Raw genomic sequence first — 72089 nt, forward strand, 5'->3', positions numbered from 1 at the left:
GGAGCACCCAGAGGAAACCCACACGACCACAGGGAGGACATGTAGACTCTGCACAGAAGGCCCCCCAGCCGAGGACTGAACCACAGAACCTCTTGCTGTGAGGCTGCAATGCTAACCGCTGCACCACCATGGCCCCCCATTGACAGTAATCTATACAAGTTAGAAATGCAGAGTTAGTACTATGGGAAGGATGGAAGCCATGTTGTATGGGAGATAGGAGTTCCTTCTACAGGAGATCGTCTAGAAATTTTTTCTGAATACATTTTTTCAAGTATTTTGTAGAGGGGATAAGATTGCTATAGGTTCAAAGTTACTAATGTCTGTTGAATTTATTCATTTGTACAGAGGAATAATGTGAGACTTTTCCATAGGCAGGGAACATGGGATTTCTAGATTGGTCTATTTATAGGGATTGAGACAGGGTAGGCAATAGTAATGGCTGGTATTTTAAGGTTATCGATTGGGAGAACATTAGCTGAATTAGAGCACGGTTTGAGTTTAAGAGTCGTTTTATATAGAATGTGGGCACAGGTTTGAAAGAAAAGTGGATGTGCTGATACATGGCTGCTGGTCAGGATTAGAATTAGATGTTGGGGAATCCTTGGTTAAATACGCTATACTATCTATGAAATAAGAGTTGAACCGAATCATTGTTTCAAGTGATGAGTTATTGGGAGAGGGGTTAGAGTTGAATTTATGTCTGGGATGTAAGATTCCTTTAATGGCTGTCCAGAAATCTTTAGAGTTGGATTTACTATCATTCTGAAAGTTATTATAGCATAACATTTTTGTCTTAATTGATTTGCTTTTTAGTATAATCGCAAAGCATTCTGAAGTTTTCAAGATATTGTGTTTTGTGTTTTTGTCATTTTTCCATGCTTTTTCTCAATCATGTATTACTCTACAAACATGCTGTTTAGTGAATGTGTGAGATGATCACTGACAGTCAGGCACTGTACCTGAGATAGTGGATTTCCTAAGGTCTGATACTAAGATCCAGTCTAATACAGAATTAGATGCCTTGTTATAAGGTGTGGGGCTATTAATTAGTTGTGTGAAACAAAGCTCATGTAAGATGAGGAAGAGTTAGAGTTTATGTCCAAGCAACTGACATTCACAACATCTAATATTTTTTTATTGTGAAACTGTTATGGATATCCAGTGTAAGATATCATCCAGTATAGCTGTATTGTCACCAGGTGGGATGCAAAGAACAACAATGCATATTTTTTTATAATTGTTTAATTTCAAGAAAGTAATATGAAGCTCTGCTGAACTGAATTTTGGTATCAGTTTGTTGTAAGAAAAATGTGGTAGCTGTTATAAAATGTTAAGCAATATCTCCACCTTTGTCCTTTATATGGTCATTACCAATAATATTAGAGATGGAAGGTGTAATTTTGGAGTTATTTATGCTGGGCTGAAGCCAAGTTTAAGTTGCAGTGAGTATATCAAGCTTATACTGGGTAATCTAGGCATGTAGTTCAGCAATTTTATTTAAATTAATTTTATTTTATTTTTATTAATGATCTTAATTTTATTAATACATTTTATTGATTTTTTATTTTTTTATTAATAAAATTTTATTTTAAATAATTAAGAATAAGCAGAACATGTAAAAACTTTACTAGGGAAGCATTTAGGCTCAAGGTACTGCAGAAAGTATAAAATAATAGGGGTCTATATCAGATGATCGAAGTCTTACTCCTTCGAATCAGTAAACATCGATCACTACTGATTGTAGTAGTAAAACATCGAATCATCCTTAGCTTTTTTTTTAAATGCAAAAAATAAAACTAAAGGGTGTAGGCAGGGGGGCAAGCCCCCCTGCACCCCCACATGGTGGATTACGCCCCAAACACCCCCGCTACTTAAATATACCAACTCCGAGACTGCACTACATTGAAGTAAATGGAAATTTTTGCTTACACGTTCGATATTCTAAGCGTTCGCTATTGTCGTGTCGACAATATCAGATTCCATATTGTTGGCTTTCGACAATGCAACATAGACCCAAACAACAGTAATGACTTCCATTAGAATACAAAGTCAGACAATTATAGCTGAGTCGATACTAATTTTCCAAGTACCATTAATTATTTCCAGACAAAATTTCTTCAGTGGCAGAAACAAAAATGAGGAAAATGATAAAGCTATTATGAAAGATATGCTTGTGCTCCAACATTTAGGTGGCATAGACAAAGATTCTTTGCTACATGTTGTGGAATGTGGTGAAAGACTATTCTTCCTTGTGTAGCTAAAAAATGGAGGGCTATTTAATATTTTTAACAACATATTTAGTACAGTTATTACCAAAGCATATTTACAATTGGATGACCACCAAACATATAATTTCACATGCTTTACAGATTTCTATAGCCCTGGTCATAAAAGCATTTTGGTTTACTATGACTTACACGAATGGCAGTAAGTCGAACAGCCCATATCTGAAATCACAGTTTCCAAGGGATAGGAAACTGAACCAAAAGTGGTCAATCACGGTTACTCAAGTTGCATAATGCACTTGACCTTTCGGCAAGTGACGTGCCGAAACTGTGGAGGGAGGTGGTGCTTCAGTGAGGAACAGGGAAGTAGCCTATTTTCTCATTGTAGTATGATCTCAGAGTTGGTATATTTAATGTGCAGGGGTGTCTGGTGTAACCCCCACTGATAAAGAGTAGAGGTAACCTGAATAAGTCAGGTGGAAGACGGGACTCTCGAAAATGTCGAATACACATTTTTGTGTTTCCTATTTTCGACATTCCGGTCTTCCCCTGTTTTCAAATTTAGCTTTATATTCTGTTGTAACTGTTCGACCTGACCCCTTTTGAACATACCATAGTATACCAGCATTCTTTTTCTTCCTGCATCATAATATGTCTTACGGTAATATCAAATTGCTGTGTTTCAGGGCATGTTTCTCAGTCATCTCTAGAATGTTTTCATGCCAAGAAATGAATTAATTGTACTTACTTTTGTACTTTTCATTACAGTTCTTGCATATTTTTTGAGATGAAATTTGTAAGTACTCTTTGGATTCAATAACTCTTTTCAGTTAACCATTCATATTATTATTAGACCTTCCATATAAGCTATACCCTTCCAATTTGTATCTCTTTTTATTCTACATTGTTTCCAACATTTCACTCCCAGAACTCCCTGCAAGCTTTTAGGTACCCACGGCCACTACATTGCCCATAACAACATTATACAGAAACTCACCCTTTAGCTCCCCCAGCAACTTTAACCCTTTAAATCTAATCTTGACACATTTATTCATCTTTTGTCATTGCAATCTCAAAGGATCTGTCATCCGGTTATTTATTTCCATTCAGTCTAATCAGTTGTAATATTTCTCTAATGCAGCTACTCCTTTAACAAATAAATTCTTCACACACACCTTATTTCCATACATATTCTAACTACATTCAGTTTACATGCTCTTCAGTCATTAACATCGCCATACTTTGACTGAAATATTATTCAACTTTCCTATCAAAAAGCACTCGGCTGAAACAACTGGCAAATTTAATGTATATTATATTTTATTCAGCTCAGTATAACATCCACCTGTCCTTCTCATCTTAATAATTGTTGGCAACATCTGTTCACAGTAATTATTAATCTGTTTCATTCTGAGGTTCAAATTCAAGTCACTAAGCTACCCATCAGAAATCCCAGCAAGATGTGCAGAAATCCTGTCTTCTATGTTCATTCTCCAATTTTTAACATGCCTAACATTTCTTCATTGATTAGTAAAAGCAGAACAAGCAATATATTTATTTCAGTATTCATATCAGCTCTTCTGTTATTCTTCAGTTCTGTAAGAACATATGATATACCTACCAAGTTAGCTCACCTGCACCTCTTTATTAACTAATTAACACCTATGTGATGTAGAATGTCATGCCTCTAGAAACCTACGTATATTGTTACATTCCAAAAGGTTTTCTGAGAAATCAACTTAAAAACATAACACAAAAAAATGCAAATATTTTGTGAACAATAAAAGTTGTTAAAATGGTTCAAATAGCAATGTTAGTTACAGTCTTAAATCAATGCTATAATATATTATTATGAATACAAACCCGGATAAGATGGGGTGTGTGCCATTTTGTCTTCATCCAGTGCTTTGGAGACCTTTTAAAAAACAATCCATCAGGCTGAGTATGCATGACTTGCCCTTGAATCCATGTGGCAGATATTCTTCCAGTATGGGTGAAATGTATATTGTCACTCTGCTGGAGAATAAACATTCTCCAACATGGTGTCAATGTATAGATTGTACCTGCCTACCTCTTCAGACCAGCATACTTAGCTACTGTGAAACTTGGACTGGAAAGTCCTGAGAATGGCCCAGAATGATACCACAGTATAAGGACAAAATGATTGACTTCAACAATTGGCTAAGCTTCTGGTGCCATTCAAAGGGGATCCAGTATCTGTCTTCCAGGGACAACATGATCAACAAACCATGATGCATTGCCAGAGATGGTCTGCACCTGTCACCCCTGGGATTCAGGTTACTGGCTAAAGCTCTTGTCTTCATTAGGCAAGGTTCAAATGACAAAACCACCACTGTAACAGATACAAGCATGCAAAATCTGAAGGTAATGCTACTCAATGCTAGAAGTCTAAACTTCAAAATGCACTCTCTTGAGACACTCCTAAAAATGGAGAACATCGATATCTGTGCAGTAACTGAGACCTGGTTTAAGACGCCAGAGAGCACCCCTGCAATACCAGGCTACAACTCTTACCACACTTTTTGGCCACCAAACCAAGACCGAAACACTAAAGGTAGAGGAGTGTCCATATTCACCAAGGATATTCATACCTCCAGGCTAGTTGCCCAACACAATGCATCTGAAATTCTCCAGGTGCAACTAACACTAGGTAAGCCTGCAATCCAAATTGTAGCTTGCTACAGATCCCCACCATGCCCCAAGATTCTCATTACACCTTTCTAAACATACTGGAAAATATTAAGATACAACCAAACACCCTAATACTGGATGATTTAAACTACCCTGCCATTAACTGGGAAAACTACTTTGCTACCAACACTTTTTCCCAATGGTTTTTGGAATTTATACATTCCAATGCCATGGATCAACTAATCCACTGTCCCACCAGGGGCTCCAGTATCCTAGACCTGGTCATTACCAACATGGGAGATAGATGCTCCAAAGCAGTGGTCACCCACTCATTGGTCAGTTCTGACCATAAGCAAATCACCCTTGACATCCACATCACAAAACATCTGCAACAGCTGGAAAGGCCACAGAAATACCTCACTAAAAGAATCACAGGCCTACAGCAGATGCCCTATGCTGACCATCTAAAAAAACTCCAGCTATACTCTGTGGCATATCGTCTACTCAGAGGCGATCTCTGCTTAACATACAAGGCCATGTCAAACCCTGAGCTGTTGGACATGCTCTACTTAAAGAAATTCCAATCCCTCAGAGCCACATGCTCCAGGGATCTAAACCTTGTCATCACAATGAACAAAACATGCTGGAGGGATAGGTTCCTGACCCAGAGAATCACCATAACCTGGAATGGACTGCCCATACATGTCAAGCAGAGTACCTCCTTGGCCCTCTTCAAAAGGAACCTTGACGATTGGACGGGAGATAGGAAATTCACCTCAGGGATCACGTCAGTCTCCCTGCTAGACAGGGGTCCAGGGAAGTAAATATTGTGGGAAGAATTATCCGGGGAATTGTTTGGCTAGGCTTGTATAGGCCCTAGGGCCGATAGCCTAGTCCAACCTATGAACCTGTGAACCTATGAAAAGCAAATGGCTGTCATTTTTATTATACTTGCTAAATACCACTTTGCTTTTTATTGATTATAAAAATTTTAAATGGTAAATAAATGTATTTCCAAAAACATAACTTGGTAAAGTGACTGCAAGATCAGTTATGAGGCTGTGCTGTTTCATTATTTCCTCACTGTACTTTGTGAGATATAAAAATAAAGAAAAAATAATGTAACAGAGTGGCTAAATTCATAAAGGTTACAATTTTGGGTTCCTATTAGAAGAGCGAATGCTTAAAATAGTGAATGCTCTTCTATAGAACTTGAAAACGCGAAACCGCAAAATGTTGAAGGGAAAAACATGCTGGGCCATTCTTGGGACTTTGCTGTTTAGTCCACTGTGGTGCAATCTCAGAGTTGGTATATTTAAGCTGGGGGGCTGGGGTAGGGAGGAAAGCTACCCCCACTTTATTTTGTTTATACGTTCTTTTTTTTTTTTTTTTTTGGCTCAGTAATTTTTTTCCCTAGGAAAAAAAAAATCGCTGATCAAAGCCTTCAACATTTTTAAGTTTCAGGTCTTTCAGTTTGAAAGAAGAGCGTTCACTATTTTAAGCATTTGCTCTTTTAATATAGACCCACTATTTCCAGTTCAGACACAGCCCTACCAAAGTGCTGCAACATGATGAGGTGCAGCACCACAGTGGGCTGTCTCCACTCCATAAAACAAATGCTAATGAGGCATTCGGGGGAGTGGCCTATGCTAATTAGACATATACTCTTCCCTGGAAATACCTGAGGTAAGATATTTACTGAGCTGAGCAATTACACATTAATGAAAATGGCCAAGAGTGCATGCTCATCTGTTATGATAGAGGTAAGTACCAGGGAGTATGGCAAACAGGAACTATTGTGGATGTTTGTGCATATATGTATGTATGGGGCTGCATGTGAGAGTATATCTAACTAGGAAGTCACAGTGGTGAGGGGGTTGTTAGGTAATGGAGTAAGTTACGTTTATGTGTGAGTTTTGTGTGTGTGTGTGTGTGTGTGTGTGTGTGTGTGTGTGTGTGTGTGTGTGTGTGTGTGTGTGTGTGTCTTTCTGTATGCATGATTGTGTGAATGTGCGTCGGGGGGGTGGTTATTGCACCTTCACACTCCCCTAGACTAGTAAACAAATCCTGCCACATTGGCTAGGGGATACTAGACTCCAGGGATAGCTCTTTATAGCATGCCTTAAAGGTCTATAATCAATAAAAGGGTAGTTTTGTAGCATGACCAACTTGGGTCAGTGGATACACTAAAAGTTTTGCAGCACAAAAGACATTCTCCAGAGGGAGCACTATACATCATGAATACATTTTTACAGCACGCCTTAAAGGAACTTAAAAAAGTGTTTTGCAATACAAAATACATGGGGTAGGAAGAACACTAGACACAAGGAATTATCTTTATAGTATGTCTTAAAGGCATTAAAAAAGATTCAAACTCCATACGCTTCCATCTTACATGGATGATATTAGTCTTGTGCACCACAACTATTTACCAAGGATACGCGGTGGTGGTGCAGCGGTAGTGTTGTCGCCTCACAGTAAGACGCTGTCCGGTTCGATTCTCAGCTAGAGCGTCTTCTGCATGGAGACATGCATGAATGGACGTACCTTCGTTGAAGGTTGTGTGTCAGGCCTGGCAAGCCGGTACGTAAAAATCAACTGCCAATCATTAGCGGACCGGAGTTCCGCTGTAGCGACCCCTAACCGGGAAAAGCCGAAAGACACAAACAAACTATAAGATATATTCCCTAAGTATTTTATAAAAAGAATGCAAAAGGGAAAATGGCTTAAACTAGTTTTTTATAAGCATTACATATGAACACACATATGATATAAAAAGAAATAAAAACACCAATGCACTAGTGAACCATATTGTTACTTGTCATAGGCATGAATTTAAATTTATTACTGCAGATTCTACCAGGTAGTAGAGTGGGAGCATGGACTTTGTTACTTGAGGCAAAATAACTATATTGGCAATTATAAGTGAATGTTTATAAAAAACCTAGTTTAAATTAAAGGTGGTCTATTACATGTCTACTAAGGTTGAAAGCAATTGAAAGATATAAACATTTAGACACTATAAATTATTAGTTGTATAATATTAGCTGAATTAAATAATTTGTATACTATTTATTTATTATCACCTTTAATTTTAATTCTTCATTGTTTTATAGATGCAAGTATACATTTTATAGAATAAATTTTAATTTATATGATGGTAAGTAATATCATTTTAAGCAGTGAAACAACTGGGAGGCTTAGATTCGGTCTTTATTAAAACACTTGTCACTTTAAATCTGATAATACATTAAGGCTTTGAAATAGTCAAGTGACTTGATTTTGGTGGTCTATAAACTGTTTTGCTGTAGGCAAAGTTTATTCTGATGAGGTTCTGTAGGCATATGTGATGAAAGCCATTGTTTTCATTGGAATTTACGACAAATAAAGAAAAGATCTTTTTTAAATGATTTCTTCATTAACTTATGGCATTGTAAGACAAAAAGTGGTGTTTTTGCTGGCTTGTTCTGCTATTTTTATTTTATTTTATTTTATTTTATTTTTATTTTACATTTGTTGACCAGGCTAGTCTAACTGGATATATGTCCATTTTCAGTAGAGACCCGGGGAGATAAGCTCCAAGACATGGTCCAATACAATAATACAAGTATAAATAATAAAAAAAATAAATAAATAAAATCAAATATTCTAATAAAACAGCAATTATCCTAGTAAAAAAAAAATCATCAACAATGGTATCAATTAGCATGATCACTTAACATTCAACATCATAAAAAATACATATATGTATTTTTATGATAATTTTTATATGTATTTTATTTTTGTATATAAATACTATGTTAAGGAAGTTTTTGAATGTTAAGTGATTATGCTAATTGATTGTGATTTATGATTGGCTGTGATTTATTTGAATTTCTTAAATATGGTGTAGTAGGATATGATGTCAACACTGATGAAGGGTTTGTGACCTAAAAGCTTTGTTTGTTTTATTAAACTTTTACGCGACCCAGTTTGCTTCTTCTTTGTTAATAGTACGTCTTAAACCCATTCCCCTGGCGTATTTACTCTGTTTTTTTTTTTAATATAAGCCCCAAAATAACCTTTGACCCACTCCTTCAAGTCAGCAAAATCTACTTCCCCCATATCGCCTAATGTCATCAATCTCTTTGCATACCTACCTCCAGTCTGAATCTGACAATGATACTATCACCTTTCCGTTATAGAGTAGTAGTTTTTCTTTAACAGATCCGCAATAAAAGTGAAAAGATACACGTCACCTGGCCCCTCAGTTTTTTATGTGGTCATTCACAGGACATCATAGAGTCTGGAAGCACATCCATACTATTATTTATTTATTTATTAATTACATTTGTTAACCAGGTAGTGTCCAACTGGGCAAGTAGCCCGTTTTCAGCGGAAACCTGGGGAGAAAAGCTCAAGTAAGAATGCATAGAAGTAAAACTGCAATATTAATACAAACTAAAAAAGAAACAGAAGTAAGAATATAACATACAATAAAATGAAATAAACATGGTACAATTATTTTAAGGCACATTGATACAGAGGAAATAAATTAAGAAAATGTAGAACATTTGACCATAGATTTTTGAATCAAGAATTGTTGAGCAGTAGATCATCGTTTCTTGGTTGGATGAGTATAAAAATTGAAACTGACTTGTAGCATTGTACAATTATACATGCTATACAATAAAAATGTGTCACTGAGTAACAAAAATCTTTGTAGAAGTGACATAGAAAATAAGTTGAGTAGTAAAAACATCCTGAGCTGAGTTTATCCTGGTGAACAGCATGTGCAGAGCCAGTTATATTTAAGGTATTCCTTTAGCTTTATTTTGAAGGAAGAACAGCAGTGCTTGGTTTGTATGCTTAGAGGGACAGCATTTTATTAGAGTAGAGGGAGTCACCATGCCAGTTGTGAGATTGAGTTATTTTGAGCAGTGGCTTATCAGAAGACCTAAGGGACCAGGTGTTTACATGTAGTTGGACTAGGGTGGAAATTGCTGGGCAGTTATTTGGGTTATGAATGATTTTGTGGGTGAAAGAAAGTTGTTTGAGTGTTAGCAGGTTGGGGAGTTCTAGCCATCTGAGTTGTTGAAGAGTGGTAGAATGATGGGTTTTGTGGGGGTGATTCATGGCAAACTTTGTTATTTTCTTATAGCAGGACTCAAGATTATGAAGGTTGGTTTTGCGTAACTTTGTGAATGTGTGTGAGCAGTTGAGAAGGGTAGACAGCAGTTCTGATCTAGCAGTGGCTAATTTGGCTTGGGGTGTTATGAAGGGTTTGGCTGTATAAAGAGCACCCATTTTAGCAAGGACTTTGATGGTTTGGGAGATGTGAACATCAAATTTTAGCCTACTGTCTATTGTCATACCTAGGAGCGTGGCTTGATTTGTAGGCTCAATTATGGTACCATTGACAGATTGTATGCTCAGGGGAGGGCAGTTGTGTTTGTTAGGTTTGTTGGAGAAAATTAACAACTTAGTCTTATTTGGGTTTAGTAAGAGCTGGTGTCGGTGGTGGTGCTGTGGTAGAGTTGTCGCCTCACAGTAAGACGCTGTCGGGTTCGATTCTTAGCTAGAGTGTCTTCTGCATGGAGACATGCGTGAATGGGCGTACCTTCATTGAAGGTTGTGCATCAGGGCTGGTAACTCGGCACGTAAAAATCAACTACCAATCATTAGTAGAATGGAGTTCCGCTGTGGCGACCCCTAACCAGGAAAAAGCCTAAAGACACAATGAGCTGGTGTTTTGATAGATATGTTTAAATTTCCTGGAATGCTTTTTATAACTTATTCTGTAGCTCTAATGGGAAATAGGCAAATCAGATAATGGATGTGTCATCTGCGTACTGTATGATTGAGGCATGCATGGTTGCTGAAATTAGATTATTAGTAAATATGATGAAGAGCAGAGGGCCAAATATGGATCCTTGGGGTACACCTGTGGATACTGGCAGTAGTGGGGAGAGAGTGTTTTCCCATTTAGTAGCCTGTTGATGGTTAAATAGCTGAGAAACCATGTTAGGAATGCTGAACTAAGGTTGTATGAACCCAGTTTATTAAGCAATAGTTCATGGGAAATGGTGTCAAAAGCTTTGACATGTCCAAGAAAATGGCTGATACTAGTAGTCCTGTGTTCATAGGGTGATGGATAGTGTTGGTGAGGGATATCAAGGCTGTGCTTGGGTCTAAAGCCATGCTGGGTTTCGGATAGAAGGTTATTAGTGGTAAGGTGGTTCAGTAGTTGGTGATGAATGCATTTCTCTAAGGTTTTGGAGGATAGCAATGGGGCAGTAGTTAGAGATATCTCTAGAAGGGCCACCTTTGTGAAGGGGGATGATGTGTCAGATTTTCCAGAGCTGAGGGATGTATTATTAAGAGACTGAGCAACTGATTAGTATGGACACAGGGTAGGCAATGGATGGAGCTGCAATTTTTAGGAACTCATTTGGTAGTTGGTCAGTTGGACGGCTACGAGGCACCATGGTTTTAGTTTGCCTAGGAGCTTTTTGATGTAGGAAGTTTGAATAGGTTTAAATGAGAAGAGTTAAGTAGGGCTGGAGTCTGTGGGGGGTGGGGGTGGTTGTGAGTGATAGATTTTGGTGGCTATCTAAGAGGCTTCTGATTGAGTTAATGAAGTTTGTATTAAGTTTGAAAGCATAAGGATTCAATGGTATTACTGGCATTTGCAACTGCCCTAAGGAATACTTAACTGATGACTGAAGTAAACAAAGGTATTCAGTTTTGGGAGAAGTCAAATGATTTGAAGTAAGAAATATAGTTCATATTTTATAATTCACTTGCTTTATTAGAGTTGCTACTTTGCTTCTCACATGTAAAACCTGAAGTAAACCATTAAGTGTTGCTTTTATATGGAAAGATGGTTTGGCTGCAGCCTCTTCAAATCAATCACTGCAAGGCAATTTAGCAGAAAGTTACAATAAGTGGACCAATAAATTTGATTTATTCCATAACATGAAAGCACATTGTGTCATATTTCTTCATGTTGCTTTGAAAGAAATCTTGAAAATGTTTAACACTTTCACATTTCAAGAAGAGTGTAATTATAAAATAACAGCAGGAGTTACTCTTAGCCGAGGATAAGCTTAACATTCAGTCGTGTTGTTTCTCTTTCTTTTTTGACTGTATTTTTTACATTGAACCAAGGCTGAATGGAGTTGATACCGGCTCATCTTGCTGATCTAACTCAAGTCCAAGACGATAAATCTGATGAGATGCATGACTGATTAACAGGCAGAATAGTTTATGGTACACTTAATGATCAAAGAATGGACAGGAGTATAATAGAAGCATACCTGGTCTCATCTAAAGCTATGACAGCTATAGAATAAATAAAATTACAGGTATACAGTACAAGAAGTTGATTGAGAAAAGTAGAACTGTGTACGATTTCATGTGGGCCATAAAGTGGCAATGCATTCTAACTGTCATGAGAATGAGAGCAGATTCACGGGGTGAACAGGAAGTATGGCACAAATTCAACCTGCCTGTATTAGGAGTGCTTATAGATAACAAAAAACTGTGCAATAGCTAATAAGTTATATAGAAGTTGTGGTAGAATGAACCATTTTCAAAGATATGAAAAAAGTGTTCAAAAGAAATGGCATGCTATAGACTGAAAACTAGAAAAGAAGTTGTTTCCAGTCACTGTGAGAAGAACTATAATAATTTTTCCAAATTATATACTCCTTTCAAAGTACGAACATAAGTGGTACTCATGCTTTATTAAATGAAGGTCATATTTAAAAAAATGCACTGAACATACCTTTTTAGCAAAAGTGCAATGTAAAAGAAATTCTAAAATGGCATACGACACCTTGGAGATGGAACTTAACTTTGCTTCTTGATTCTTTGCACTATTGCAGAATCCACTGCTTGAATAGTCTGTCCAAGTCACATGATGATGCCTTATTTGGAGACCAGATTGTTGAAGTGTCACCCCCCCCCCCGAAAAAAAATATATATATATATATATATATATATATATATATATATATATATATTTCACTGTGGAAGCAGGATGGGGATCTTCTAAAATTCAAACCAAATTCCCAAAAATTCTGGGGACATGTACATGGAATGACTGCATGTTAACTTAGTAAGTAGCAGAAGTAAGAGTTATTGCTTGTTGGGGGATCCCTTGGAGATAGAGCTCAAGCTATATTGTTGACTGGTGGCCTCCTTTGTCACCTCTTGGTGGAGAAATCTTCATGTAAGTGTGGTACAGAATGGCCTTTCTTGGTCAACTGGTGGGAATTCTGGTGGCAGGTGAGAACATTGGTGGATTCCCTCATGAGCACATTTTAGCATCTCCTCCTGTAACTTATACAGTCTGGCATCCCTCTGGGCTGATTTGATAGGGCTTCCATCTGCCTCCCTATCTCCTACCATTGTTTTCTCCCCATCCTACTATGTCACTCCCTATCCTATGTTTGTAGTTCAGTCCTCCTCATCACCAGTTGTCCCCCCACTGCATCTCCCTAGTGGTGCCCATTATTAGCTACTACTTCCATTTCAGGCTTTGCCTTCTATGTTTTTGGCCCCTTCTTCCATCCCTGTACCACCTTTGTTAACCACATTTTCTCTTTGATACCTCCCCGCTCAACCCTTCTTGTTAAAAATGGGCACCTGTACCCATAAAACATTATATCCCTTCCCTCATGCCACCTCTCATTTCCCATTGGCCTTCTGAATATTCCTTTGCTTGCTATTTTGCTTTTACTCATTTCTGACTGCTACATCTCGCCTTTCTCTCCATTGGTATGATAAAATAAGTTTGCACTTTGCTGAGGTTCTCTTGTAAGGGCTGCTGGTTGTACCCATGGAACAGCAATGACACACACTGATGCATATATGAATGTGTATGGCATTGGCCATGTTATCTTCATGTCGCCTTCCCCTGAGTCATTTGACCTCAGTGGGGTTGCTCCAGTTATGCTACTACTATCTTTATTGTGCTAGAAAGACCATGTTATGCCAGTACTTCACAGGTGCATGCCTAATACCCATTGGTTACATCTGGCTAACTTCATTCCATACCATTTAACATTGTACCATTACATTATGCTTTGTTTTTCTGAATACCCTCAGTCTCACATCCTTTGCAATTTCTGCACTATATTCCAATGTATAATTATGTTCATCCATATTTCTAAGTGCAGGCTATCTGATTCTTCTAGTGTTATCACTGCAAATCTTTGCTTGCATAACTGGTTACAAGCTCTTAAGCTATATATGTCTCATCAGCAATGGTGCACCTGCTTAAGATTACTTCTTGGTAGAGATTTCTGTATTTTCCTTACTGGTGTTTAGACATCTATGTTAAATGGTACATTCCTGCCTGCTTCAGAAAGTGTGGTGATCCTTTCTCCTGATAGGGTTGGCTAGGCATCGTCCGTGAGTCAACAAATAGATTGCAACGTCTCATTGCGTTCTTTTTCTCTGATTATTTAAGTATATTGACTGAAACAGAAAATGGTACAAGTAATATTTAGCAAATTTCTTGCCTAAACTATTTATGAGATATGTTACCTTTTAGCGGTGTTCCTAGAAAAAAACAAAGGAAAGAAAAAAAGTGAGAAAAAGAGCTACAGAAAGTCAAGTGCACACGTGCTGTGTGATTCTTCTGTTTGTCAAAAGGCTAAAGGTCTTGATTCAGGACATGTATACAATCGATTTTATATTTCTGCTTAACTTAAACCTCTCACTATGCAATGCATTTTAATGTTGGTTGTAGAATGCAGAAAAAATAAAAATTCAATAGTGCCCATTTATATTTCAGAAATCCCCTATGTAGTTAAAGCAAAAGCCCTCAGCATTAATGCAGGTCTATTTTAGTATGTATTCTTCATCCCTTCAGGGTGTAGTAATATATTTATTTTAAGCCAAGTGTTCAATATCCTAAGGGCATGATTAATACCAGTAATATTCAAGTTATGTCTAAATGTTAATACTGAAATGGGTTACTCTGGGAAACTGTAATATGTTTATAATCCGTTCTTAGAATTCCCTGGCTGTTAATGCAGTCTTAAAAATATTGTAATAATTTTCCCGATTGGTCTCTTCACTCAGCTCTTTAGATACAGTTCCCTTTCAGTAGTCACATGCATGCAAGCATTAATGTTATTATAATAACAGTAACTGCCTTTCTCTGAATAAACGTTAGTATTCTCTCAGTATGCAGGAAGCCATACAACAGTACATCGATATTCTCAGTGTAATAATTCAGAGCACTAATTAGATTTTAAGAATGATCCCAGCACATGCAGTACTTAATTTTACATTTGGTTGTCAGCCTGCCATTCTTTCTCAAAATATAATATCTTGTGCTGCTTGTTAATATACATTTCTTTTGTAAAATGGCAGTGCAGAAATATAATTCTACAAAGATACAAAGGCAGAGTAAAACTGCAAACAGGCTAAGTTACTACAATGCTACGGTTCAACTGTCAATAGATCTTAAGCGCTGGTGAACTGCTTTGATTTTATGTAGCAATGACACAGAGTAATAAACTCTAGTAACCAGACTGCTAAACAAAACAGTTGTATGACTAAGGTGCAGTTTTAATTCATGCAAACAGATATGTTAAATTAACAAAATAAAATAGTTAGAAGCAGCAGCCCTCTCATATGGTCAAGTAGCTTAGGTTGCATATTAGGCTGCATATCAGCTCAATAGATAAAATCATGGTCTCTTTTTACAGGATATGGGTTTCAAGCTTGGCCTCTAGTTTTTGTCAAATCTGTATGTATTCCCTTTGTCTGCTTGGATTTTTACTAGGCACTCTCATGTCTTCTTAATGCCCTATTTTCTGAGTATCTTTCCTAACTTTCCATATAGCTCTCCATAGATGTTGCCACCCAGGTCTTCAATAAAAAAATAAGACATTAACCAGTTCACTTACCACGTAATAGATAATTCAATAGATAAGGAGAAAATATTTTAGAATAAGAAACTTAATTAGTACTGTTATCTAAACTATTTGACCTCTTGAATGCTAATTGGCTTTCTAAAATGTTTGTTTTTACTATACACTAGGAACAGAAAATATCAAAGCAAATATGAATTGAATTTTATTGTGTGTCCGGGATACGCTAAGTTATTCAATATGATATACCACTCTAAAAAAATCACCTTCAAATAGGCCATTTGGCAACTAACTGGAATCCTTTTAATGGGTGCTAAACTATAGTTACCACTGCAAAAAGATATATTTAGCAGAGTAGCAAAATAGCTGACCTTGCCACAATAATGACTTAGGAGGCAAGATATTGTACTTCCAGTGCTGCAATCTTGCACTTTATGTTGATATGTATTTTAATTTTTTTTTCAGGAAACATTTTATTTATTTTATTATTTATTTGTAGTTTGTTTGCCAGGATAGTCCAATGGGCTACACACAGCCCGTTTTCAATGGAGTCCTGGGGAGAAAAGCTCCAGAAAAATACATATATACATACAAAGTACACATTTTACATACACATTACAAAAGGATTTACATGAATACAGAGTAAATATGGAACTTAAGAATATATCAAATAAATTTCAATTGAGAGCAAATAAAAATACAAAAATAAAACTTTTTTTTAAACATGGGAAATATATAAGTGAAGAAAGAAAATTGATCTTAAACAAATACTGCTCAGTCATATAGTTCCACAATATCTGTGCTAGAAAATGTACACATTGCTGCTGTAGGGTACCAGCAATGTCTATGGCTGTGTGGGGGCCCCGATCACCCTCGATTGTGTAAGGACCCCACTAAATCTGAAAAGGGGGGGTACAAACTTATTTACCCTCTAATTACAGATTTATTATAAACAGGATTGCTTGATGATCCTGGTTATGATAAAAACCAGTAATCTGTGAATGAATGTGCAGTAAGCATTAGTGATTGGCTGCCCAGAGCCACTGATTTTGGTACTTACCCAGAGGAGATGCTCCCGAATTTAAATAAGTTTTTTTTCTTCTTTAGGTGTGTTTTAAATACTGGCAAAACACCAGATACCAACACTGTTGATGTGCATTATGTTTTATAAATTCTAACAGTACATCAGATAACATAATTCTACTAGATGTGGTCACTAAGCATAACAGTCAGTAAAGTTAGATATTACAGTTTAATACTTTTTATGGTTTTGAAAATGGATGTAAAATATATTTTTCTTTAACTTTTTAAGTCAATTAGAGTTATAATTAAAATTGTCTTTGATTTGTGGACTTTCTACTCCATTATTTTTGTCTTTGGCTAGAAATTTTCAGCAAAGTTGTTGACATATAAGAAGGAATATTCCTTCTTATGAGTTTTAAAAAGTCCATGTTCCAGTCTGTTCCTCATTGAAAGGGTCTGTTCCACAGTGATTGACAAGATTTTTTATATTAATATCCTTTATAAATAATTCTGAATCATATCAATTCATCAAAATATTTTTTTTGCTTGCAGGAAAGAACAGTTATTAACCATGCTTTAAATGTCCAAGATGCAGCTATATTTTGCCCACATGTTCTACATTGTAAGTAGCAGTGCTCCACATTTTGGAGACAGACAGTTGACTTAACAGTTATTTTAATTCATCCCTTTGTGCCCCTTATTTTATCTAGTTATTTTTATAGGAGCTTGCCATTTGAGATTTTTGGTGGCTGTTTGTGGAGGAAAATGACAAACTTCTGCTGTTTAATCAATATTCTAACTTTGCAGGACTAATGCGATTTGCACAAAGCAACTTGAAATACTTCAATATGTGGTTATTGTTTATGCGGAATCGAGCTGAAATGCATTATACGGCCATTGTTTTCTTTATCACAATTTGACTCAAACATTAACAGAAGTGGCTATAACAACTAGGTTGCAGTAGAAGCTGTCTATGGATAAAAATTACTGATTCTTTTGTTTGGTTCCTTAATTTATACAGTCAATAATCTATCTTTGCATTGCAAATGTACGTTTTTGTGAAGTAACAGGGAAAATGTTATTGTGATTATTAGGTGTATGTGAGAAACAAATGAATTACTGTGATTATTATTTTTTTAAAACAATCAGACATCTGAGGTGTAAAGTCAGGAAAGTTTATGTAATTGATGGACAGAGAGGTCACTGTCAATAAATTAGTATAACAGCAAAACACAGCACTGCAGGAGCCAAAGACCCTTCTGTAGAAAATATAAAACATATCCAAAAAAACAGCATCAGGGTCACCACAACAAAAAACATAAAACATAAAATAATTTATTAGTACTAATTATTTTATGTTTTTTGTCATGATGACCTTGCTGCTGTTTGTTTGAATACTGTGAATAAATTGGCATACCCCTCTGCTGTTTGAGCATTATTAAACAAGAGTCCCATGTGCCAGTAGCAGTGTCACACAATGTATTTTGTTTGCTGAAAGCAGTGGAAAACTAGTAATGCTATGTCTTATGTTTATGTGTCTGTTGGGGGAAGGATTCTGTGTATTTAAGAGTAACATGCTTGGCATAATATCTTTCACTTACTGTTGCAAACATCAGTCTTGCCTAAAATGGATGTCTATCTTTTTTTTTTTTTGGAAGAAGCAGGCATAGTGCTGAGTGAGTACTGTTGCCATGTCACAGGGCTTCAGTCTGTTTGGCTTTAGATTTCACTTTGTGAAGTCTACATGCCATCCCTGTGTTGGTATAGGTTTACAAATGTGTTCTGGTTTTCTACAGTGCCTGAATGGCATGCTACAGGTACATTTACATCTTATGTGTATCTTGTAGTAGACCTGGCTTCTGTGTGTGTGTGTGTGTGTGTGTGTGTGTGTGTGTGTGTGTGTGTGTGTGTGTGTGTGTGTGTGTGTGTGTGTGTGGTGTCAAGCACATATATAACTCTTTTAAGCTGTAGTAAATATGCAATTATGTTATCTTTCAAATGCAAGACATAAAATGCATCTTAGAATATCTAGACCTTTATGGCTTCTAGGGCTTGTTGTGGTCAAGCACCTCCAATTGTATAAATGGATTCTGACATGGACTTAGTAATGGCATCTGACTTTAACCACACCTACTCTAGAAATGCCATGTCTCAGAGGTGAGTACAGAAGGTCACTGTAGCTTGTGTCAGAGTGTGGCTGGGCAGTGTAGTCCTTATTTCTTTAACTTTCCTCATAAACCACAGAGTTATGCATAAAGTATCACTATAGCAAGCATTAGGCCTGAAACCAATGTAATTATCATTGCTTTTACTTTTTCACAGGCCACACAGGTGTGCAAAGGAAGTATCTATAGCTTGCGTATGGGCAATGTACTGTCTGGGAGCAGCAAGATGGAATATATTACTGTGATCATTATCCTTCTTACATTCAGCACAATTACACATTAGCCACATATACAGGCGACTGGCTTTTTTTGGAGATGGGATTAGGAGGCATGCAGCTTATATCATTCTGGCAACACGATTTTCAAGATTCTGAAATATATTACCTCATTCTATTTATTTTTTCAGTTTTGTCCCAGCCTAATATCAGAAGGGTACATAGAAGGCAGATTCCTCTTGGGGTTATGAGCAAGGAAACATGCTGTGTATGTATGAAAGCAGACATTTGAATAAATATGACTGCGGCAATTTGTGACTCTGCTCTCATACCAATCTAACACCTGAGGGTTGCACAGAAGGTCATTTTTTTTTTTGTTTGGGGGGAGGCAGGCAGTATTCCCAGAAATGATTCATGTATCCTTGCAAGAATTTGTCTTTGTGTTTACTGTGAACTACTTTTATGTCAGCTTTGAACATTAAGCCTTGGATGCAATTTACTTATCACCAGAAAAAAATAAAATTGTATTTCTTTCCTTGCTCATGCTTTTTATTCAGAATGTCCTTCTATGGTACACAGGCATGTTATAATATAAGAACATTGCAACTACAGTTCAGTCTGTGCGTTCTACTAAGAAAGGTTTCTAGCATGAGCTAAAGGGCTGCTTAGGAGTGGTGGCATTGGTGAACTGAAGTCCAGGAGCCCACATTCACTTGTTTGGGGCTTATAAAAGGCTTATAAAATGGTAACACCAGCAAACACCAGCACTAAATACACACTAATGATTCACTACTCAAATGCAGATGGTCAGACTTTCCCAGTAAACAAATGTAAATAAATAAATAAATAAAATACCTGTACACATATGCTATAATTCAGTGATCATTCAACTTTGCCTTGCATGATGAAGTGCTGTTATACAACAGAATCATTTTAAAAAGGCAAGGGATGCTATTTTTGATCATGTACGTATATAATGCCAATAATTACTACATGATCTTTCAGTCACGTCAGCTTTGAGTCTCACTCTTGTCAGCAATATGCCCCACTTGTTGGTAAAATGACATAACAAATGGACTCACCTTTGATTATTGTTATGCAATTTATAACATATTAAAAAAAAAAAAAAAGAGAAAAAAAAAAAAAAGAAAAAAAAAAAAAAAAAAACAAAAAAAAAAAAAATAAAAAAAAAAAAAAAAAAAAAAAAAAAAAAAAACAAAAAAAAAAAAAACAAAAAAAAAAAAAAAAAAAAAAAAAAAAAAAAAAAAAAAAAAAAAAAAAAAAATTTTTTTTTTTTTTTTTTTTTTTGTTTTTTTTTTTTTTTTTTTTTTTTTTTTTTTTTTTTTTTTTTTTTTTTTTTTTTTTTTTTTTTTTTTTTTTTTTTTTTTTTTTTTTTTTTTTTTTTTTTTTTTTTTTTATCAAATAAATGGTAAAATGGACCAATAATAAAAGAGGCAACAAGGACCAATAATATGGGCAATTGTAAGATATTACCCAATGGCAAGAAAGTCAACTGAAAAAGTCAAATGATGTAAAAGTTTCCTGGTCGTAACTTTAACTCACTAAAAATTGAAATGTTCTCATTCAAACCAGGGGGGTTACTGACATCCACCTTTAGCTGCCAAAATAAATCATGATTCATTAGTCCGGTCCGCCAATCACCCACAAAGGCTCCCTTATTGATCTGTTCAATCACGGGAAAACAAAGAACTGAAAATCAACACACAACATGGAATGTTTAGCTCAAGCACTTTTACTGTCATTCTGTTGGACACTATAGTTGTGTTGGTATATTCTACTATTCAAGGCTTTATCAGTTTTCTCCACATAATACATTGAACAGGTGGCACATCGAGCCAAGTAAACCACTCTCTTGGATAGGCAATTAATCCTTCCGCCTCTGGAGCTTTTATCAATTATTTTATAAATCTGCCCAATGTATTCAGTTTCAGTAAACCTACACTGTTTGCACCTTCCACACTTCCTTGTTATCACAACACCATTTGTCTCTTGATGCATTTTATGTAAATCATTACACTGGCAGCATTATTATTTTAATAACTTTGTAGAGCTAAAAAGAAATGTGTCCAAACTGCACTTTGGCCAAACTTTACTTCCTATCTGACAATGCAGTCTAATGGCGTGTGTGTGTGTGTGTGTGTGTGTATGCGTACATATATATATATATATATATACATATATATATAGACACACACATATATATAAAATGTATATAAATACACACACACATTTATGTATATATCTATATCCATGTCTATATGTATATATATATATATATATATATATATATATATATATATATATAATTCATACACACACATTTTTAATTTTAAACCTCCAGTGTTTTATATGCAGCATGCTTAATTTATTTGCTGATTGATACTATGTTGCCTTTATTCTACTCCCTGTACATGTTCTTCTTCTGAGCTGAACCTGAAACATAGATTACTGTTCTACACCAAGTCAATAAATTTAATTAAATGTGTGTCTGTGTTTTATATATATATATATATATATATATATATATATATATATGTATATATACACACACACACACACAATGTTCCTGCTCTATAACTTAACCTCTTCCTTCTCCTTATATAACTAAACTCATACGCTTTTTGTTACTACTGACGGATATTTTCTCCATATTTACTATTTCTTTAGCACTTGTTGATATCGATAGTATAATGCTGATTATATAATGACCTCTCATTGATATTCCAAAACATGCACGCTGATTGGCTCATTGTAAATACCAATGGAAAAAGGTCCAGTCGCCCAAACTTTTTTCTGTTGGTATAAGGTGTCCAAAATGTTTTTTTTTTTTTTTTTAATTAAAAAAAAAAAAAAACGGAGCAATGGAGACTTTCTTTTTTCTGTTTCTTCCATTTCAAAGCACTGATGTACTGGATATGCTTGGATACGCAAGTCCCATATGCATGTGTTTCATCATGGTGTTGAAAAATAAACCATTTCTTACTTATAACTTGCTCAATGTCCTTAGCATCCGTGGTGTAAAATAGCACCATGTTGGCACTGGTGTTAACTTCATTCCAACTAGTAATGTAACAACAGAGGAGACTCTTATTGATTTAAAGTTGTTTTCTAGGAAACTGTGTATGCACTCCTTATCTGAATATTAGTTCTGATTAGTTATTTTGGAGAGGTGTGTGTTTCTGAAAGCCTATTTTAAGCTTAATGTTTTAGTAGCTAGCCATTCTGAAAATGTTGAATTAACAGAAGAAAACACTCAACCATTTAGCTATTATTTGTTGGTATTTTATTAAAGTGTTTTACCAAGTTTTTCAATGAAATGAAACTGCCTTGTGTGCATGGAAGCCATCTTACCGTGTACTGATTTTATTTGTCATTGTGGATTTGTATTCGGTATCTGGGTTTGTTTTTTCTCAGAGCAGTACTTCATAGTTCATGGCACTTATTAGATAGATTTAGAGAGCTAAATACTGTTTTTATTTCTGCTATTGCATGACTAGCCTAAGTCTGTGATTTGTTACCACGTATTTTCTGCTCTGCTTAATATTGCCCACTCCCCATCTGCAGAGGTTCTACTCACCTCGCCCTAATGCATATATCTCTGATCTCTTTTACAGTGTTTAAATATACCTGATGTATTTTTTTACTGAAAATGTAACTCTGCTGCTTTGTTTCTCCCTCTCGACTGTACTCTGCGATCTGTAGCTGCAGTAGTTTACTACCTGCCTCAACATCTTCCACTACAGAGCTGCTCTAGTTATTAAAACCTGTAGGTGTCTTTTTCATTGAAGTATCTTACTTGTTGTTCTGAGTGAGTAGTGGTCACAGACACTAAGGCCTGCCATAGACCCCCCCTTTTTCTTTGCAACTGACTTAAAATTAACAGCATCCATTAATTAAGTCAACCCTGACTTTCCACCTGATTTAATGTTAGCTACTGCCCTTAAAAGTTGCAGTGGTGTTGCCAGTCACAGTTGAATATAATCATACCTTACGTAATCTAGCTGACTGTTTAAGTTCTTTGCTGAGTTCCTTACCTTGTGGAGTTGATTCAGCCCACTCTGGCTGACTTTCCTCCCCACTCTGCCTCCTTATCCCACCCACCCTGTTTATACCCAGATTTATTCATAGCCACACTCACCTGACTTCCCTAACACCTCTCACCAACCTATCACATCATCCTCCAACCACTCTCCCGTCTTTCCTTTCCCCACCTGTTCATTAATTTGTTCTTTGGTGCTCTGCCACATCTCACTATCCTTTCTTCCTCTAATAATTCCCAAACCAGATAACTTAACTCCATATATACTACCAAAACCTCCTTAAACTCTCACCATGCTTGCACCTTCTATTTTCTTAGCAGTTCTCCTCTCCCTAGGCTGACATCTAACTTCCTACCACTCCACTATCACTAACCACAATCACCTAAATTCCCCCACGCTAACCTTGTGATCGCATATACATTTAACCTACCATCTTCAACCACCCCCCCTAGGAGTTCACCAAGCTCACCTGCAAAGAAACTAATTATAAAAAACTACCCCGTTTAGCTACACACACTGACCACTGCTACTAACCAACTTGCACTCAGTGGTGATATCCACCCTAACTCATACCCCTCCACTACTACATCCACCACTACAAACCTACATGGACCTAATATCCCCTGCAAGCAAAAACCCTCTGACCTCTTAATACTCAGTATAAACATCTGCAGCATCATGAATAAAACTGAAGAGCTACATGCCTCTCTATCCTTCTATAACTCTGACGTTGTACTCCTAACCAAGACCTGGCTCAAGCCCCAGATCAAAGATTCCACCATAGCACCCCCTGGCTACAACATCCTTAGATGTGATCAATTAGCTAAAGAAGGTGGGGACATTGCCCTACTTTACAGGCAAAACCTTAAATGTCTAACAAGTATGTAAAGATATCTCCACTTTCTGCTATGTAGAAACCCTGTTTGCAAATATAAAATTAAACCAGCAGAAACACTCAGCATTATAGGTGTCTACATACCACTAGGCAACAATATTGCCACCATAGAGTCCATTTTACATTGCACTTCCACAATCCTCCCTCAGGAGACACTTATCCTTGTGGACTTCAACACTGATTGGGCCTCTATCATGACATCCCCCCTAAAGTACCACTTTAAACCTATTTAACTTCACACAAATCCACCAAAAAGGAATCTATACTAGACTGGATCCTAACCAACAAGCCTTCATCTGCCAACATATCTGGTAAGTTACCCGACTCCCTCAGGGATCACCTACCCACATTCATACTAAGACAGCACACACAACCCATAAAACCCCCCATCCTACATTCTTTCTGTAGTTCCAAAAATTTCCTACCAGACCAATTTATCAACACCTTAAAAAATAAATTGGTCACCTCTTAAAACTCTACCATTAGATGAAGCTGTGGAGTACTTTAATACTACCTTCTTAGGTACCCTTAATCTTATGGCACACAACATATAATTTGAACTAAAACCAACCCAGCCCCCCAGATCTCAAAGGGCACAAGATCCCTACTCAAATGAGACATAAATTGTACAACCTGACACACCAACAAAACAAGAACAAATCAACAATACTTCACAGATCTCAGAAACAAAGAAAAAAATACATAATGACAAAAAAGTTATTATATCTAGCTTCAAAAAACTCACTACAACAATCCACAAAAATTCTGGTCCGCAATTGACCACATTCTCGACCAGGCAAAATCACTTACCCAAACCCTAACATTAAAGGTGATAACAATGACATTGCCACCCAGTTTAATGACTACTTCGCCTTCTCCATTCAAAAGTTATTCAACAATTTCCCCACTACTACTACAAATGCCCCCAAAATACAAAATTGTCAGCATAAGACCAACTCCCAATTCTCTCTTAAACCAGTTCCAACTGACCTAATTTATAAACACCTTGCCAAATTGAAATCCACCACTCTTGCTGCTGATAAACCCTCCACTGATTACCTCAGGACTGCCACCTCTGCCATTGCCTACCCTATTTCCATACTCATCAACAGATCCATAGCTGAACACACTGTCCCCTCTGTCTGAAAATTTTCTTACGTCGTCCCCCTACACAAAGGTAGTTCCTTGACAGAACTTAGTAATTATCGCCCCATAGCTATACTATCTCACCTATCAAAAATCCTAGAAAAATGTGTACACACCCAACTACTGAATCATCTTCTTCAATATAACCTGCTAGCAAATTGCCACCATGGATTTTGGCCAAACCATAGTACCCCCTCTGCCCTTATATCCTTTATTGACCACGTCAGCCAACAAAGAAATCTCGGTAACTTAGTATGTGTTGTCTTCCTACACCTGTCAAAGACATTTGGCACAGCATCCCACTGCAATTTACTATTGACTCTCTCTGAGTTCAATCTGGATAACTCCTGTCTACTGTGGTTTAAAACATATCTGCCCTCCATCAACAAGCTGTTAGATCGCATAACTCTCGTCCCAGTGGGACAAGTTGCTCTGCAGGGATCCATTTATGGTCCCTTACTATTTTCCATCTTTACCAATAACCTCCCCTCAGCTACCCAACAAACTAATATAGTACAGTATGCTGATGACACCACCCTTATTTGCTCAGCCCACTCTCTACGATTACTCCAAGACAGAATCCATGAAGCCTTCACTACTATAGAAAAATGGCTAAATTCCTCCCAGCTCATACTAAACCCATCTAAGACCCAACTCATGATCTTCCACCCATCCAAAACTTTCACCCCTACCTCGCCATTCTCAATAACACCCTCCAACAATACCCTTATCACACCAGTAACTCAAGCCAAGCTACTAGGTGTAACTATTGACCAAAACCTAAACTTTGACAAATATATGGCACTAACAATTGCCAAAAGTCATAAAATACCAGGTTCACTCTACTGCTGCAAGAAATTCCTCACACAGGAATCCCAAATCACTATCTCTTGTACCCATCTACTCTCCACCTTACTATATGCTTCCCCAGTTCTAACTAACCTAAACAAATTGGACCTTCTGAAACTATCTACCTACTACAATAAAATCTCAAAATTTGCAACCAGTGCTAAGTTTTGTACTCACCATTTTCTCTCCCTAAGACAACTAGGATGGTTAGAACTCCCTAAACTATTAAAATACAATCAGCTTCTCCTGACCCATCAACTGCTATACCAGCCAAATAAAATACCTGCCCTCTCTGGTCTGCTCAACTTCCATAATACTGTGAGCCAACTAAGCTCTTCCAATACCACCCCTACTGACTGTTCCGAACTGCTTACATAGCTCAGGCCAGTCTCTCTATTTCTATGCAGTTGCTAAGACCTGAAACTCTCTACCCCCTGACATTAGATGTCTAAATAGTATCATTACTAAAATATCTCCTGTTCAAAACTTGGATATGTTCCTGTACAGAACCAGACTAATTTTACCTGTTCCTGACTTTCAACATCCCTAGATCACAGGTCTACTGTGTAGTTTCACTTAGTGCATAGTACTGTGAACCATGTGTTTAGGCCACCTTTATAGTTATGATTTCTAGTTTATGACCCAGTTTATCTGTGGAAACTTCTTTTTGAATTTATGTTCAAGCAATTGTATATTTGTTTTATAATATCTTATTTAATTTGTTTCTCAGTACTCTAACCACTGTATGCTGCATCATTTGTAAAACTCTGATTTTACTCTTTTTATATGTTATATGCTAGAGCTTTTGTCCCCGGGCCTCTGCTGAAAATGGTCACATTGTGTCCTGTCAGACTAACCCAGTAAACAAATGGAAAATAAAATAAAATACATTTAATTCAGTAGTCCTTAAAGACCTAACAGTGCTATTATGAATTTAAATGTTAAGATTCATATTTATATCAGCTGGAGTTTCTCCATATGAAGTTGTCACATTACTATATGGCTCAGTATAGAAATGTAATATTAATCCTTCCAATGTTTAAAACAATGTAGTGAGTTTATTTAATTGCATTAAGGGAAAATTGAAATCAAGAAAACAGAAGAGACAAAGTTAAGTAATCATTGACAGTATTCATGACAAAAATATTGATTATATTATGGGAAGGTACCCAAGGAAGCAGACCACAAAAGATAAATATTGTAAATAGTAAAAGTATAATGTTAACTTGCAAAAAAAAAAAAAACAAAAAAAAAACCAGAAAAGGCTATCAAATTCAAAGTCAGTTACATAAGTTGTGATACTCATAACAAAATATTTCTCCCTGAAAAAGATAAGATCCAAGATTTAATACTTATGGTATAGGAAACTTCAAACTTAAAGCTCTACTTTTGCATGGCTCACTATCTGAAATGTAAGATCTGGTACTAAGCTTCTTGACATTTCAAAAAATGAAACTGTAATGTTGCTAACAAGCAAAAAGTTCTTAAATTTGCTGTTACACCTTTAGAAAGCATTTGCATATGGGGAAGGCTTGTCTTTTGTACCATCTGAATTAAAAGGTGCAGGTCCCAAAACCTTGCTACTTACATATTGTAAGTCTGGCATTACTGTACCTTGGAGTACAGAGAACACTGTGAATGCATTACTGGATGCTACCTCTTACCTTAATACAGACTCATTAGGTTATCGGTAAAAGATCATTCACCAAACGTAACAAATATCAAGTAGTACACTTGTGTGGAGTCATTTATTTTTTGCAAAACACTTCTGAATTCATACATTTCAAACTCATTATTATATTTAGGATAAAATGTTTATTCAGTATCTGTATTACATTAAGAACCCAGTCTTCTGGACTTCCACTGTCTTCATAAAAAGCATAGGCCCGTTCTCCTGCCATATGTAGATGTGACGCCAAATGAAGTTTTGAGGTCTGTAACTCCACTTTTAACTCATAAAAGCAAAAATGCAGATAATGCAGCCCTGAACACCAGGAAGCCTTCAAAGATGTTATATAAATTAAAGTCTGCATAGTTCTTCAATTAAAAAAAAAAAAACACATACAACACACAGGCATATATATATATATATATATATATATATATATATATATATATATATATATATGTGTGTGTGTGTGTGTGTGTGTGTGTATATATGTGTATGTGTGTGTGTGTGTGTGTGTGTGTGTGTGTGTATATATATATATATATATATATATATATATATATATATATATATATATACATATATATATATATATATATATATATATATATATATATATATATATATATATATATATACATATATATCATATGTATATATAATATGTATCTAATTCACATGACTGAAAACCCAAAATACTGAATTTCATTTGACTGAGACCAGAATATCTAATTTTCAAAATACTGGAAACGCATTTGACAGAGTCTTACTTTACTGAAAGCTAAAAATGCTGAATTTCAAAATACTGACTTTTAAGCCATAGATGTGATGTGTGTCCCTTCACCTGTGATTTGCTTGTGATAAAAAAAAAAAAAATAACTGTAACTTTAAGTACCGACTGTCAGAATACTGATAGTAGCGTAGAAAGTAGTGTTGCAGTGTTTCTAAATGTAGGCATGTCTCTCTACATTTTTATAGGAAGCCTCTAAAGTATTATGGTGACTGTTTTGTGTGGTCCCAGCAGTAGTCACAGTGTGTACAGTACTGTAAGGTAATTAAAAGATGAATACCCTTTTCCCCACTGTAGTGGGATCCTGGAATTTATATATATATATATAGGGGGGGGGGTGTAGGGACGCAGCATCCCTTATCATGGATGTGGGTGTACATCCCCACCTAGGTTGGTTTTATATCATGGGAGTGCAGACCACCCCCCCCCCCCACATCAGGGAGTGTTGGGGGTGCAGCCCCACCTAGTTTGGTTTTATATTGTTTGGTTTCTGTTAAGAAGGGTAAGTAAGTAGTTTTTAAGTTTTGGAAAGGGTTAGTTATTGATTTAAGTGTGCATGTCTATGGCTTAAAATTCAGTATTTTTGAAATTCAACACTGTAAGCTTTCAGTATAATGAGACTCAGTAAAACGAGTTTTCATTATTATGAAAATTAGGTATGGTGGCCTCAGTCAAATGAACTTCAGGATTTTCAGTTTTCAATCATGTGAAGCATAACAGATATCAAAACTGAGGAGTATGGTGGAAAGAATAACAATTTATGGCAATTCAGGGATAATATTCTAATTCTGAAACTAGGGTATCTTAATTACCCTGAGTTTTGTGACTATGCATTTGTTTATATTCGATGTTGCAGGAGGGAAGCCCCTTACATAGAGCTGTTGGCATTTCCTACATCTATAGAAAATCAGGTGTTACTATGGTTTACTTTTCCTCATTGTTCCGCACTCACTATAATGATGGCCCTTATGACAATACTCATTCTATTAACCCAATAGAATGCCTCCAATGATGGTGCACCGAAAAAATGCCACTCCTCAAAACAGAATGTGTAAAATATCCATTAATGTTTTCTTTGTTTTTGTAAAATATCCACTATTTATTTAGTGCTTTTGTCTTTAAAAAGACTTCATCAGAATAAATAACTTTTAAGATATATATATATATATATATATATATATATATATATATACATATATATAACTACAACCAGGAAAACACCATTTCATCACTTCAACAGGCTTACAACACAGATCGAACACAGTATAAATAAACAAACAAAATAAATCACATATATTTAAACCTTTTTTTCTAAAAATAATCAAAGCACTATAACCATAACAAATCTCCAAAAAAATCATGAATAAGTTTTGCTGAATATTTTAATTGAAATGAACATAGCACACTTGAATCACTCCACCTAACATGGATGGACTTATAACCTTGTAGCTCTAATTTTACGGACTGGAACCAAGGTTATCTGGTCATTGACACCTGGTGGAGTACAAGCATTTAATCATAACTGCAACATTAGTTCACAATATTCAAGTAAGGTCTACACAACCTTCAACTTGGGTTAATATCAGCTTGTTCCAGAACCCAAAATAAAAATCTATTTTGGGGACACATAGCAGTGTGTCTATAAAGGGCATCATACATGTGTTCATATACTGTACATTCAGTCTTCCCCATGTAAAAGGAGAAACATACCTGACAGAAAGCTAAGTATACAACTCCCTTAGTGGTACAGTTCAAATATATACTTGCTCTAAAAGTTTTACCAATATTAGCTAGGAGCAAAGTGCCACTATTTCCCATATATGCACATTGATAACACATACTACACTTGCACGTCCCCTTCAACTATGGTTACTAGGAGATATTTTCCCCTTTATCCCTTTTTCCAGGATATCCTTAACATTGTAACCTCTTCTATAGTTGTATAAAGGGGGATGGGAGAACACTGGTAAACTGTTTGGCATTTTGGAAATTAATTTCCAGTATTGGGTCACTATTTTCTGCAGTTTGATCATATCATCATTATATTTCATAATGAAAGACCTATTGTACTCCATTTCACCCGACCATTTTGTTGTTACTTCCTCTCGTATAGAAAAAAACAAACTCATTTGTCACATTATTGTTGGGTGTGTGATTCCCCAAAAGGAGAACAAATTTGGGAACCCAACTATTTAACACCTCACTCCTAAAGTTTTTGACTATGTACTCAAGGTACCATTGTTCTAGGAAAAAATCCTCTATATATTACAATTCTTTAACTAGATATTCATAAAAAGATGTGTGTGTTCTAACCATCTGTCCCTTAATAATGTTTTTATTCTGGTGCATGGGATGGTCGGTATTGAAATCTAAGTAGGAATTAGAGAAGTTTTCTTTTCTGTAGAGTCTAAATCTAAGGCTCCCATTATTGAGATCTTTAAGATTACATCCAAACAGTGAAATTTGTACATTTGTGCCTCTAGTTGACAATTTGTTTTGCAGTTTAATGCTTATTCTATTGGCTTTAGGTAGCATAACAAGTACTAGTTAGGACGAAATATTTTTGCTGGAGAGTGGGTGTTCCTCTTTCTTTGACCTTTTGCAACCTTAGAGGCAGTGCATTTAGAGATCAGGGAGTCAGGCCAGAGCCTTAAATCAGACAATGCAGAGTGGAATAATGAGAATGTCAGGACAGTGTGTTAGCAACCTATGTATCAGTCAATTAGTGTGCCAGTGGGAGGCCAGCACAGACCCAAAAATGACCGATGGCTTCAAATGTGTTTAATGAGGCTTTTCAAGCCATGCTTAAGCAAAAGATAATTAATTCAGGGGATTTACACACATTCTGCTCAAGACTGAGGTCATTTACAAGAAACTGTGAATTGGAAATTTAATTTACCCCTGGTATAGCACCTATGGCTTTGTTAGACAAAGGCAGCCTGTAAATCCTTGACCACCTAAATCCAAGCTTATATATACCCCTTAAAATAACCCCAGGATTTCAAAACATGTCAGATACATTTCAGAAGCATGCTTAAAAATTCCCACTGGGATCATTAGCCTAGGAATCAGCTATGAACCTATGATGATTTTCACAAAATTTAATATGTAAATAATGCAGTCTTGAATACCAGGAAAGCTATAACAAAATCTGCTATGATGTTACATAAAACATTAGACTTTGCATGGTGCTTTAATGAAAAACATAACAGATATTAAAACTGAGGAATATGGTGAAAGAACAAAGTACTTAATTAGACAAGTTGAATCAAAAGAAAACTAAATACAAATGACACTAGTTAGAGTTAAAAAACACAGTGCTAGCATTTTTGGTGGTTAGTGTCTGCATGAGAGTTAGTGTTTAACTTAAAGTGAGTGCAAAGCACACAAAAAGAGAAATGATTTACATGAGTGTGCAAGATGAATTGTATGAATGAAATCAAAAATCTGTAAAGGATTTGGGAAACCAAAGTAAGCCAGTAACACAAAATAGAAGAAAACATAACAGAACATATGAAAGAGTATGACACAAATCAGCAGTAACCCGATAGAGAAATGATACTGACAAAGAATAATATGCATGCAGCCCAGCACTGAGCGATGATGATGACAGTGTGACAGAATCTTAAATTAATTAATTCATTTATTTATTCATACAGTTTAGTAACTGGGGTAGTGCACTGATCCCATGGGACTAATTTCAGTCTCAGTCCAGAATGTGAGCACACATCAAGTGGGAAAAAAAAAAAATAAATAACTCAATAAAAGAGCATGATACAACAAAGTAATATTTAGTATACAACAGTAAAACATGATTTATGAAAGTTATTCAACACAAACCACTATGTAAAATATTTGCATCAGTTAAAGTAGTGACATGTTCATAGAGAAGAGATGCTATAGTGAAAATGATATAAGCAGACTGTGCTGTAAGTTAGGGAGACTAGGTTATGTGAGCTAGGGTAGAGCATTTATAAGCAGCTTATGCTGTGAGATATTCTTTAACTTGTTTCCAAAAGGAGGAGGAGTTAGAAAGGTCTTTAATATTTGAGGAAAATCCTTCTAGAGCTTGGGTCCCAAGAAAAGGGGAGTGGTTAGAGCATTACAATCTTGTTTTGGGTGATTGTAAGAGAGGCCCTGAGTAGCTATGAGATCTAAGGTTATATGATGGAGGTTGTCTATGTAAGCTAGAAGAAAGAATGGCAGAAGACTGATATAAAAGGTCAGGAGTTGGTAGTTCCTACAGATACAGCAGAATAAGTAATCATGCTATCTGAGGCTGGATTACAAGAACTGAAATCTTGTCTAGCATCTAAGTCCTTTGGATATAATTCAACAAAAATACACACAATAAGAAGACAACTTATGATAGAAGTAGAAATAAAAGAAACTACAAAAAAAAAAACATATTGACTTATACCACATATAAATCTGTAGGTGTGATCCAAATACTTAACAGTAGTAAAGGTGAACAGAAAGAACACAGATTTTAAATATAAATGCATTTATTTGCATATAAGCCACAAAATACATATATAAATTACATGTAAGCCCCATAATGTTATCTGTAGTACAGTCTTACCAAACGATTCCTTTTCATCAAATGAAATAACAGTTGTGGATGAACTAAAGAAGCTAGTAAAAGTAAACATAATTGATAACGTTTGGGGTTACACCATGAATTTTCCCCACAGTAACATCACCGAAAAATTCAAGAGGAGGATTGAAGTTGTGTGTATATGATAACTGCTGATAAAAATGTGTGTGTGTGTGTGTGTGTGTGTGTGTGTGTATATATATATATATATATATATATATATATATATATATTTATAGATATATACATAAAGAGAGAGAGAGAGACAGAAAAAGAGAGCAGCTTTATAGCTGTAATACATGGTATCCTCTGTAAATGTGATCATGCAGCAATATTCAATAAGCTAGGCCTGAAATACTTTTCATTTTCCAGCTCTGGAGCTTATTGTGCATTATAAACCCAGGATATCATTATTATTATGTTGTAGTCCCTTTGTTTTTGGTACTCTCTAAAGTATAATTTTCTTGTTTGGCCTTGAGAACATTTTCGAGTCTTTTACATGGCTTGGGTTGGAACGTGCATTTATTTATTACTTATTTACTGCCCATTTGTGATGTGTTTTTGAATTTGCCTCTGTGGAGCAGGTCAACAAAGGTGGTGTGCTTTACAATGGTTGCATTGCTAATTTTGAGCCCAGTATTGAAAGTGTATGCAGAATGGGGAGTTAACATAGATTATTGGACTTTTTACATAGCATGTTACCAGCCTGGATCAGTAATTGGAGAAACTATAAGTCCCACAATCCCTTGAGCCAGTTCAAAGGAAGGAAGTTATAAATTCTCCATGTTTGAGACTTGGTAATCAAGGGGATTTCTCTAATAACAGGCAAATGCATAAAGGCTCAGTAAGCAGAGCTCACTTACAGTATAGAGGCCGAACAATCAACTTATACCCAATTAAATACAACTTTTATGGATTAGATTCAAAGGGAGGTTTCATTTCAAGTTGATGAAACTGAAGTTCAGCAAAATAGGAACCAAAATCTTTCCGGACTAGTTTGGCAGAACTGGAAGAAAAGTTGTTTAATGTACGAAACCTGCAATGTGACAATCTTTACTTAAGTAAAAGTTTAAGAAATAAGTGAGTGCCCAGGGACTAAGGTTTTATAAGTTTCCTAATGGACTCGTTTTACACAAAACTGAGACTATTGAACTTACTGAGATGTTTGACTAGTTTGGTTTTCAGCTTATGTCTTTTATTATAAAAATTAATAATGCTCATATTAAAAGTTTATTAGATGATTTGGAGAATTGAATTTAGTGTTATTGGAAGACTTAATGTTTGAGTCAAATAAGCATAAATATGAGACTCTTTTAAAGAAAGTTGAGGTTAATATTCAAAATAATTTGGAATGTAAACAGAAAAAATTAGTTAGGGATGAAAATGAATATAGCAAAAATAGAGTTTATCCCATGCCTGAATCTTATCAAGGGAACCATAAAGACAGAGAGCAGTGTGTATCCAATGAAGGATATGACCATGTTTGGTGTAATGACTATACAACTGTGAATGATATTAATGAAGCTGCTAGGGAATATGACACCCATTACCCACCACTTAGAAGATCGGAATGAATTGAAAATAAGAAAAAGCTGAATTTTTTACCCCAAGGTCATACTCTGAAGGGAGCACAAGGCAGGGGGAGGTGGAAAATCCGGATGAAATGAATATTTCACAATCACAGAAAGACATTTTAAATAATAAAATATTAACAGCTTATGAAGGAAAACTGAACACTTTTCAGGATTTTAACATTTTCAGTTATACAAACATTGTACTTGATGAAACTCATTTTATACTATTTAAGAAGGGATTTATATTTTTACACCCTTTTAAAGTGGGGTTGTGGATATTATAGCTGAATTTAAGTTGTTCACAAGAAAGTTACATTTTCAACTGATGTTTAAAGAACAGCATAATATATGGCCTTGAAGAATAACAACTGTTTTACCCCCCCCCCCTTTGCATCCTGTTATTTCGGCTTATGAAAAAGCATGTTTATCAGAATTTCATCATGCTTTGGTTTGTAACAAAAATAGATTTTTCAATTTAACCAAGGATGAATTTAGTTTAATGCAGGAAATAAAGAAGAATGAAACCTTAAGAATCATGAAGCCAGACAAGGGAGGGGGGTATAGTGATATTTGATAAAATAGATTATGTTATCAATCTTTTATTACTGTACCTTGATACTACCAGATATCATGAAGAAAGAATGAAGTCTTTTTAGCTCATAGGAAAATACAGTTTTTCTTGGAAGATTCCCTTTTTCAGGGTGCTATTTCCAACGATCTATTTGATTTCCTAAGAAATGAGCACCCCCTGATTCCAGTGGCTTTTGATATTCCAAAGGCCATAAATACATAGAACAGCCACCTTTTAGAGTTATTATTTAAGCTCATAACAGCCCCACTTACTCTCTGGGGGTGTTTACCAATAGGATTCTTGAAAATTGTATTAACGTGGTCCCTTATTTACTGAAAGACTTTTGGGATTTTCTTACTAAGATAGATATGAATTGGTACAGTGAAGCTTGTTCTTTTTCTACAATCGATGTGGTTGATTTATTCACATCTATCCTCATAAAGAAGGCATAGACGTGTTTTATGAAGCGGTTCAGTGACTTGCAAGGTTAAATGAAGAGATGATTAATTTTATGTCAGCTATGGAATATGTTTTACTTAACAATTTTTTCATCTTCGAGGGTGAATATTTCAAACAAATTTCAAGAGTAGCTATGGTTGCCAGTTGTGCATTAATTTATGCTAATTTAGTTCTCTATGCCTGGGAGAAAAGGCATGTTTTTTGTTCCACATATTCTAAGAACTGGGTAGCATATTATCGTTTTTTGGATGATATTTTTATTTTGTGGAATGATAGCTCTCAGACAGCTGATTATTTTGTAGATTATTTAAACAACATTTGTAAATATTTTACATTTACTTCCATCATGAATAGTGTTTCTATTAATTATCTTGACATTACCCTGTACAAGGACAAGGTGAGGGGCTCTTTTGTATCTAGAATATATGGAAAAGAAAAATTTTCCAATCATTATTTGGATTGTCATAGCAATCATCCTAAGCATATGAAAAATAATATTTGTAAGGGTCAGTTGGTCTGAGCTGCTAGGATGTCTTCTGAGGTGGACATATTTAAAACAGAAATAGTTAAAATTAAGGGAATGTTTGAAAATAGAGGCTACTCAGTTAATAAGTTGCAAATAGCGGTTGAAGAGGTTTTATAAGGCTGGGGAAAAAAGTATAAACCCCTCTTGGGTGAGAAAACTGCAGGCATAACTCCAGAAAAGTCTGAGGCTACTTCTAACAAAGATTTTTCCCATAGTATGGTGGTTCCTTATGATTTTGGGTTCAAAGAAGTTAGGGATATTATGGTAAAAAATTGGATACTTTTTAAAGGGAATCTGGACCATCTCAGAATTTTGAGACATAGACCCCTTTTCATACATAAAACTAGAAGGAATTTCAAAAATCTTTTTGAACAAACTTACACTGAACCCCCTCTAGCTTTGAAGGGTACTAGAAGTTGTGGTTCATGTAAGCAATGTCCCTATGTTTTGGAAGCTGATTTTTGTGGAAGGTAAGGGCATTTCTAGACACATTAGATTAAGTAAAGGGAATTGTGCCACCTGAGGTTCGATTTATATTGCAATCTGTGACAAATGTGGCATATATTATGTGGGGAAAACTGAAAGATTGTTCAGAAAAAGAATATATGAACACTTACATGCCATTTCCAAATCAAATATTAACAATTCCTCGTACAAACATTCTTTAGTATGTCAATGGTTTAATAAATTTCAGTTTGGGATCCTGGAGGTAATGACTATTAATGTTAGAGGTGGTTAGTGGGAGTTAGACATTGAAGTAAAAAAATTCCAATTAAGTTAAACTCCCTTTTTCCCCCAGGGTTAAATTAATATTTTTCTTTATTACCTATTTTGAAGAAAAGGGCGGTGGTGGTGCTGCTGTAGTGCTGTCGCCTCACAGTAAGACGCAATCCGGTTCGACTCTCAGCTAGAGCGTCTTCTGCATGGAGACACACGTGAATGGGCGTTCCTTCATTGAAGGTTGTGCATCAGGGCTGGCAACTCGGTACGTAAAAATCAACTGCCAATCATTAGCGGACCAGAGTTCCGCGGTTGGGACCCCTAACCAGGAAAAGCCGAAAGACACAACAACAACCTATTTTGAAGAAAAGAGCCTTGGATTTATAAGCATTATATTTATTGAGTAATAATAATGTGTTTGAAATGTTTTTATTTTTTTTTTTTTTTTTAGAAAAGAGCTGTAAACGTTTATTTTAACATTTTAAGCATTGATAAACAAAGGAAATTGATTTGTAGAAATCACACCAGGAAGCCCCAAAAGAGAACGCCAGCAGACTGTACTCGTTAAATATAAACGCAGTTTTATTTTTTATGAAAAAGCGTTTTCGCTACAAAAAACAATGCAGCTTCTTCAGATAACATTCAAGAAAAACTCTACAAATTTAAATACACACAACCGGAAATAGAAGTTTTACGTCACTAGGTAGTCACTTACCCTATCATCTAACAAAGTGTTATAAAAACCTTCCCCGCAGATAATCACTAGGTTAATACAATCCACAGTCCTCAAAGTAATTGCATAACAGCAAAATCAGCATTAAAAATCACTCATAAAAAACATTAAGTTCCCCAATTATAAAAATTAAAATTATGAATCAAATTAAATGACAAGAAACTACCTCAAATAACTACGTAGTTTTAAAACTGCATTTATATTACAGTTTTCATTGAGTCCCGGAGCTTTAAAGGCATTCAAAGAAAGTTGCCATTCAAGCTCACGGGACTCTAACATCAATGACAATGGCCCACCTCTAATGCTTCCTTGTAAGTGGTCAATACCCATAAAGACAAAAGAGTGTCCTGAATTTTTGTCAACATGCTTAGCTAGAGCATTATCCCCTTTATTTTTCTTTATAGCGTATATATGCTGGTAATCGCTCTCTGAGTTTGCGGTCCGTCTTCCCAATATAGAAGGCTGGACAACAAACACAGAATGCAGCATAAACAACAGAACAAGTTTGACAATTAATCTTGTGGTTAATGTGGAATTTCCTATTCCCAATGGTAAAAGAATTCCCAGGTTTAATGTACTTGCAATAGTTACAAGAACCACACTTAAATGTCCCTTTTTGTCTAGAAAACGAAAAGTCAGTGCCTTTTCTTTGTACCAGTTCTTTAAGGTTACTATCCCTTTTAAATACTATTAAAGGAGACGGACCCAATTTTTCAACAAGGTCAGCTGAAATTGATTTGTGGTACTTCTTGTATATGAGGGTTGTGTTTTAGTATTTAACTGTTCTAATGAAGTTGCATAAATAGCTAAAAGGGATGAAAGCGCTTAACGGTTATTGTTTCAATAAAGATTCTTTTATTTTCTGGCTGTGGAGCTTATTGTGTATTACAGACCCAGGGCATCATTATTATTTTGTAAACCTGAAATACTAATATCACAAAGTTGAGCTTCATCTGGACAGAAGTGTCATCTTCTCAACATAGAGGGTGATAACAGCTTAATACTCAGAGTGACTTCTACTATTATTGATCATTATTTAATACAAGTGAATAAATTGTTAAAATGTAATGAATTTTGCTGAAGATTATATTATGCATGAAAGAGATGAAAAGGAGCATGTCGAGATAATAAAAAAAATGTTATATTATTAGCTTGTAAGAGCCAGGGAGGGAGAGAGCCCGCTGTGGGGGTTGGGTGGTAGTCTAGTCCAGTTCAACAGCCTTACATCAAAATTTCCAATCAGGATTCACAGATTGTCCTTATGATTGAAACAACACCATTTCCCCAGCCAATACAAGAAAATAAAAGGCCATAAGAAGATCATGTAACAGATTATCTATCCAGATATCCGACAATTTCTACAGAAAAAAAGAGAACATTAAAGAATTACAGGTTATTAGGCCAATATGATTTGGTGCGCTGAGAAGAAGAGGATTACATACAGAATGAAAAATAGTATTGCTGTGAAAAGTGTGAATACAATGATTTTAGCTCAAATCATACCTCTCAACCTCTTAGCACAAAAAATCTTGACAAAGGCAAAAATAGAGACAATTTTTAAATATTGCTCTTATAGACTTATAAGGTTGATAGGGTAACCATGTTTGCATTATTTTATGAGGAACAGACCAAAAATATGGGATAAAAATCTGGACATTCTGCAAAAATGTGGACTGTTGAGAGATATGGTTCTAATTTATTTGTGATGATCCTATTACAGAAATAGCCATTGAAATACAAGGTATAAGAAGGAAATAATGGAATTGAAATGAAACAAATGTTTAATTAAGGATTACAGAACCGTTATACCAAAATGATTCTGAAATAAACGCTTTGACATTGGTCATGAAACTCATGTAGATATTATAAAAAATAAATGTCACTCACAGGACTGGAGCAATTTTTTTCAACATGGGTGAACCTATAAAGGAAAAGAACAGTTAAAGGTTGTTTATTATACCAAACCACTACACAGTGGCATTACTGTTCGACTCCAGAAGTCAGAACCATAACACATATGTTTACGACCCTGTATATAAAAAGGAGTACTTGCTGATGATTATAGATGATAATGCATTTTTTCTTCTTAAATGATTAGTATCACCTACATCATTAAACACATATAATACCTAGTTTGCCTAGATTTTTTCCACTTCTGGTAATTCAGAGACTGTGAAAACAGATAATGTTACATGTTTAGTAGCTATACGTTTAAGTACCTCTGTGAGTGTGATAATATAGCCCATAGCTAATCCACTCCTTTATGATCACAAGCCATTGAGCTATTTGAAAATGTTACAAGTATTATCAAGGTTGTTGAAACTATTAAAGTAAAAGGCATACTTTGGAAACAGTGGACTAGTTTTTTTAGAGTAGCATGTTAAGTTTGATACATCATATCAACGAAGCTCCACGTTCACACTCCTTGTTTAACTCATCAGCGCCTAATCTGAATGGATTTTCACAACTCCTGACACGTTTCGGGTTCATAGCTAGTTACAATGCATGCAGTCCAGGAGGCCATTAATGAGCCTAGCCCAAATTCTCAGCTGCTGCAAAGTCACACAGCAGGCAAATGAAGGCTGAGGGAATAAAACCCAATAAAAGCTCACGGCCTTTATTCTCTGAATATATCTCAAAAACTATAACAGTTACAAAAAACTTAGAAGACAAAAGTCCTTCAGCATATGCTCCTCTTTGCAATGATGATGTAAATTTGTCAGCCAGACATAATGGTGATTTTATATTGTACAAGTAATTAAAATGGGCAATTACTATAAGAGTAAACTTTATGTACTAACAACTATTAATATTTCTCTAACCATAGCAGATAGATCATAAATAGTACATGTTTTGTTCATGCAAATTTGGTCTTCAGTTTTTGCAAAAGCTATTTTGTATTTGTCACTGGATTTTTCAGATATCTTATTATATCCATGTCTACTTTAAGTCAATTCAAAGCTAAGCTAAAAACACATCTGGGTTCAATGCGAAATTGTCACTGCCTAAATCCAGGGTAGTTAACCTTCGGCTATACTAATAGTCATTACACCTGACTCTCCTACTTCTCCCTACTATCCTAATTCCTCTCCCTTTTTAAATAAATTATATAGAACAACATATGTTCTAACTTTGAATGTAAAATATACTTCACTGTTATTCAAATTGTTTTTGTTACCTATGTTTGGAGCTTTTCTCCCCGGGCCTCCGCTGAAAATGGACATGTATCCAGTCGGATCCTCCCGGTCAACAAATGTAAAATAAATAAAAATAAAAAATAAAATATCTGCATAATTATGTTTTGTGTGCATATTTATTGGACAAATAAATGTGAATATCTACAAACCAGTACTAGTTAGATACTATCACTGAAAAGTTTTTCCGACATTGTGTATGCTTTCATTTGATACCACGGAGTACCATATAAACACCTTCAGACTCAATCTATTAATATAACTATTATATGGCATATATTCATATTATTTCTGGAAAATTCACATTTTCTTTCCCTATTTATCTAAAGCTACATTCCTAACCACTATGGTGACTGGGCATATGAAATGCTGTTCCAGAATGTCTCCATCTGGACAACCCATGTGATATTTGCAGAAATACTATATTTATGCGTACATGCATATTTTATTACCAAACACGTATACATATGTCCATATTGATAGTAAGCAGACAGCAGGTATCAGTGACAACTTTTGCAACCTTATGTAACTGTCTATAGGATACAATGAAATACCATATGCAGTCTGGATCAAATTAACAAAGTACTAATACGGCATATATTCATAAGTCGACATAAAAGAAACTACACTTTCATACTTACTGACTACTGCTATGTGGGTCAGCATAAATTCTTGACCTGTGTGTTTGGTTGTTTTGTGAAATGATGATCCATTATGCTGTGTAGTAATGGCCTGATACATTTACATAAAATAACCAGATTTATACAAATTTCATATAAGCCACGGCTAACTGGTTGTAGTTAAACTGCAGGCAGCAGTGAGAAGTTTCCCAGCATTATGTAACATTTTATTTCATACCACAGAAACTTTTAGGGGAAGTATTAATGCAGGTTTGGTCACAGTCAAACACTAAAGGTGTACAAAGTTAGAAAGACATTCCCAGGGATTCAGAAAGAACCACTTTACAGGATGTGGGCAAATGTGATTCAGTTCCATGTTAGCCTTACTGAGGGAAAAAAGACCCTCATTATCACCTAATTTGCATGTCTCTGAATTGCCTTTAACAACCATGAGTGCAAACCAGCACTTTCCTGTAGTAGTCAAAATGGGTGGGCCATGCATCATGTTGCCAAAGGCACCCTCCCCATTCACTTTTACACATATCTGCACACATTCAAACACACGCTTACACACACACAGACACTGACACAGCTCTTACCTTTTTGTTAAGTTGACAGAATGTCTCAGTGGCTCTTTCTATTTGTGCCCCTGCCCTCACAAATCATGGAGCCTTACAGTCAAGCAAGACATTAAAGTTTCATGCTTCTTGTTGATTGTAAAGTACATCATGATGTCAGAACTTTTGTCTATTAACTTTTTAAGTGAGACCAAGTAATAGTTTAAAAATTCTCCTTGGTGTCATCAAGTGCTCCTCCTGGCTTTGTCTAGAAGTCCCATCGCCGATGGATATACCCCCATCTCTCTCACCTGTCCCTGATTGTACATGACACTTCAGCTGTTGCCCCGTATAGTAGGTGTCCAGTCCCTCATAACTGTGGCAATTATTGAATAATGCCAAAAAGTAACTTCATACTTTTTTATTATGTAAAAAAAAAATATATATATATATATATATATATATATATATATATATATATACATATATATATATATATATATATATATATATATATATATATATATATATATATATAAATACCCTAACTGATTAAAATCATAGGAATAGGAAACCGGATTCACAACCACCCGTTTTAATTTTTTTCCCACGATTTGGGTAATATTTTAGTAGTGTCCATTGGTAGCACAGAGGAGTACCACATCATGTGTAAGTGCCAAGGAGTCCAGGGTATGAAATGTTTTAAGAACCTTTAGTTCACATTATGTAGAATATCCCTGGTGTCTACCACCCACAATCAGTCTCACGGCCTTCATGCTGCAAAATGTTGTTCTATTAATTTTTAAGTGCCTTCAAGGTACAATAAAACATGTATGCCTGGTTTCTAGTCCCCGCCCCACCAGCCCCATGTCTTTCATGCTGCAAAGCTTTGTTGTATCAGCTTTTAAGCTCCTAGTGTCTACTATCCCCCTCCAATATTTCATGATTTTCTTGTTAGTCTTAGGCACACATACACACATACACCTAACCTATCACCTGGCTAAACCCCACTACAACCTCCCAGGTGTACGTGCGTACACACACAGATAGGTTCATAGGTTGGTACTAGGCTATCAGCCCTAGGGCCTATACAAGCCTAGTCATAACAATTCCCTGGCTATTTCTTCCCACAATATTTTCTTTATTGGACCCCTGTCTAGCAGGGTGACTGACATGATCCCCGGGGTGAATTTCTTATCTCCCATCCAATCGTCAAGGTTCCTTTTGAAGAGGGCCAAAGAGGTGCTCTGCTTGAAATGTATGGGCAGTCTATTCCAGAGTCTGGGGTGCCTCTGGGTCAGGAACCTGTCCGTCCAGCATGTTTTGTTAATTGAGATGACAAGGTTTAGATCCCTGCAGCATGTGTCTCTGGGGGATTGGGATTTCTTTAAGTGTAGCATGTCCAACAGCTCTGGGCTTGACATGGCCTAGTATGTTAAGCAGAGATCATCTCTGAGTAGACAATATGCCACAGGGTATAGCTGGAGTTCTTTTAGATGGTCAGCATAGGGCATCTGCTTTAGGCCTGTGATTATTTTAGTGAGGTATTTCTGCAGCCTTTCCAGTTGTTGCAGATGTCATGAGAGGTACATACCAAACGGAGAGTTGTATTCTATAATGGGTCTAATGAGGGATGAGTACAGTGGGGAAATGACCTCCTTTTTTCTGCATGAAAAGCCTGTAGTGATGAGGTGTGCTACATAAAAGGATTTTCTGACTGTTGTGGCAATGTGGTTATCAAAGGTGAGACCACTGTCCATCTGTGTCCCTAAGTCTCTTATTACTGCTGTTGTTTCATGGCTGAATAAGGAAGGAAGAGTTTATGTATTTATTTATTTGATTTGAACTTTTAAACTTTTCAGTATTTATTATACTATGTGAACTATTTTTATTTTATGTATTTTTTCATGTTTGCACAGGTACTGTTACAAAGGTCTACTCCTTGTTTCTGTCCTGTAACTAGTCTAGTGCAGATACAGATTCTTAGTTTTAGACTTGAATTTGCTTATTTGTGCTCAGCACTTGGTCAGAACTTGTTGTAAGCACTAAATAAGCTACTAAATACTATAGCACTCAACTTTCCTCATCACCTAGAGGAAAACAGTTTTTTGCACTTACTTTCCTCACTTGCTTAGAGAAAAAACAGCTGTTGTACTCACTTTCCTCACTTATCTAGAGGAAAATCGTTTTTTATTCAGGGATGTCCAAGGGGCAGCTCCCCGTGTTCTCTCCTGTCTATCTGATTAATCTGGGCAACCTGGGGCAATGTAGAAATTGCCTCATGTACACAGACAACCCTCTCCTCCTACCACCCAACACTACAACCTGTAAGAGATGCACTTATCTAGCCAAACTGGAGGTAAAGCTCTCTCCAACCAAGACTGAACTTGAAATTCAAGAGGAGAAGGTAAACACTTGCACCACACCACACTTATCACATAGTCTCACTACATCTACACCACCAAAATCCACACATAGAAACACAAAAACATTCTCGGATGCTCTCAATAATAATCTGCTCAAGGACCAAAGACCTCCAAAGCAGAAACGCAAGCAACTTCCACCCCCCCAACACAACCCAAATGACACATAGCCCACAGATTCAGTGTGCCACTCAACCACAGCCAGTAAGGCAAAACAACGTATCCAACACACTAGTCATAGGTGACTCTATAGTCAGGCACACTGATGTCCCACTCATCAGGCTAAACAAGGAGAAGGTTACTGTCAGCTGCCTGTCAGGTGCCAGGATCCGCCACATAACCTACACACTCAGGTCACGCCACAACAAGTACAAATATGACTCTGTCATTGTCCATGCTGGTGTGAATGATCTGAGTCATACCTCCCTGGACTACTTGAAAAGAGACATGGAAGAGCTCTCTGATCTTGTAGCCCAGGTAGGTATGACCATAGCCCTGAGTAGCATTCTGCTATTGCCCAGAATGATACCTCAGTACAAGGACAAAATGATTGACTTCAACAATTGGCTAAGCTTCTGGTGTCATTCTAAGAGGACCCAGTATCTGTCTGCTTGGGATGACATGGTCAACAGACCACGATGCTTTGCTAGAGATGGCCTGCACCTGTCACCCCCTGGGATTCCGGATACTGGCTAAGGCTCTTGTCTCCCCTATAGTGCCTTTTTTAGGCATGGTTCAAATGACAAATTCACCACTGTAACAGGAACAGACAAGCAAAAACTGAGAGTAATGTTACTCAATGCTAGAAGTCTAAATCTCAAAATGCACTCACTCGAGGCACTCCTTAAAATGGAGAACATCGATATCTGTGCAGTGACTAAGACCTGGTTCAAGGCTCCAGAGAGCACCCCTTGTGCTACCAGGATATAACTCATACCACACTTTTCGGCCCTGTAACCTGGACCAGAACATCAAAGGCGAAGGTGTGTCCATATTCATTAAAGATATCCACACCTCCAGGCTAGTTGCTCAGCATAATGCATTTGAGGTTATCCAAGTGCAACTAACTCTGGGCAAAATTGCAATCTAAATTGTAGCTTGCTACAGATCCCCCACCATGCCCCAGGATTCCCACTCCTCTTTTCTTGATGTTCTGGAAAATATTAGGGTTTAGCCAAATACCCTAATAATGGGCAATTTCAACTACCGCACCATTAACTGGGAAAACTACTTGTGTACCAACTCCTTCACACAACGCCTTCTGGAATTCATAAACTCCAATGCCCTGGATCAACTTATTCACACCCCCACCAGGGGCAACAATATCCTAGACCTAGTCATTACCAACATGAGTGACTGGTGTTCCACACGAAGTCAACTCCTCGTTGGTCCAATCCAACCATAAGCTAATAACCCTTGATATCCACATCCCGCCCCCACCCCCATTAAGGAAACCATGATAAAAAATTTCACCAAAGCCAACTTCATGCTTAAGACAAAAGTGGTAAACTTCATGTCACCCATGCTGATGGACAATACAGTTACGACTGCTGAATCCTACACAAATGCACTCTATAAGCACTTACATGAGTGCATGGATCGTGCTATCCCAAACAGAACCAAGATGCTATCCTTCAAAAAATGGAAGCCAATCTGATGGTCCTCTGCCATAAACAAACTGTACAACAGAAGGAAGCAATTGTTGCAAAAGAGAGTAAAATCCCATGAGTGGAGCAGCTCCCTGGTCAGCCTCAGTTAGAAGCTGAGATCCCTTATAAGATCCTCCAAAGCTAGCTACAAAAACAAAATTGCTACTGATTCTAAGGACAACCACAAAGCATTCTATAGCTATGTCAGGAGTCTCAATGGCAACACCCAGATCTGCTCTGAGTTACAGCACAACGGCACTAAAATCACAAAACCAACTGATATTGCCAACATCCTGGCAGAGAGGTTCAATGCTAACTTTACCCCCCGACATGCACCCTAAAGGGCCCATATCTATACAGGAAGAATGCAGAGTCTGTAATCATAACTATGCAGGTAAAAGCTGCACTCTCTAAAGCCAAAAACACAGCATCCATGGGACCAGACAACATCCCAGGCTGCATTTTACATGAACTTCAGAATGAACTGGCTCCCCATCTAAGCACCATGTTCAATCATAGCCTCACATCAGGCCTTGTGCCCACTGAATGGTGTACAGCAACAGTTATCCAACTCCACAAAGGGGGAGCCACCACTTTTCCTGGGAACTATCGCCCTATTAGCCTGACTAGCCTGGTCTGCTATGCCATGGAATGTATCATCATGGAACTCATAAACAAAGACATTGGTAACCTCCAAACTCTGGATCCCACCTAGTTCAGTTTTTGTGAAAGGCAGATCATGCCTCCTGAACCTGATCGACTTCTTTGAGGCAGACACCAAAAGCTGTAGATGAGGGTAAGGTGATTCACACAGGCTTTCTTGACCTCACCAAGGCTTTGGACACCATCCCCCATTCTGGAATTATAGCTAAACTCACTAAACTAGGTATAAATCCCTATGTTACACGATGGGTTGCCAACTGGCTCACTGACAGAACCCACACTGTAAAAGTTTCACACTCCAATTCTGACCTCAAACCAGTGACAAGTGGAGTACCACAGGGTTCAGTCCTGGGACCTCTCCTGTTTGGTATCTACTTCTCTGAAGTACAGGCTAACACAGAAGGCCTCTGGCTAATGAAGTTCACAGATGAATTAGGAGCCATAGTCGAGTCCCCAAATGATGTGGAAATCCTATAGAAGGGCCTCGCCGAGACAGATGCCTGTTGTCAGAGCCATGGCCTCAAGCTCAATGCCAAAAAGTGCATTGTCATCCCCTTTGGTAAAAACTCTGTACCCATGAACTACTATATAGACAGCAGTCTACATAACACTGAATGTGTGATAAGAGACCTTGGGACCCAGGTGGACAGTAGTCTGTCCTTTGATAGTCACATCACTACAGTAGTCAGGAAGTCCTTCTATGTGGCACACCTCATCATAAAAGCATTCTCATCCAGGAAAAAAGAGGTCATTGTTCCCCTCTACTCGACACTCATTAGACCCATTATAGAGTACAATGCCCCTTTTGGAATGTACCTCACAAGACATCTGCAGCAGCTGGAAAGGCCACAGACGTACCTCACAAAGAGGATAACTGGCCTCAAACAAATGCCCTACACTGACCGCCTCAAAAAACTCCAGCTTTACTCTATAGCATATCGCCTACTCTGAGGTGATCTCTGCCTAATATATAAAGCTATGTCAAACCCAGAGCTGTTGGAAATGCTACACCTAAAGAAATCCGAATCCCTCTGAGCTACATGCTCTTGGGACCTAAACCTTGTCACCACAATAAACAGGACATGCTGGAGAGATAGATTCCTGTCCCAGAGACTTCCCATACTCTGGAACAGGCTACACATCTATGTCAAGCAAAGTTCTTCATTAGCACTATCAAGAAAAATCTTAATGAGTGGATGGAAAATAGGAAATACACCCCGGGGATCAGTTATGTGTTTCTGCTCAACAGTGGCACAGGAAAATAACTTTCTTGGGTGGCATAAGCCAGGGAACCTTGTTGGCTAGGCTTATATATGCCCTCAGGCCAATAGCCTAGTATCTACCTATGAACCTATGAATTACACTTTCGGTGTTTAGTGTACTGCCACCTATGTGGTAATTCATGGGTATATGTTTTTTCCCAAAGGGGATAACTATACATTTCTTGGCATTAAGCTTGAGCCCATGGCTCTGGCATCAAGCATCTGTTTCTGTAAGGCCCTTTTGTAGAATATCCACATAATTTGGGGATTCAATAATGGCTCTCAGTTTGCAGTCATCTGCAAACTCTGTTAGCCAGAGCCCCTTAGTGTTGGTCTGTACTTCAGAGAAGTAGATGCCAAACAAGCACGGTCCCAGGACTGAACCCTGAATCCTATTGTCACTTGTCTGGAGCTGGATTTGGTGTCAGCTACTTTTACAGTGTGGGTTCTGTCAGTAAGCCAGTTGGCAACCCATTGAGTGACATAGGGATTAATGCCCAGCATAGTAAGTTTATCTATGATTCCATAGTGGAGATGATGTTGAAGGTCTTGGCGAGGTCCAGCTAGGCTGTGTGGACCACCTTACACTTGTCCACAGCTCTGGAGACTGATTCAAAGTAGTCAATCAGGTTCAGGAGACAAGATTGGCCCTTCAACTGGGTTGGATCAAGAGTTTGACTGTTGCCAATGTTTTTGTTTATAAGTTCCATGATAATACATTCCATGGCCTTGCAGATCAGGCTCGTCAGCCTGATGGGGCAGTAGTTCCCAGGATCCAAGGTGGATCCCCCCCCTTGTGGAGTGGGATAACTGTAGCTGTGCACCACTCAGTGGGCATGAAGCCTGAGATGAGGCTATGATTAAACATGACACTTAGTTGAGGTGCCAGTTCATTTTTTACTTCATATAGTACACAGCCCATGATGTCATCTGGTCCCATGGATGCTGTATTCTTAGCTTTGTAGAGTGCATTTTTTACCTGTGTGGACATTATTACTGGAATTTGGCAATCTTTCTGTATTGTTGGATTGTTTTTTCATTTTATTTCTAATAAATAGTCGGCTTCTTATTGTCATGTTTTGGCTGCCTCTTTCAGTTCTGTTTTTTGGGATTTTATGGACATTTGCTGCAGCTGAGGAGCTGCCTTGGAAATTCTTTTTCAGTTTCTTCCTTTTGTTGTAAAGTTTGTTTATGGCAGGGGACCACCAGATTGGCTTCCTTTTTTTGGAGGAGAGCATCTTTGTTCTATTTGGAATGGCACGTTTCATGCACAAGTGGATATGCCCGTACAGTGCCTTAGAGTAGGATTCAGCAATCAAACTTTCAGTTCCCGTCTGCATGGGTTTCATGAAGTTTGCCACTTCTGACTTGAGTAGCATGAAGTTGGCTTTGGAGAAGTTTTTTTACAGAGGTTTCCTTACTGGGGGGTGGGGGAGGTATGTGGATGTCAAGGGTGATTAGCTTATGGTCAGACCTGACCAACGAGGGGGTGACCATAGGTGTGGAGCACCGATTTCCCACACACACACACACCCAGACATGCACACCCATGCACACCCATGCACATGCACGCACACACACACACACACACAGTCACCAGACTCTCTAGCATTTACCTTGATTATCAAGAATGGGTGAAAGCAAGATTTTGGCCATGTTCTTTAACAAAGTGTGCAAGATAACTTGCTCATACATTTCTTGGGGGGCTGTAAACTAAATGAAAACTCCAGCCAAGCTAGAACTTTCACCGAGTGACCTCTCAACTCTCTTGTATTAGAGGCACATGGGATATATGCAAATTACCCTTATAAATATCAGGTGTTTCAGCTATATGGCGATTTCTGAACGCCCATGACTATTTTCTTTTTAAGTAATTTAATGGAGAATTTCAGGCCAATTTACAACCCACCTAGTGATACAGGAGTTGAGCCTAATTTGTTGAGTTTATCAATAATTCCTGAGTGAGGAATGGTACCAAAAGCTTTGGCCAGATCGAGGTAGGCTGTATGCACTCTGCCTTACCTTCATCCACAGCCCTGGTGACTGACTCAAATAAGTCAACCAGGTTGAGCAGGCATGATCTCCCTTTCACAAAGCCAAACTGCATGGGGTCCAGAGTTTGGAGATTTCCTCTATCTTTGCTAATCATGTCCATGATGATGTGCTCCATAGCTTTACATATCAGACTCATCAGGCTAATGGGACGATAATTCCCAGGGTCTGTAGTCGCTCCCCTTTATGGAGAGGGATGACTGTAACAGTGCACTATTCAGTAGGGACAAAGCCTGAGATGAGGCTGTGACTGAACAGGGCACACAGATGTGCTGCCAGCTCACTTTGTAGTTCATGTAGAACACAGCTAAGGATATTATTGTGTTCCATGGAAGCTGTATTCTTGGTGTTGGACAATGCGACTTTAACCTTGGCTGCAGTAATGCTGGGTGCCTGGCATTTTTCTGATATTGTGATTGGTCCTTTGGGGGAGGGTAAAGTTGGCACTGAATTTGTTGGCCAGTATGTTGGCAATATCTGTTGGCTCAGTATAGGAAGTACCGTTGTGCAGTAACTCAGAGCATATCTGGGTATTGCCGTGGAGGTTCTTGAGATAACTATAAATGGATTTGTGATTGTTTTTAGTATCTACCACAATTCTACCTTCATAGCTGGCTTTAGAGGATTTGATGAGGGCTCTCAACTTTTTGTTGAGGCTAATAAGGGAGTTTTTCCACTCTTGGGATGTCACCTTTTTCTGCAACAGTTTCTTCCATCTGTTGTAGAGTTTATTAATGGCAGGGGACCACCAGATTGGCTTCCTTTGTTTGGAGGAGAGCGTCTTGTTTCTGTTGGGTATGGAAAGTTCCATAGATTTATGTACGTGTTTGTACAGTGCACTGGTGTATGATTCGGCAGTCATGCAGCTATTTTCCATTTGCATGGGTGCTGTGAAGTTAGCCACCTCTGTTTTTAGGAGTCCAAAGTCAGCTTTGGAGAAGTTTTTGTTCTAGAACATTCATTTAATAATACTGCATATTATATTTGTTATGAGCCAGCACTTACATAATCATTTTTATGTTTATAGGAAATTTATCTCTGTAAAGTAATAGATTACACATTGTCTATGCTTTACAGTGGTGTATACATAATGCCAGGCTTAACTAAGATAAGCAAGTGCCAAAAACCAAACTCAACACATAATCACCGAACAGCAGATACCTTTTAAGGAGTTTTATCTTTATATATTTTCTCAGTTATAAATGTTGTTGGATTTTAGTTCTTATAAACATAACTTTGTCTATACAAGTGTTTATTTTGCAAGGTTTTAGTGTTTAATGTTTGTGACACGAGAAAAAGAGCTTTTTGTTATTTAATTTTATAACTGAATTTTAATTAATTTTCTTCTGTCATTGTCATTGGTGGGATTTTAATGAAGGGTATATAAATGTAATGAGTTCTTGATTGATTTACTCTGCATCTGATGAAGTCTTAGGATGAAAACATATCTACTGTTTGACATGTATGTGTTTTATTTTATTTGTAAATCTTTACCACCTGCTGGGATTTACAATAAAGAGGATTTATTGGAGCTGCTTTTTTGGTCTGTTTTGCGTTGTTTTACTTGGTTCTGAGTTTGTTTTTTGGCACTTGCTTCCATTTTTTTGTTTGGTTGGTTGTTGGTTCTTTTGGAAGCTTGGACTTTTACTTTTGCTGCAGCCCTGATCCCATGGCATCAGGAGGTGGAGAGATGGGTGATTTGAGGAAGTTGGTTGGACAATTCATGCATGTGGTTGAGTTGTTAATGCCTCTTTGTTTTTCTATGGCTTCGGCTATATCTTACAACTCATTACCTGGCAACCAGGAGGCAGGACGTCCTCCAATCAACAGCACATGTCCTAAATGAGCTGTTAATAGACACAGTGACGTTGTTTCTAATACAAATGTTTTTGTGAACCCTACCAGCACTTCCAGAGGACCCCAAGGGTTTTAATGGAACTAGATAAGCAAAATAAACAAACGGAATGGAACAACAACAACATGCAACAATCCAGTAACAAATAAGGCGACTGTTTATATTAGACTTTAGTAGCGTTTCTAACAGAAGTTGGACTTGAATTGTTGGCTTAAAAAGCCATTTGTATTTCATGAGAACTTACTGTGTGATAATTGTACTAGAAATGATAATGTAAATGCTACATATTTTGAGAATGTGCAACAACTGGAAGTTTACATGCTGAAATATAGGACTTTAGATGTTGATAACACCATTTAAAGGAATGTTTAAACAAATGCATGGCGCCAAAAGGTTTAAGAATGTGGAAGTATCCGAATAATGTCAAAGAGGGCTTTCACTTCCACAAGGAGCTTATTGACATATTTCATATAAGAGGCATGGAAGTTGTTAGGGCACTGATAAAAAAACAATGAAAGAGAAATGTCAATTGTGCTAGATGAAATAGAGATGTTTAACTAGAGAATTGTTACTGATTTATTGCTTTCCATGGAAAGTTGTAGGAAGAAATACTACAATGCTAGGGAATGCACAGATAGGAAAGGTCAAGCGATGGTCAAACGTAAGAAAAGGAAGCTAGAGAGGGAGAGAATAGAATATTCTGAGCATCGGAGTTGAAAGGTCAAGCGATGGTCAAACGTAAGAAAAGGAAGCTAGAGAGGGAGAGAATAGAATATTCTGAGCATCGGAGTTACCCCAAACCAAGAGATTATAACAATCATTTATCGAGGGAAGAAAATTTTACTAGAAATACTAACAGTAATGTACCAGATGACAGTTCCTTTAGAAATAATTTTGTTGAATTGAATGACTATGAAAACCATGACCAGAGGTTTAATCATGAGGACCCTTTAGAGTATCCCCCATCCGCAGATCAGAAAGATTGAGGAGCAAGTATGCGACATCAGCAAGCTTATTATCGACTTAAAATTATTTGTGAGAGAGAAAAATCTTGACTTGATATTTGGTAACAACCATGAAGGTTTTAAAACCAATGAGTTAAAAAGAAAAAGTGTATATAATCTGCCACTGCACCCCCAATTAAAAATTTTTGAAGTACTAGTTGAAAGTGAACTAAGGAAAGGGGTTTCAAACAACAGGGTATGTTCAAATGTATCACCCAGTGAAGGAATGTTATATAAGAATTCAGAAACAATAAATGAATTAGAGTAATGAAACTGGGCAACGGGGGGGGGGGTGGAACAGTGCTTATAAATAAGGTGGCTTATGAATCAAAAATGATGGTATTACTGGATGATGGTGACAAGTATGCAAGGGTATCCATTAATAAAATCAACATTGCCGACAAACGTATTTATGATTTTAAATGATTTACTACTTGCAGGGGTTATTGACAGGGAAACCTTTTTGTTTTTATATAATGACAAACCCAGGGTGCCATCCATATCTGGTATACTCAAAGTGCATAAGGTTTCCCTGACCCCCCCCCCCCCACTGAGACCAATTGTATCAGCTGAGGGTTCAGTTACTGCCCCCTTGGTAACATTTTTAGATGTGAGACTGAAAGGGATTGCTTTCGGTGACCAAAATGTTTTAAAGGACTCTTGGGACTTTCTTAGGTGTGTGAAACCATGTTTATTCCATCAACAATTATATTTTGTAACTATTGATGTGGTAGATCTTTTCACTTGTATTCCACACCTAGAAGGATTTAAGTGGTTTGAGGAAGCTCTTATGCTATTTGGTAATTTAACTCACAAAGAATTTTGTCTTAGTTTAGCATTGATTGATGTGGTTTTGAAAAACAATTACATCTTTTTTCAGTAAGAGTATTTCCAGCAAAAAGAGTGGAGTGGACATGTGGGCCAGTTGTGCCCCCCCATATGCAAATATGATCCTGACAGTATGGGAATGCACATATGTCAACTCAAAATACAAAAGCTGTTGGAACCTTTACAAGAGGTTTTTGGATGACATTATCATTTTTTGGGTAGACACAAAAGAGAAACTAAAGGAGTTTTTGGAATATATATCGGGAACTACAACCTTCCTACATTGTATTCATCACATCGAAGACCATAGCATAAATTAAACATAACCCATAGTAAACATGTAAGTGGCTTTAAATCCAGGATGCTTAGGAAACTGACTTATTCCAATTCTTTGCTCCATTATACTAGTTCCCACCCCTACCACAAAAAAATAGGGATAATCAAGCGGCAGTCTGTATGTATTTGCAGGATGTGCTCTGATGATGAAGATTTCAAGGAGGAGAGCAATATCTTAACCAGAATGTTTTTGGAAAAAGGATACCCCAATGATGTAATTAATAGAATTTACAATGACGTGTTAAAGGGTAGGACAAATAGATATAAACCAATATTATTTGAGGAATTAATGGATTTAGGATGGCAGGTTCAGGACAAAGCACAGTGCCCTGATACAAGTGAGGACCAAGGCTCTGAACGAGCTTTTATAACAGAATTTAATGGGGACTTGGGGGTTATTAGAAACATTCTGGAAAAGGAATGGCAGAGATTCGCTTGTCTGCCTGACTTGGAGGGCATCTTCAATACCCCTCTCAAGTTTATCTACAGTCAGGAATCCAATGTTAAGGAACTCCTAGGGAGATTTAAACAAAAAAATCTTAATACACGGATGGTAGGTACTTTTAAATGTGGTTCTTGCCCACAGTGCAGATTCATCAGCAATAAAGACAGTTTAATACTGGAAGCTATGGACATTTATTTAACCAGCAATGTCCGTAGTACTTGTGATTCCAGCGGTTTGTTATATATTGCTTTATGTAATACGTCCACTTCATTTTATGTGGGCAAGACCGAAAGAAAATTGAGGAAGAGAATTTATGAACACACCTACAATATACATACTAAAAGTATGGGTAATGTATTATATAAACAAAAACTCTCTTGTACAGAAGCCAAGTACAAATTTTTTGTATTGGAAGAAATAGCTAGAGACCTAAGGGGCAGACCCTGGGAGACTCGAATAGAGTACAGAGAAGTTTACTGGCAAATATGTAGTGTACCTGCATCTAAAAACTGTCATTTAATATAAATTATACTATGTTTTCAAGGAGCTTTTCTCCCCGGGCCTCTGCTGAAAATGGACATATATCCAGCTGGACTAGCCCGGTCAACAAATTTAAAATAAATAAAATAAATAAAATAAACAAATAAACACTACTGGAGGCCAACAAGCCCCCTGGTCTCAATGTCATTATCTCCCAGGCACCAGTCTCGAAATTGAAAGCTGCAGGGCTGTTGATACTGGGGTGAAGGAATAAATATGTATGTGCTTATTTTACACATTCACTCAGTCACTATATGGGTTCTTTTATTTTTTATTATTATTCTAGCTAGGATTTAAATCCTTTTTAAGGAGTTTTATCTTTATATATCTTCTCAATTATAAACCTTGCTGATTTTAGTTATTATAAATGTAACTTTGTCTATACAAGTGTTTATGTTGCAAGGTTTTAATGTTTGTGACATGAGAGAGCTTTTTGTTGTTTAATTTTATAATTGAATTTTAATTAATTTTCTTCTCTCATTGGTGGGATTTTAATGAAGGGTATATAAATGTCTATTTTGTGCCATTTCACTTGGTTTTAAGTAAGATAAGACAGTTGGCATCTGTATGTGTTTGTGTATGTCATGATAAACAAGTGTCTTTACATGTGTGTACCTGCTTTCAGTTGAGTGCATAAAAAAGGGTTTCCCAGTCTTCTTGAAGCATATTACTTAATTATAGGTGTACTGAATGACTAAGCTGGAACTGTTAGCACCCCACCCTTGGTTGCCTTTGTCAGGACATGCTGTAAAATCTCTTTGTCCCTATCCTGATTAAGCTGTTTTCCTTTTTAATTTGCTACTTACTTACCTCTGTATGCTTTACCACCACAAGTCTATTTTGCACTGTGCTGTTTCAGGGTGAAAAAAAAAAAGTTCTGTTAACACTTGTGTGCCAAAAGACGGCAGCAGGGGGAGCTAATTCATCTCTAGTTCTGTAGCCCTTCTGTTCACTTCCAAATATCAACCAGGGTTGCTATTATTACATATGTATTTCAATTCAAAAATTGCTCAGACCAAGGCATACCAAGACAATTATAAAACATCATTCAGTAAGCTTCCCTCTTAATATTTACTGTAAACCAGAACAGCACAACTCTTTCAGTAATTCATAGTTGATTTGATAGGGTTGCTACCTTTACAGATGAACTGAGGCATTGTTCTTCTAACCTAGTGATTCCGAAGGACAGAACCCACAATTAGTGCAGATAACTGTGTGTTCACTTTATTTCTAAAGGCTCATTGTTGAAAAACTGTAGTTGTTTCCTAACATGGTAGGGTATGTCACATGCAAAATCACATTATTTCACAAGAAATCAGACAAAAACTGAAAAAAAAAATCCTGCCCTGTTAAAAGAGGGGCAGGTGGTAACATTAGTTCATTCTTAAGAACTTAAAAGTTGAAATAACTGTGCATAGAATGTAGTATGACCTTAAATGTTGCACCTTGCAGTATTCTTCACTTAGAAAGCAATTATACAATACAAAAACATCTGATTTATATTTTAAATTGAATATTTCATCATTTGGTATGTATTGGCTCAGTGGTTCAGTTGTTAATTATGCTGCTTTTGTTGTTAGTGTTTGTTTATTTGCGTTTTTGATGTACACTATGAATGATATATGAATAACAGGCAACTGATTGTTATGATGGTACTGTGTTTATGAATTATCTATGAATCATCTAAAAGTGACAAATTTAAGCAGCTCTGCTATTGTATACACTGGTTTTGATTTACATTTGACCACTGTGACTTCATTGTGCTCACTATGGATATTTGAGGAAGGGGTTGATAAAATACAGAGCTGCTTTGTTTTAAAAATGATTGCTATCTGTACCTGGCAAAAAGCTATTTGAATCATTTTTATGCAGAATTATTTTGTTTATAGCAAAATCTTATAGAAATTACTACAAACATTCTACTTTTTGAGGGATTTTTCACTTTGCAGGATCTGGCTAGTTTTTCAGGTCATGTTTCATTGTGTGGGACCCTAGATTGGTTGCATTTAAAGATAAATGGAAATGCAGATTGAAAGCAGATCACATTAATTGACATTCTAACATGTCTGTTAGGTACATCTGCTTCTCTTTGGTCATTTTGATGTAAGTAATTTCCCAAATAAAAACACCGAATGGCAGTTATGTACTCTCAGGACAGATATATCAGGTTTGGCAGTTTTCTGCATCCTTCTATACAAAGTGTAACTTTTAACTTACAGTAAGCAATGCAGGTTAACGTCTTCTACATTAATGTCCATTATGTTTCACTGACTACTTAAATGACAGCTAAGTGTTTATATTATGTAATGTGAGGATGATAGTGCTAGGAAAAATGCAATAACACCGTTGTGCTAAAATGTGTTGAGTATGGTTTACTATCAACATCTTGAATACCGTTATATGAACTCTGATTACTGAAAGGTATTTTTCAAAGTTATCATAACGACAATTTGAAATATGTTGAACCCTGGACAGCAATCGCTAGTGTGCATTCGCTATTCTGAGATTGACATTTTGATTGGTGATCGCACTGCAGTGGGAATCAGGAACTTGGCCCTTTTTGTCATTGTAGTGCAATCTTGGAGTTGTAATATATAATTAGCAGGAGGTGTGGGGGGTATGCAGCCCACCATATGGGGATACAGGGGGACGTGCCCCTCTGTAAAACATGTGTAAGCAGTCACTGGAAGTCAAGGTACATTGCAGAAATGTAAATGTTGACAATGTCAAAATTGAACTGTTGACATTTGGAATGTGTTGCAAAAGAGAGTAAAATCCCATGAGTGGAGGAGCTCCCTGGTCAGCCCCAGTAAGATGCTGAGATCCCTTATAAGATCCTCCAAACCTAGCTATGAAAACAAAATCGCCACTGATTCTAAGGGCAACCACAAATCATTCTATAGCTATGTCAAGAATCTCAATGGCAACACCCAGATCTGCTCTGAGTTATAGCACAACGACACGGAAATTACAGAACCAACTGATATTGCCAACATCCTAGCAGATAGGTTCAGTGCTAACTTTACCCCCCTCTCACCCCATCAAGGGCCCATATCTAAACAGGAAGAATGCAGAGTCCTTGTAATCACATCTATGCAGGTAAATGCTGCACTCTCTAAAACCAAAAACACAGCATCCATGGGACCGGACAACATCCCAGGCTGTGTTTTACATAAACTTCAGAATGAACTGGCTCCTCCACCTAAGCACCATGTGGAGTCATAATCTCACGTCAGGCTTTGTGCCCACTGAATGGCACACAGCAACAGTTATCCCACTCCACAAAAGGGGAGCCGCAACTGATCTTGGGAACTATCGCCTTATTAGCCTGATGAGCCTGGTCTGCAAGGCCATGGAACGTATCATCATGGAACTCATAAACAAAGAAATTGTTAACCTCCAAACTCACCACCCAGTTCAGGTTTGTGAAAGGCAGATCATGCCTTCTGAACCTGATCGACATCTTTGAGGCAGTCACCAAAGGCGTAGATGAGGGTAAGGTGGTTCGCACAGCCTATGTTGACCTCGCCAAGGCTTTTGACACCATCCCCCATTCTGGAATTATAGCTAAACTCACCAAACTAGGTATAAATCCCTACGTCACAAGATGGGTTACCAACTGGTGCACTGACAAAACCCACACTGTAAAAGTTGCAGACTCCAAATCTGACTTTGAACCCTGTGGTTCTCCACTTGTTACTGGTTTGGTCCTGGGACCTCTCCTGTTTGGTATCTACTTCTGTGAAATAAAGGCTAACACAGAAGGCCTCTGGCTAATGAAGTGCACAGATGACTGCAAACTAGGATCCATAGTCAAGTCCCCAAATGATGTGGACATCCTACAGAAGGGCATCACTGAGACAGATACCTGGTGTCAGAGGCATGGCCTCAAGCTCAATGCCAAAAAGTGCATTGTCATCCCCTTTGGTAAAAACTCTGTACCCAAGAACTATCACATAAATGGCAGTCTACTTAATGCTGAATGTGTGATAAAAGACCTTGGGACCCAGGTGGACAGTAGTCTCTCCTTTGATAATCACATCGCCACAGTGGTCAGGAAATCCTTCCATGTGGCACACCTCATCACAAAAGGGTTCTCATCTAGGAAAAAATAGGTAATTGTTCCTCTCTACTCAGCACTTATTAGACCCATTATAGAGTACAACGCTCCTTTTAGAATGTACCTCACAAGACATCTGCAGCAGCAGGAAAGGCCACAGAAGTACCTCACAGAGGATTCCTGGCCTCAAACAGGTGCCCTACACTGACCATTTCAAAAATCTCCAGCTTTACTCTGTAGCATATCGCCTACTCCAGGAGATCTCTGCCTAACATACAAAGCTATGTTAAACCTGTTGGACTATGTTAAAGTTGTTGGACATGATTCACCTATAGAAATCACAATCCCTATGAGTACTACATGCTCTAGGGACCTAAACCTTGTCACCACAATACACAGGACATGATGGAGATATAGATTTCTGTCCCAGAGACTTCCTATACTCTGTAACAAGCTACCCATCTATGTCAAGCAAAGTTCCTCATTAGCACTCTTCAAGAAAAATATTGATGAGTGGGTGGAAAATAGGAAATACACCCTGGGTATCACTTCTGTGGCTTTGCTCGACAGGGGCGCAGGATATTAACTTTCTTGGGTGGTGTAAGCCAGGGAACCTTGTTTGCTAGGCTTACTTAGGCACTTGGGCCGATAGCTTAGTATCTACCTATGAACCTATGTGACTACTCAATGTTGTCATTTTACGACATTTTCTTTTCTCATAAGTAATCACTTGAGGAAACATTGTCAACATTATGATAGTAAACCATTTGTTATAGCTATACATCATAGGAGTATTTACAAAAATTACCACTGCAGCTCTACTAGTGCTTTAATGTTGCATTCTAGTAGCATTATGGCACTAAATAGTGATTCTGAGAGATGCAACAGTCACATTTTGCAAAAGGTGATTATCAAGTCATTTGCACATGGCAAAATCAAACACAGCTTTACAGTACTTAGCTGATGTGATGATAACTCACTGTTTCCATAGACAACAATGCATTTATTCTTAACTGCTTTAATTAGCCACATGATTGTCGACTTTGTATGCAGCATTTTCCAGCAAGATCACTATAGAACTTACTGCTGGAGTCCTCATTCTGCTGAATCGCTATAGCGATCCTTGAGTCCTTCTTCTTCATGACACACTGGGAAATGCTACTAGGAACATGATAGCACAGTGTATTATGTGTTACTGTATATTATCTTCCCATCATGGCTTACATATCTTTGTTATAGATCCAATATTTCCAGATATATAGCATATATTATATGAACAAAAGTTCATATAAGCAAACGTTCTAATGAGCGAATCTCCTGGACAACGAGGTGTGTATTGTGGGATCGCAGTACAGTGAAGATTGATCTATTTGCCCTTTCCACACTGTAGTGTGATCTCAGAGTTGATATATATATATTACCGGGGGTGTGGGGGGCCCACAATATTGTTTTCGATGTCTGGGATTTTCACTCATTGAGCATTCGCTTATATGAACTTTGGTTCTTATAATATAGACCCGGAAATATTTAGCTCTGCACATCAACAATTGTCTTTGGATTTCTTTAATACATAACAGCAGAACTGATTGAAAAACTCAAATGAATTCCACATTTAATCTAAGTGCTTAATTTGAAAAGAACAGGAAATGGGACATATTACTACAAACAGGTGTCTTGCTTATATGTTGATAAAAGAATGCTGAAAAAAGCTTCACAATCTCATGGAAGTACACATAATCTTATTAATAACTATCTTGATTGGCTAAGCTGCAGTTGTTACCACCTCACCCTTGATTCTTTTGGCAGAATGAGATAGAGGCTAATACTGCCCTCCATGTACCTGCCCACCACTAGGGCAGTGACACTTGTATAGGGAGAGGACATGATGTCACTTCCTGAATGGCTGAGTCACTTTTTCAGACAGATTGGCGCAGATGGCTTTGTTTAAAGTTTATAAGAGCATGTTATAGCTTCATTACCATAACTTTTATACACATTATCAGTACCTCATTTGCATGTAGAATTTTCCCTAAGCTGTAAGAAAGAGAAAAACATTGTACCACTATCCAAGCCTATATCTTATGGATGGTGTCACCGTTTAAACAAACCATTTTTCACAAAAAGAAAATATCAGGTTTGCTGTGGTTCACACACTAAAAAGCTTTAATTGTAAAAACATATCCAATAAAACCATAAAACTATAAAAGGTAGAATTCAAATATTACAATAACCACTTTCATTTTCTTTCCTGAAAACTTTGTCAGATAAATTAAGTCAAAATTTACTCCATTTAAATACATGAATCAGTATACATGAATCCGAAACGTAATAACCAAACCGCCAAGATTATCCTATCAAAACTCAAAATAGAGCTCTAATAATATTTGTTATAAGTAGAGTCCAAATTTGAGGATTATTAAGCCAAATAAGGGGAAAGGTGGTACTGTTCTACTTAAATGTGATTATGATAGCACTTTTATTGTTTGCTGCATACTTGTTACTGTATTTTATAGCTATAAACTAATCTGCAGTTATACTAAAATTGTCTGCCTCACAGGGCCTGATAAATAAGTTCTTTACTGTCACACTGTTTGTAAATCTTTTCTAGCTAGTTTCACTGCGTGTAAGGTATTAACTGGAAATTTTCTCCATTTGTTAAACAGCTGTTTGTTTGTTCTGATTTCCTACCAAGTAGTGTATCATATAACTGATTTAGTTTCCCACCCCACTCCCTATTGGTATGTTGTTCTTATACTTGGTGGCTTTGCAGTTGCCTGCCCCTACTATAAATTTGATCTGGGACACTCCTCCCAGTGTAGTGTCATTAGCTCATTCTATCTAATACAGACAGAACATTTCAGAAGGCCAACCCACTTAGTTTCTTAACATTGAAATATCTTCTGCGCCCCCATTCTCCCTTTCCACTTTACTAAGAAAAAAAAAAAAAAAAAAAAAAAAAAATTTTGCTAGGATCTCCTTGTGTTCCGACTGAGTGTGCTTCTCAGCTGATAAGTATATTTTTGGGTTCTTTTTAGCTGTTCAGAGTTGTACAAAACAATAATTGAATTCAGTTCAGAATACATTTTGAATAAATTTCATTTATTTAAACTGTATTTGCTTTAATACTGCTACACACTCAAGTGTGCTAGCTTGCACTGCACTTGAATTGTTTTTAGTGCTGTTTTAGCTGCTTTTCTGTAAAAAAAAATTCTAAGCTTGTTTCCTGCCTTTCCTGTAGTCTAATCCAGATACAGATTTGCTGTATCCAGGACTGTTTCTAAGCTTCTGAGTGGTGCCAAAGTCTGCTCTTCATTTTTTCCCTTAGATCTGCTAGTTCTCTCCTTTCCTGCACTTTTATTAGCTTATTAGTCTAGCACTTTACCAGACTTCTTGAAGCAATTATTGTAGCTCACAAAAGTGCTACCAGCACTAAACATTCTACAAGGAAATAGCTCTACTTATTATTAATGCCCACCCCTCCAGGCATGTCTAGAGGTCAGTTCCCTGTGCATTCTGCTATTAATCTGGTGAACCTGGGCATCCTGAGGCAATGTAGCAACTGCTTCACGTACACTAAATACCCTCTCCTCTTACCTCCCAACACTCAGACTTGCGAGAGATGCACTTATATACCCAAATTGAAAGCCACACACTCTCCAGCCAAGACCAGAATAGCTGGTCAAGAGGAAAAGGTCAACACTTGCATGACACCACATGGAACACATAGCCCTCCAGAACACACACAAGCATTGCAAGCACATAAAAACACAAACCAAACACCCACCTTCACAGAGGCTCTCAATAAAAATCTAACCAAACAGTAGAAGCCTCCAAGTCAGAAAAGCACTCGATCACCACAACACAACACTAATCACAACACTAATCACGAGACACATAACTTCCCTAAACAGTGCGCCACTCAACCAAAGCCCCAAGGCAAAACAGCATGCCCAACACACTAATCATAGGTGACTCGATAGTGAGGCACACTGATGTCCCACTCACTAGGTTAAATAAGGAGAAAGCAACAGTCAGATGCCTGTCAGGTGCAGGATCTGCCACATAACGCATGCACTCAGGTTCCTCAACAACAGGTACAAATACGACCTGAGAAGTACCTCCCTGGACTACATGAAAAGAGAGAATGGAGAAGGTCTCAGATTATGTAGCCCAGACATGTATGACCCTAGCCCTGAGCAGCATCCTACCATCACCCAGAATGATACCACAGTACAAGCAGGAAATTATTGATTTCAATAATTGGCTAAGTTTCTGGTGTCATTCTAAGGGGATCCAGTATCTGTCTGCCAGGCATGACATGATTAACAGACCTCGATGCTTTGCCAGAGGTGGCTTGCATCTGTCACCCTTGAGCTTCCGGATACTGCCCAATGCTCCTGCCACCCCTATAGTGCCTTTTTTATGCGATGTTCCAAAGACCAAATTATCACTGTTACAGCTAGAAACAAATGCAATCTGAGGGCCATACTGCTCAATGCTAAAAGTCTAAATCTCAAAATGCACTTGCTCAAAGGACTCCTTAAAATGGAGAACATCAACATTTGTGCCATAACATAGACCTGGTTCAAGGCAGCAGAAAGCAACCCTGCACTACTAGGCTATAACTCATTCCATACCTTTCAGCCCCAGATCTTGGACCGAAGCTCCAAAGGCAGTGGTGTTTCCATATTCATAAAGGATGTGCACACCTCCAGACTGGTAGCCCAATATAACGCATCTGAGATACTTAGGTTCATAGGTAGGTACTAGGCTATTGGCCTTAGGGCCTATATAAGCATAGCCAAAAAGGTGCCCTGGCTTTCACTACCCAAGAAAATTATTTTCCTGTGCCACTGTCAAACAGAGTCACAGAGGTGATCCCTGGGGTGAATTTCCTATTTCTCATCCAGTCATCAAGATTTTTCTTGAAGAGTGCTAATGAGGAGCTTTGTTTGATATAGATATTTGTTTGTTCCAGAGTAGGGGAAGTCTGTGAGACAGGAATCTATCCCTCCAGCATGTTCTGTTTATTTTGGTGACAAGGCTTAGGTACTTAAAGCTTGTAGCTTGGAGGAATTGGGATTTCTTTAAGTGGAGCATGTCCAACAGCTCTGGGTTTGACATAGCTTTGTATGTTAGGCAGAGATCGCCTCTGAGTAGGCGATATGTGACAGAGTAAAGCTGTAGTTTTTTAAGATGGTCTGCATAGGGCATCTGTTTGAGGCTGGTAATCCTCTTTGTGAGGTATTTCTGTGGCCTTTCCAGTTGTTGTAGATGTCTTGTGAGGTACATATCAAAAGGGGCATTGTACTCTATAATGGGTTTAATGAGTGATGAGTAGAGGGGAACAATGACCTCTTTTTTCCTGGATGAGAAACCTTTTGCGATGAGGTGTGCCACATAGAAGGCTTTCCTGACTACTGTGGTGATGTGATTATCAAAGGAGAGGCTACTGTCCACCTATGTCCCAAGGTGTCATCACACTTTTGGTGTTAAGTAGACGACCACCTATGTGGTAACTCATGGGTACAGAGTTTTTACCAAAGGGGATGACAATGCACTTTTTGGCTTTGAGCTTGAGGTCATGGCTTTGAAACCAGGCATCTGTCTCAGTGAGGCCCTTTTGTAGGATGTCCACATCATTATGAGTTTTGATTATGACTCTTAGTTTGCAGTTCTCTGCAAACTTCATTATCCAAAGACCTTCTGTGTTAGCCTGTACTTCAGAAAAGTAGATACCAAACAGGAGAGGACACAGGACTGAACCCTGTGTTACTCTACTTGCCAGTGGTCTGAAGTTGGATTTGGAGTCTGATACTTTCACAGTGTGCGTTCTGTCAGTGAGCCATTTGGCAACCCATCTTGTCACATAGGGATTTATACCTAGTTTAGTGAGTTTATCTATAACTCCAGAGTGAGGGATGGTGTCAACAGCCTTGGCAAGATCTAGATAGGCTGTGTGAACAACCTTACCCTCACCTCTGGCTTTAGTGACTGCTTCAAAGAAGTCTATCATGTTTAGGAGACATGATCCGCCTTTTACAAACCCGAACATTGTGGGGTCCAGAGTTTGGAGATTACCAATGTCGTTGTTTATAAGTTCCATGATGATACATTCCATGGAATTGCAGACCAGGCTCGTTATGCTAATGGGGCGGTAGTTTCCTGGGTTTGTGGTGCCTCACCCTTTGTGGAGTGGGATAACCATCGCTGTGCACCATTCAGTGGGCACAAAGCCTGAGGTGGGGCTATAATTGAACATGGGGCTTAGGTGGGGTGCCAGTTCATTCTGTAGTTCATGTAGAGCACAGCCTGGGATGTAGTCAGGTCCCATGGATGTTGTGTTCTTGGCTTTGGAGAGTGGGGTTTTTACCTATGCAGCCATGATTAGAGGAAGTTTGCATTCTTCCAGTATAGAGATGGGCCTTTTAGGGGGTGGGAGGGGGTAAACTTAGGTCTGAACCTATCTGCCAGGATGTTTGAAATATCAGTTGCTTCTGTATATTTAGTGCCATTGTGCTGTAACTCAGAGCAGATCTGAGTGTTGCCATTGAGATTCTTGACATAGCTATAGGATGCTTTGTGGTTGTCTTTAGAATCAATGGTGATTTTGTTTTCATAACTAGCTTTGGAGGATTGTATGAGGGATCTCAGCTTCTTAATGAGGCTGACAAGAGAGTTTCTCCAATCATGGGATTTCATTCTTTTTTGCAACAGTTTCTTCCTTTTGTTGTAAAGTTTGTTTATGGCAGGGGACCATCAGATTGGCTTCCTTTTTTTGGAGGATAGCATCTTGGTTCTGTTAGGGCTAGCATGATCCATGCACTTGTGTAAGTGCTTATAAAGTGTATTTGTGTAGGATTCAGCAGTCATACCTCTATTGTCCGTCTGCATGGGTGTCATGAGGTTTGCCACTTCTGTCTTAAGAAGCATGAAGTTGGCTTTGGAGAAATTTTATACTGTGGTTTCCCTAATGGGGGGGGGTGTGGATGTCTAGGATGATTGGCTTGTGGTTGGATATGACCAAAGAGGAATTGATCTCTGATGTGGAACACCAGTTGGGTATGTTTGTAATGATCAGGTCTAGGATATTGCTGTCCCTGGTGGAGGTGTGCATAAGTTGATCCAAGGTGTTGGAATTTATGAATTCCAGAAAACATTGAGCAAAAGAGTTGGCATAATGCAAAGGCTGGAGATAATGCATTGGCCAGAGGTCAGGATCGAACCTTGTACCTTGTGCATGGAAGGTGAATATCTTAACTGCTGTGCTATCAGGTGCAGCTAACATTGGGTAAGACAGCGATTCAGGTCATAGCCTGCTATAGGTCCCCGACCATGTCCTAAGACTCACATTCCACATTCTTAAGCACCCTGGAAAATATTAGGGTTCAACCTAACACTCTCATACTGTGCGACTTCAACTACCCATCTATTAACTGGGAAAACGAATCATGTACCAATGCACTTGCCCAACATTTCCTGGAATTAATTAATTCCAATGCCCTTGATCAGCTCATTCTTAACCCCACTAGAGGAAGCAGCATCCTTGACCTGGTCATTTCTAACATTGGTGACCGTTGCTCTACACCAGTAGTCAACTCCTCCCTGGATAGATCCGACCAGAAACTAATCACCTTGGACATCCACATCCCTCCCTGCCCCCCCCCCCCCCGCAAAGGTAACCACCATGAAAAACTTCTACAAAGCTAAATTTAGGTTCCTAAAAATAGAGGTGGCTAACTTCATGGCACTCATGCAAATAGAGAATAGTTGCATGACTGCCGAATCCTACACCAATGCACTGTATGAACACATACACAAATGCAAGAATCCATCATACCCAATAGAACCAAGCTATTCTCCTGCAAAAAAAGGAAGCCAATCTGGTGGTCCTCTGCCATAACTAAACTCTATAACACAAGGATAAAACTGATGCAGAAAAATATGAAGTCCCAAGACTGGAAAAGCTCCCTTATCAGCCTCAACAAAAAGTTGCGATCCCTCATCAAATCCTCTAAAGCTAGCTAAGAAAATAGAATTGCAGCAGATAGTAAAGACAACCACAAGGCCTTCTATAGTTATGTAAAGAATCTTCACGGCAATACCCAGATTTTCTCTGAGCTAATGCACAATGGTATCTCCTATACCGAGCCAACAGATATTGCCAATATACTGGCTGGCAGATTCAGTGCCAACTTTACCACCCCCAAAGAACCAGTCACAATACCAGTAGATTTCCAGGCACCCAGTATTACTGCTGCACAGGTTCAAACAGCACTGTCCAAGGCCAAGAATACAGCTTCTGTAGGACCTGAGAATATCCCTGGCCATGTTCTACATGAACTACAGAGTGAACTGGCACCTCACCTGTGTGCCCTGTTCAATCACAGCCTCATCTCAGGCTTTGTCCCTACCAAATGGTAAACTGCTACAGTCATCCCCTCTCCACAACAGAGGAGCAACTACAGACCCTGGGAGCTATTGCCCCATTAGCCTGAGTCTGAAATGCAAAGCTATGTAATGTATCATCATGAACCTAATAAACAAGGATATAGGGAATCTCCAGACTCTGTATCCAACACAGTTTGGTTTTGTGAAGGCTAGACAATGCCTGCTCAAATTGGTTGACTTCTATGAGTCAGTCACCAGAGCTGTGGATGAAGGCAAGCTGGTTCATACAGCCTAACTTGATCTGGCCAAGGCCTTTGATACTATTCCCAAGGAATCATAGAACAACTCACTAAGCGAGGCATCAACCCCAATATCACTAGGTGGGTTGCAAACTGGCTCACAGGTAGAACCCACAGTATGAAAGTAGCTGACTCCAAGTCAGACTGACAAACAGTCATGAGTGGAGTCCCACAGGGTTTGGTCCTGGGTCCTCTCCTGTTTGGTATCTACTTCTCTGAAGTCCAGGGAAACACAAAGGGACTCTGGCTGACAAAGTTCACAGATGACTGCAAGTTGGGAGCTATTATTAACTCCAAGTGACATCCTACAGAAAGGCCTCACTGAGACCAACAATTGGTGTCAGAACCATGGCCTTAAGCTCAATGCCAAAAAATGTGCCATCATCCCCTTTGGGAAAAACCTAGTTCCCACGAATTACCACAATGATGAAAGTCCACTGACTACAGAAGGCATTATAAGAGATCTGGGAACACAGGTTGACAGCACCCTCTCTTTTGACCACCACATTGCCACTGTGATCAAAAAGTCCTTCTATGTGGCACATCTTTTTACTAAGGGTTTTACATCCAGGAAGAAAGAGGTTATTGTCTCCCTCTAGTCTTCCCTCATTAGGCCAATCATTGAGTACAATGCCCCATTTGGTATGTACCTCACTAAACACCTGCAACAACTAGACAGGCTGCAAAAGTACATCACAAAGAGGATCCGAGGCCTTATAAAATTGTCCTATATGGCAGACTCAAAAAACTCCAGCTATTGTCTGTCTCATATCTCCTACTTAGAGGCAATCTCCGCTTGCTTAGAAAGTCATGTCTGACCCAGGCCTGTTAGAAATGCTACATCTAAAGAAATCCCAATCGCTCTGCACCATATGCTCCAGAGACCTCAACCTTATTACCGCAATCAATAGAACATGCTGGAGGGACAGGTTCATAACCCAGAAACTGCCCATGCTATGGAATAGACTTCCCATACATATCAAGCAGAGCACCTCACTGGCCGTCTTCAAGAGAAATCTTGAGGAGTGGATGGGAAATAGAAAATTCACCCCAGGATCACTCCAGTGGCTTTACTTGATAGAAGCACTGGGAACTAATGTCAGGTGGCATGATGCCAGGGTAATCCTATGGGGTAGGCTTGTAAAGGCTCCAAGCCATTAGCCTAGTACACACCTATGAACCTATGATAAAAAAAATGAAGGGACATATATGAATGTATACATCAATGAAAGGAATACAGCATATTGTAACATCAAGTCCAACATAAAATATTTATTAATAGATGGACAAATCACTAAAGAATAATTACCTAAATATGGATAAACCAGTTACTACTACCATATTTAGTGTACCCAAATTGCACAAAAGCTTAAAGCAACCCCCTTTCTGACCAATAGTAGATGCAAGAAGGTCCATAACGCATCCTACTGCGAAATGTTTGATGCAAAATTATGTACAATCTGAAATACACATCTGCAGAGACTCATGGGAATTTCTGAAGAAAATTAACAAGTCTCCCTTTAATGAATTGTACACCTTTATAACTATTGATGCAAAAGATCTGTATTCAGTTATACCACATGATATTGGGACCAAATGGTTCTGTGAATATTTATTGAGTAAGGGTATAACACAAGATCACAATAACATCTATGAGAACTTGCTTGAGCTTGTATTGAAGAAAAACTAAATCAAATTTGTTGATACCATCTATGTTCAAGTAATGGGGGTTGCCATGAGTGCAGCATGTAGTTGCCTATTTGCAAATATAGTAATGACATGATGGGAAAGGAAATTCATCTTTTAATCTGATTTTTATAATTGCATACAACTTTACATCCGTTACCTTGATGATATCTTTATTTTATGGCATGGCAAGAATTACTTAATTGATAACTTTATGGCCTATATTAATAGCAATACAAATTTTCTGGGATTTACTCACCACTGCCATCAATTCAACATAGCATACGTGGATGTTTAGCTTCAAAAGATGTAGATACAAAATGTGTTACATCAAAAATGTATAAGAAGAAAACTTATTCTAATAGTTTTCTTCATTTTACAAGAGCCCATCCACAATTCCAGAAAAAAGCTGTAGTGAAAGGTCAAAATGTGCTAGCTGCATGCATAATTACAATGGAAGACGACTTTATGGAAGAATGTATTTTGTTGAAAGACATGTTTTTAAAGTGTGGATATCCTTTGGTGTTCATTAATGAAATCATGATGGAAGTACTAAATAAACATACCATAAAATTCTATACACCCATTTTGGGATCCACTCACAATGAAATTGATGGAAATGCTATCATCGCCAATGATTTGTCTATGGCTGTTAGAGAAATGGAATCTCCCAGGAATATTATGGTTAACAATACAAACAACTATATGTACATATTTATTACAGAATTTACAAGTGGCAACTATATGATTATGGACATTTTAAAAAAGAATTGGGAAAATTTGATCAGTGATAAAGACATTCATAAATATATGGACATAGGACCTAAAGTTGTTTTTAAAAAAGGCACAAACCTTAAAAGTCTATTTGAGGAAAAAAAAAAAAACAACAGTTGCAACAATACCACGGCATGATGAAAAATTGTGGGAAATGTCTGTTTTGCAAATATATTTGGGAAGAAAGTAATTCCAACATCAATAAAGTGAATATAAATTTAGAGCATAAGATGTACTGTTTTTCAACTAGATTAATTTATTGTGATTCATGTTTACAGAGCCCCAGCTTTTATATAGGCAAAACCGAACAAAGACTCCGGGATAGAATTTATGAACATTTGTATGATATTAGAACAAAAAAATCAACCGATGCACTTTCTAAACATTCTTTAGAATATCCTGGACATACTTTCAGTTTTTTTGCCTTGTAACAAATTGAAACCAGAGATAGAGAAGAACCTTGGACTTTGTATTTGGAAAAATGTAAACTATGATGGCAGCTACGACTGAATGCAGCAAACTGGCCAGGCTTAAATGATCAATTATCAATGGCATGCTTACAAAAATTGAAAACATTTGAAAGACAGAATGAGATGGTTTTATATATTTATTATATGATATTCTGATGTCATTATCCAGTGGAAAACAATCTTTAGCAATAGTTATTTAGATTCCCGGGCATTCAATTTTGCTATCCAATTAATATCTCTGCAAAAACTTGACTCCATCTTTAGTATATATGATTGCTGGGTAATACAAAGTACTGATTGGGTAAGCTTGGGTGATTTAATATGTCTGGAAAAATTTGGACTCCACTTATAACAAATATCACTGAAGCCTTATTTTGAGTTTTGATAGGATAATTTTGGGGGTTTGATTATTACTTTTTGGATTCATGTATAGTGTGTGGTATATTTAAATGGAGTAAATTTTGACTTAAATATTATAAGGGCTTTCATTTTCTTTCTTGAAAACTTCCTCAGATAAATTGATTTCTACCTTTTATAGTTTTATGGTTTTATTTTTACAATTAAAGCTTTTTAGTGTGTGAACCCTGGTGATACTGACAATTTCTTTTTAGAGACTACAGTCTGTCTTTGTCATTTTGTTTGGCATTTTTCACAGAAATTTGACATCATGAACCATTCCCTCGATTAAGCTTAAATATAAGAATCTTTTCTTACATGAGATGCCCCCGTACACTGCATAAAAAAGGCTTCGCATGATTCACCCCCTTGCTTTTTGCAACTAATTCTAAGCTTACCCAGCTTAGAATTATTTATTTCCATAAAACATCCATATTTCTATTCTAGCAGCTACAAGCCTATTTGATGGAATGGATTGTTATGACTCAGATTTATTGAAAAGAAGCCTATCCAACCAAATGAATATCTTGTAGGCATATTGTACTCTTGACTCAGTAGTCACTATTCCTGAAAAGGCCATGGCCATGATACTAATAGCCTATAGCCAGGAAAGTAAAATGAGAAGAAGTATAGTTTGGGAAGGGTAACATTGCACTTGTATCCTTCATCAGTAGCATCTTTAGAATGATGGAAGAAAATGAATTAACCGCTACTGTATTTCTGGAACAGTTCAAAGCCTCTTACTCATTAACAAATAGAAATTATGTGCTAAATTTTGCCTTACAGTTTGAGTACTACAGGAATAAGACGGTTCTCAAATTATCTAAATAACCAAGTTTTTTTT

Source organism: Protopterus annectens, chromosome 15.part0, assembly GCF_019279795.1.
Source record: "Protopterus annectens isolate FY-2018-M chromosome 15.part0, PAN1.0, whole genome shotgun sequence".
NCBI lineage: Eukaryota > Metazoa > Chordata > Ceratodontiformes > Protopteridae > Protopterus > Protopterus annectens.